The 72,089-nt window shown below is 45.5% G+C and overlaps 1 long non-coding RNA gene and 2 pseudogenes across 1 annotated transcript; all 3 read right to left on the bottom strand.

The window, feature by feature from the left end:
• Positions 1-41,081: 41,081 nt before the first annotated feature.
• Positions 41,082-42,010, bottom strand: LOC134935094 (uncharacterized). Its single transcript, XR_010179897.1, has 2 exons — positions 41,886-42,010; positions 41,082-41,567 (listed from the first exon to the last, which is right to left on the bottom strand). It is a non-coding gene; the product is annotated as an uncharacterized LOC134935094 (long non-coding RNA).
• An 8,094-nt stretch (positions 42,011-50,104) lies between these two features.
• LOC134939100 (5S ribosomal RNA) lies at positions 50,105-50,224 on the bottom strand (annotated as a pseudogene).
• Positions 50,225-50,452: 228 nt separating this feature from the next.
• LOC134937592 (5S ribosomal RNA) lies at positions 50,453-50,572 on the bottom strand (annotated as a pseudogene).
• Positions 50,573-72,089: the final 21,517 nt, after the last annotated feature.

Here is a 72,089-nt window from a genome sequence, read left to right as displayed (position 1 = left end):
CGCATTGCTGGTGCCTTGCATGCGTATTTCTTACCCATTCGCACCGCAGCGACGAAACACTGCATGTGAACGGGTCGGAATGACCCCCTATGTTACTATGCATTCACTGCTGCTTTGCTAGGCAGAGCAGTGACTGACAAGAGCCTCCAAACTGCCCCCCATCCCCCCACACTGCAGGACAATTTGGCTTGCAGGTGGGACAGCAGGACAGTCCCAAATAAATGGGACTATCCCGTGAAAATCGAGGCAGTTGGGAGGTATGGTATAAGGTAATATGCATAATGTATATTTCAAATGCACAGTCTGGAACCTGATTCCTAGGGGAGGAGGTAGGGGCCAAGGCAGTCGGGCACACTGGGGGTTTCCCCTGTACCCCTATGGGCCAGTCCAACCCTGTAAAGAGGCCTTATTTAGAGCTAGGAGCAATGAAAAAAGGGGAAACATTTGCTTCTGGACATACCATGTTGCAATGCAGGGGGCGCAAATATATTTATTTTTTTAGTTTTTTGCATACTGTCTGCATTAGCATGTAGCACACAAGCACCAACCACTTTATTTTTATTAGACACCCCCCCCCTTCCAACCGTAAATCTTTTTGTATAATTCATACCTGTACTATACTTGTACAATAACAATCTTATATACATTACTTGTGACAACACACCTGTTTGTTTGTTCGTTTTTTATCAAAAGTGGATATGTTTACATCCAGTTGTGTAACAAGAATAAAATAAAATATAGGAAACAAATGTAATCAAGAAAGACCAAAGGACAAAAAGTGAAGATTTCTGTACTATTATGGCTGTAAATCTGCACTTAAAAGAATAATTATTAGGAATTATAACATGGAGATGCATTACACAGTACTTTCAGATCAGCTCCAAAGCCCAGAAGATTCTGTATCAATTTTGTTACATCTTAAAAAAATAATGAATGAGTTCAAACATCTCAAGGCAAAATCACAGGCAGTTAATATTTACTAAGACATATATCTAAGCTTGGTGATCAGGAAATATTCACAAACACCCCCACATCGTCACGGTTCCATATGAAAAGAGGCAGTAGTTACAGGCAGGACCACAATTTCATATTTACCCCTGAAATGACTTGCTACAACAAAACTTCCCTATATCTTCACCTTCACCTGTTGCAGTTAACGCACAAAGTTACATTTGGGAAAAAATTGTAAAAACTAAGGGGTGAATTTATTAGATTCTGTTTGCAGGATCCCAGTATACTATAGCTAAGCATCTCCAGGGTGTAACATGGAGGGATCACAGCCGATATCTCCAATATCTGTTGCGGCAGTTCCATTTCCGACTGCAAAATCAGCCTCCAAAGAAACTATTATGGGGGACATGTACTAAGCAGTGATCAAAGTGGAGAAGTGAGCCAGTGGAGAAGTTGCCCTTGGCAACCAATCAGCTGCACTGTATTCTTTTATAGTATGCAAATTATAAATGTTACGTCAATGCTGATTGGTTACCATGGGCAACTTCTCCACTGGCTCACTTCTCCACTTTTATCACTGCTTAGTAGATATCCCCCTATGGGTGTTGGTAAACTATCAGGTTTTCCAGTACACACACTGAGTTAGAACCCAGAAGAACAGTGATAGCGCTGAAGTGGTTTCTTCTAGCCATTCGCCAGTACAGGGCTTTTTCAGGAGCTCTGTAGCGGGGGCCTTACTTTAATAAATGCATTCAGTCATTTTTATGACCGCGTTGTGATTTGGAGTGAAACTCTCATACCACAACTGCATTTTATATGTGGTTAGTGCCCATAAAAGTGCAGTTTTTATATATGGAACACACTTTGAACGTTAAGTTTCAGGCAGTATTTCTGTTAGAAGATACATACCAATGTTTGCTAAGTACATTAAATCACACTTTTTATTTTTATTGTGAAATAGAGTAAAACTAATTTGTATCCACTAAGCCTCTAACTCCATGAAACATAGATTTCATGGTAGAAAAGAATCCCCATTGCGGTCATTGCAAGCCCAGAACATATAAGAACTCTAGTAATACAGCACTTTAGGAAAGCTGTGTCGTTTGTACCTGTGCAGAAGATTCTATTGAGATAAGTCTCATAAATTCTCATCCTTATGCTCTTTCACATACACTAAATCTAAAGTCGTTCACCTGAATTATATTCTTCTGTGGGGACTGGACTGGAACAATATCAGCAAAATAGTGAAATATAATGGCCCTGGGCAATGCCAGGGGACGAAGAATTACTGCTGCTGGCAACTGGCTCAGGATATTTAAGACTGACAATTCTGCCTCTAGATGAAGAAACATGGATCTTTCGGGAGAGACAGAAGAGACTTTCTCTACCAGCTAGTATAGACACCTGCAGTATATTCCCTCCCTGACGCAAATAAGTAATGGGCTTAGAGGACTTTCACTGTATAGCAGACATTTCTACAAGTAATTGTAATACTGAAAGAAATATTTTACAGGAAATCAAAGAACAAACACAATGGGCAGGATGTACTAAAGTGAAACTACTGTAAAACCCCTCTTTTCGGGGGTTTTACAGCATTTTCAGATGTACTACTGCCTGGCCGCCGGGTTTTCAGTGCGGAGGGTAATGCAAGCTTTGGGCTTCTTTCCACAGCCATCCTGAGGGATCCAATTGGATCCCCCCACTCAGCTCCCTGTATACCTCTGGGCGCCAGGCAGAGGAAGCCTCTGTCCGTAGCTCCATTCAGCCCCCAGCTCCGGGTACCGCCCCAGCCGCCCTCCTTTTCCGGCCCCGCTTGGCAGCCAATCTTCAAGCCGTACAGGCACCTCCTTTCCCGGGCCCAGGTTGCACTGATTGGTGCAGCCTGTGGTGACAGCGGTGGGGGGAGGAGTTGGCGTCTCTCTGTCCCTCCTTCCCCCAGAGTCACAGTGCGGGTAAGCACCCGCCTCTTTTCCTCCAGCAGCAGCAGCCGGCATCGCAAAGGACAGCTCTTATCTGTGAGAGCTGTCCTTTGCTATACTATTCTCATATGTTAGTACATATGCAATTAGTATGCAGGTGAATTGTGGCGGATCATAATACATCCCGCCAATTAAGTTATAATCAGTAAACAAATAAATATTATATTTAATATTTGTTGTGCTGATTTTACTTTAACAGACTTACTGTATATACTATATTGAATACTATAGCTCCTACTTATGTTTAATAGGAGGGCTGTCGGAGAGATGAGAAAAGACAGCCAGCCACAAGCCCCGGGTCCCGGCACGTGCATAATGGATCCAGCAGGTGCCGGGACCAGTGCATGGACACCGCAAACGAAGCAGGATTGGATTGGGCAGCCCCAAAGTAAGGCAGTGTCTTTCTACAGCAGGGGTGGGGAACCTCCGGCCCGCGAAGCCGTTTGCTCCGGCCCACCCGCTTCTCTCAGTGAGACACGCCGCCGCTCAGTCCGGCGGCAGCGTGTCTCAGCTGTTAGAAGAGGGAGGAGAGTGCGGCTATGTCCGGTGGGAGCGGCGGCGTGTAGGACTTGAAACCAGCCGCCGGTTCGTGAGCCAATCAGAGCTCGCGGACCGACAGCCAATCAGGAGCCGCGGCTGCCGGTCCGCGAGCTCTGATTGGCTCTCGAACCGGTGGCTGGTTTCAAGTCCTACACGCCGCCGCCCAACATAGCCGCGCTCTCCTCCGTGTCACGCCGAAAGGAGCAGTAAGCAGCACGGGGGGGGGGGGGGCATTTGTATACCTGGCACTGTGGGGGGCATCTGTATACCTGGCACTGTGGGGACATAGGTATACCTGGCACTGTGGGGACATCTGTATACCTGGCACTGTGAGGGGCATCTGTATACCTGGCACTGTGGGGGCATCTGTATACCTGGCACTGTGGGGGCATCTGTATACCTGGCACTGTGGGGGCATCTGTATGCCTGGCACTGTGGGGACATCTGTATACCTGGCACTGTGAGGGGCATTTGTATACCTGGCACTGTGGGGGCATCTGTATACCTGGCACTGTGGGGACATCTGTATACCTGGCACTGTGAGGGGCATCTGCATACCTGGCACTGTGAGGGGCATTTGTATACCTGGCACTGTGGGGGCATCTGTATACCTGGCACTGTGGGGACATCTGTATACCTGGCACTGTGAGGGGCATTTGTATACCTGGCACTGTGGGGGCATCTGTTTACCTGGCACTGTAAGGGGCATTTGTATACCTGGCACTGTGGGGGCATCTGTATACCTGGCACTGTGGGGACATCTGTATACCTGGCACTGTGAGGGGCATTTGTATACCTGGCACTGTGGGGGCATCTGTATACCTGGCACTGTGGGGGCATTTGTATACCTGGCACTGTGGGGGCAATTGTGGATCTGGCACTGCACTATTAGGGGCATATGTGTATCACGTTCCATTTTAACTGGCCACACACATTTTTTTGGTGCGCGCTTCCGGCGCGCACACACAGTACCTCTAAGGGGCAGACCTACTGAGAATTTTTGTATGGACCCCGAAGGATTTTATAAATATCCAAATGGCCCTCGGTGGAAAAAAGGTTCCCCACCCCTGTTCTACAGGAAGCCAGCTCTCTGCTTATCACAGCATGGTCTGGCAATCTCAGAGGGAGGAAACTCCTCTCAATGGGACTGTCTTGGGTGCTTGTGACTGAAAGGTAGGACTTCCAAATGGAAATCATTGCCAGTCACAGTGAAGCCAGTGGAGTTATGTACTGCATCTGGCTCACTGACACTGAGCTGGGTAGTGGACTTTACCTGGGGGTGCTGCAGTCCTGCAGCCCATAAGTAAAATCTACCACTGGAAAAATCCAAATAATGAAAAGAAAAAATTACTGAACTATCCAAACAGCTAATGAACTGCACAAATCTAATTGCTACATGGACCTGAAAGGGTAAAAACAGGCAGGAATAGAGACATGTTAGCATCCAGTTTCCTTCAATCACTAAAAACAATATTTGAAATGTTGTTTAGATTAAATGAACATTAATAATGTTATTTATTATGTATGAATTTATCTTAGCTTGACTGATATATATGCACTAAATACTGCTCCAAAATACATTTCCCAGATTAGATATACATTAATCTGGGGTACACAACTGAGCAATGTAACTGCGACTAACCTGGTGATTTTCCTAACAATTGAGAACACACAATATTGTATATACACACTAGACAATCATTCCTATAAGTGGCGATCCGACAATAGTGGAGGAGGAGGGCTGCTGCAGGCGATGCTGCCGAGTCTCCGCCACCTTGTCCCTGCCTCCTGGGTCCCGGCTCCTGTAATATGTACAGTTCACAGATGCCAGGACCAGCATATGCACAGCAGCGGTGACAGGAAGCCAGCTCACTGCCTATTGCAGCCCGGTCTGGCAGTCCCGGAGGGAGGAAACACCTCCCAATGGGGCTGCCTGTAGTGTCTGTGACTGGTAGGTAGGACTTCCAATAAAAAGTCACTCCCAGTCACATTGAAGCCAGAGCAGTCTCAGGGACTGCATCTGGCTTCACTAAAACTGAGCTGAGGTGGCGGATGCTGGGATGCCCCTGGGGACTCTACCTGCACTGCTGAGCCGGGCGCTGTATGGCAATGTTACAGTGCTGCACCAGGTTTCCTATCACTGAGGAGAAGGCAGCATTTTCGTGTCACCCCAAGAAAGGGCGACACCATGTTGCTGTCCGAACCCCCTTAGTGATGCTAGTGAGTAGCAAGCATGAAGGATGACCTGGGTGTACACACTAAAAGATGATCCAAGTGACATGTCATTGATCGGCTCTACACATAATATATATGTAGTGTGTACCCAGCGTTATCACTAATCACTGCTGGTTGCATGCTTTCAAGCTTTTTCTTGTGTAAATTAATCAAATTCAAAGATTTTGAGTGTTTTATGCATTTAAGTTTGAGATAAGTATTTAATTCCACACATAGATGCTGGTGCATGAAATGAACTAAAAACACCTAAACAATATACTCAGATTCATGGAATGGGAAATTCCCAAGATGTTACACTGATTGAATACCCCAAAGATTAAAGAATACCAAGATGTTTAAGATAAACGTGTAGTCTGGTACAATGCCGTAAGTGTTATATAAGTACCAGCAGTTTTCATTTTAACACAATAGGGACCTCATCTAACACCATACTATCTGTGTTTTTGTTTTTTAAATTAGTGCCTCCACCCAAGCCTCTGGCATTCTATAAATCCTTGAAACAAACATGTCAATGTCTCCAAGGTAAGTCATTTATACATTTATTATTTGTTAAATAGCTATCACCTTGTGCAACATTTACTTTCCAGCTTAGATAACAAGCATTGATGTTCCATGGTCTTCACCATCAATGGCACAGAGTCCCACAATACTTTATTTTTCCTTCTGGTGCTGGGATACAGAGCCTAGCTCCACGCCATCTCCCCCTCCACCCCACCCCAGAGGCACTGAGGGGGGTGGATGTGGGTACTTTTTACCCAGGCCTGTTAAAGGGTCCTGGGCCCCGCCGCCCCCGCCCCCTTCCCTGTTGCAGAGAGCCATCCAGGGAGAGAGAGAACTGACTACTGCTGCAGCAGCCTCTCTCCCCACACCAGCACATGCTGCTCAGTGCTGTGTGTTGAACTGGGGAGAGAGGGAGCTGCAATGACAGTCAATCCTCTTTCTCCCTGCATGGGGGGAGTGAGCTATCGCTCCCATACCCCACTGTCAGCCGCCCACCGGATTGAGCACCAATGCCCCCCCGTGCAGGGTGTATTTCACGGCCACACGGACAGCATAACTTTTTATTTTTTGCAAAGGAGGAGGTCTGGCCACACCTCCCCCTTTGGCCATGCCCCCCTCCTTGTACCAGGGCCTGGCATACCTGTTGACACCCCCCCTGGACATGGCCACCGAAGCTCTGGCCCCAACTCTGATTGTAATAATAAATGATGCAAGGGAGCGCTTGAATAATGTGTATTCTGATATGTGAATTCTTTATATATAGAAAGGTTAGCGGTAAAAAGATGAATTAATTAAATAGGTAAAGAAACAAAATATAAATGATGTAAGTGTGATGTAAATATAGGATTAAAATTTATTGCAATACCTGTAAAAAGAAAATTTGTTAGAAAATGTTTAAGCTCCTTTGGGTATTTTTGTGGTGTAGAAGTTCCTATAACACAGCGGCGGACATAGCCCGAAACGCGGCAGCGCTGTTCTTTGAAGTCACTTCCCTCCGTCTCCACTGTATACACGGCTTTGCTAGGCGGCCAACGCGTTTCGGGCTATGTCCAGCCCTTTGTCTAGTGACTTCAAAGAACAGCGCCGCCGCCGCAGCTCCCACGAGCGTGCGGTGAAGCACTACTCTGTCGGAGACATCAAGGGAACCAGCCGGCCGGAGTGATCAAGAACATCTTACAAAGGTTAGTTAGCCAGGGACAGTTAGGGAGCTCTGCACCCAGCAACTACCTTTGCAGCTCCAGCTGCTGGCAATTACTGGGACCCGCCGCTGTGTTATACGAACTACTACACCACAAAAATACCCAAAGGAGCTTAAACATTTTCTAACAAATTTTCTTTTTACAGGTATTGCAAGAATTCACATATCAGAATACACATTATTCAAGCGCTCCCTTGCATCATTTATTATTACTATCCAATTATAGGAGCTGCTGAAACATAACAATAGTGCAGTAATAATCAGCATTTTCTGTATCCCAACTCTGATTGGCCCACTGCCTGGTGAATAATAGAGCAGGGATGACCATCAGCGGGCAAAACCATTGATAGTTCCCCATCAATGGTTTGGTTACATCTAGGTTAGCCACGATTGGTACCATCGATGGTGACCATCCCTACTTGTATTGTAAAAAAAAATACAGGAAGCATTATTTATCTTCTTCGGTTCTGTTAGAAAGAAATTGCAACACGTAACAATTGTCAGATTCCATTAGCAACAAAATTACTTTCTTTCTATGAACATTTCCTGAGCAACCCTTTAGGATTACATTTGTAACAATGTCTTGTATGCAGTTTCTCATCATAATAGAAGCTCTTTCCTCATACAGAGTAGAATAGTAGTTTAAATTAGTATGAAATCTAAAAAGTTTGTGATGAAAACTATTCTACTATTTATGGTTCACATGAGAACTTTTTAATATCTGATATATTGTTTCCGTAACCCTGAACTGTAATACACTTTAGGTATACAAGCACTAAAAATGCTTACATGATTGTAATACCCTGCACCACACACACTCGCTTAAACTCCATTCTAATTAAACTATTTACCTTACTACCAATTCTTAGCTGATAAAGAATCTACAAGGTAGACTACCCACTACTGATGGCCATTCTGTTGGTGGTACACATTTATTTTGCAGAACAGGGTTCAAAGTTGTGGTGCTGACTAATTGTGGTGCTGAGTCCCTGTGAGATTTTATATATATATATATATATATATAATGAAATGTATATATGTAATTCCAGCAGGACTTGACTAGAACCCCAACCAGGTACTGTTATTCAATGGAGCTTGGACCACCGAATACTGTACTCAGCCAAGTATTGACCTGGAAGATACCCACTAACGAGAAGAAACTCAAAACACGGCACCAAAGGCTTTTAATTAATAGAATATCTGGAATTTATTCATGACATTCAACATAAAATGTAGGAATTTGAGCTTACATAATAAAAACGGTGTTTCCATAGAACCAACGCTACACGGTAAAAGATGTAATAGGTTACCACCAACCACCCTAGGGTGTGAGCTCAGTGGTGGAGTTTCCAGTGCAGACAAGATGGGTCCGATTACCTACTACCCTAATGGACACCCAAGCTGATCACCGTTTAAAAAAACAAACAAAAACATACTTACCAGTTCAGGGAACCATTGATTGGTGCTCCAGTGCAAGTTGCTGGTCATCGGGGCCTCCAGTGCGCTGCTGTGACCCCAGTGCAGTAAAGTGATGCTGCAAAATGGCAGATAACTTTACAGCATGAGGGGTCACAGCAGCGCACAGGATCCGATGCCCAGCAGCCCTGCGGGAACACCGGTCACTGGCCCCCTGGACTGGTAAGCATATTTACCAGAGGTGGGGGGGGCTGGCGCAGGGGGTAGTCAAGATGAGAGGGTCGACCCAGCAGGCAATATCGGCACATTCGTAGCAGGACATTGGGGTATTTTTTATGAAAAATACCCTGAAAATGCAGCAGAAGGCATTTGCAGGGACAGGGCTTGCTCTCAATGTCTGTCCCTGCATGAAATGATTGATACATCCGTGCAATATAGTCAATTATTGTAGCGCGGATTGGGTCCATTTTATCACATCCGCATCTGAGGATGTGGATGGTAATAAATACACCCCTTAATCTCTCCCCCACATCCTACCTTGCACCAGCAGTAGAGTCTAGACAGCATTTTGATCATACATCTGTGAATCTGAACTGCAGCCTCACTAGCCAGGAGCAGGGAAGAATTATTATTATTATATTCTAAAAGTCCTGTATGAGCAGCTGAATGGTAGATTTTGGGGGGAGCAGGAGTGGTAAGTGAAAATTTTGCTTAGGGCACAGAGAAACCTAGCACTGGCCCCGCTGGTGTCTAATATCCTGTCAGTGCTCCTGTAAATTTTCTCAGTGATAAATAGCTTTTCTTTAACAGTATTTTGGATTGAAATCAATTATTTTTGTCACTGTAGTTTTGAGGCTGTACTGTATGATGTTACCTATTTCCTTTAGATATGTGCAAATGCTCTTCTCCTCTGATTGTGCAATGCTGTACTGGGTCCTTGTTTGTACAGTGTGTCCAGAGAACCATGCCTACTAGTTGAATATATATGTGTGTGTGTGTGTGTGTGTGTGTGTGTGTGTGTGTGTGTGTGTGTGTGTGTGTGTGTGTGTGTGTGTGTGCGTGTGTATATATATATATATATATATATATATATATATATTTATATATATTTATAGAATGCAAAGTTGGGCGGCACTCACGGCGCAGAAAAAAACAGACAAGCAAGTCTGAAAGTTGCGGTCAACGTTTCAATGTGTTTTATAACATTTTCGTCAGGATAAAAATGCAATGTTTTACTCACCCTTTTAACTCCGTCTGACGGTCCATGGCGCCTCCTGCAAGCCGCATCCCGTTCCGTCTAACTGATGACGTCATCACGAGGCGCCAGCCGCGGCGTCATGGAGAGTCCGGACCGGAGCACACAAAATCACCTGTGACAGACATAATTACAAAATTATAAACAAAAGTTACATGCAAAGCACACAATTAGACTCAAAGAAACAGTAGCAGTCACAGGAAAACAGTGATACTAAGAATAAACTATGTATCAACTTGAAGTAAAACAGAATACATCATAGTATATAACAATGGAAATGTTTGACCCATACTGTTTAAATGGGAGAGCTACACAAGACGCATGAATTGACACCCATCGAATAACAATAGTGACAGAATGAAACATGTAATGGAGGAATAGATACATAAATAAAAATAAAAATAAAAATTGAACTATAACAACAGCAACACAATACCAGGCTAATATTAATCAAAAAAGATAATAGTAACTATGACAACAGTGGGCTGTCAATCATAGATGTATTACAGAAAAGCTGATAATCCAGCTTGTTCATTTAACCCTTTAGGGGATAGGGTATCCAGTATAAAGATCCACCTAGCCTCAGCTCTGAGTAGAATTTGAGCCCTATCTCCTCCTCGTTTTAATGGGGGGATATGATCAATAATTCAATGTCGCAAAACAGCGACAGAATGTTTGGCCTGCAAGAAATGTCTTGCGACAGGTTGGTCACTTCGACCAGAAGAAATAGCAGCCCTGATGGAGGCACGGTGTCCGGCCATCCGTTCTTTGAACATACACTCCGTTTTCCCCACATAGTGGAGACCACACGGGCAGCTCAGTATATATACTACAAATTTAGTAGTGCAAGTGACACGATGTTTGATTTTAAATTTCTTCCCCGTGAAGGGATGATAAAAGGAATCGCCTGTCAGCATGTGGCTGCATGTAGTGCAGCCCAAGCATTTGAAACAACCTGGACAGGAGGACTTGAGAAAAGTGGTTGTAGGAGTTTTTTTGGGTATACTTACTACATTGGTTTTAACAATGAAGTCACGAATATTTTTGCCTCTGCGGTAAGCTGGCATGATCCGTGTATTAGGCTGAAGGCCAATTTTCTTATCAGTTTGTATGATAGGCCAAAATGTTTTAGTGATTTTACTGATTTCGGGGCTCAGAGTGTTAAACTGATTAACCCAGATTAATCGATTGGTGTGATCAGTTTGTTTAACAGGATTTAGCGTAGCCTTTCTCGGTATTTTGAGTACTTTTTCTTTGATCGCTAATAAATCAAGTCGGTTATAGCCTCTCTGCACAAATTTAGTGATCATCTTATCACATTCCACAACTAGTTGGAATTCATCACTAATGATGCGTTTAAGGCGCAGCATCTGGGAATAAGGTAGTCCCTTACGTAATGAGATAGGGTGATGGCTAGATGACAATAACAGATTATTCCTATCAGTACTTTTGGTGAATAAAGTAGTACTAATTTGGCCATCTCGTATTGAAATTTGTACATCCAAAAAGTTGATACTTTCATCATGTATGGTGTACGTGAATTTAACCGGGGAGTCAGACATATTATGGGAGTCAAGTAGTGATTCGAGTACATTACGAGGTCCAGTCCACAGCAAAAGCAGGTCATCAATGTAACGCAGATATAACAGAACAAAAGGTTTAGTTGTAACATTGGATAGGAACAACTCGTCCTCAACCAGCAACATGTAGCTGTTGGCGAATGAGGGCGAGACGTTGCTCCCCATGGAACAACCGGACAGCTGTAAATAAAAATTATTGTTAAATAAAAAGTAATTACGTTGTAAGGTTAACTGTAATAAATTCATAAACAACTCAATGTTAGGTCCTGAAAAAAAAGGATTATTACGGATTAGGATTTCAACAGCTTTGAGTCCTTCCATGTGAGGGATGCATGTATAAAGATTTTTAACATCGATGGTAACCAACATGCAACAGTTTGGAACTGACTGGATAGTTGCAAGTTTGTTGAGAAGTGTTGTGGTGTCCTTAAGACAGTGATCAATTGATTGGATGCAGGGTTGCAGATAGTGATCAAGAAAGATGGATATTTTCTGGAACAGCGACCCTCTTGCCGAAATTATCGGGCGTCCTGGAGGAGTTTTGCTGTCTTTGTGTACTTTGGGTATTGAGTACAGTATTGGTACCACTGGAAATCTTGTAGTTAAAAGCTTCAGACTGTGCTGGTGTTATGAAGCCGTCGCTAACTGCCTGGGACAAAACACTGTCAAGTTCATTTTTAAAAGATGTAGTGGGATCAGAGGGTAACTTCCGATAGGTGGTATGATCTGCTAGTTGACGATCCAGCTCAGCTATGTAATCGTGAGTGTTTTGTATCACAAGGGCTCCCCCCTTGTCTGCCGGACGTATAACTATGTCATTATATTTGCTCAGATCATTGAGAGCTTGCCATTCACTCTTAGATAGATTAGAGTGAATGTGCTTAGCATGTTTGAACGTGCTTTGAACTTGGTGGTCCACTGTTCTGGAAAATACTTTGATCGATTTGTTCTGAGACACAGGATCGAATCTGGATTTAACCCGAAGAGCGGGGGGCAACGTCGTATGCATAGGAGGAGTTGGATGCTGTAAGAAATATTCTTTAAGGCGAAGTTGTCGCTCTAGTTTGAATTGTTCAATTTTCAAATTGAAGGGATCTGGTTTGGTGGTAGGGACAAAGTTCAGGCCTTTAGATAATACTTGTAATTCCATTGGAGAAAATTGTCGGTCAGATAAATTGAATATCATCTCCGTTTTGAGTAGGTTGTTTTTCTTTGTCGCCGACCTTTTGCACTGACCACCTCGCCGCGTGTATCTATTCCTCCATTACATGTTTCATTCTGTCACTATTGTTATTCGATGGGTGTCAATTCATGCGTCTTGTGTAGCTCTCCCATTTAAACAGTATGGGTCAAACATTTCCATTGTTATATACTATGATGTATTCTGTTTTACTTCAAGTTGATACATAGTTTATTCTTAGTATCACTGTTTTCCTGTGACTGCTACTGTTTCTTTGAGTCTAATTGTGTGCTTTGCATGTAACTTTTGTTTATAATTTTGTAATTATGTCTGTCACAGGTGATTTTGTGTGCTCCGGTCCGGACTCTCCATGACGCCGCGGCTGGCGCCTCGTGATGACGTCATCAGTTAGACGGAACGGGATGCGGCTTGCAGGAGGCGCCATGGACCGTCAGACGGAGTTAAAAGGGTGAGTAAAACATTGCATTTTTCTCCTGACGAAAATGTTATAAAACACATTGAAACGTTGACCGCAACTTTCAGACTTGCTTGTCTGTTTTTTTCTGCGCCGTGAGTGCCGCCCAACTTTGCATTCTACATTTGGACACAGCGTTTGCTGTAACCAGGGAGGGCACCGGCCATTCATTGTGGAATCTACAAGCCTTTGGGAATTAGGAGTGCCGTGAACTGGGCTATCATATTTGGACCACTATAACCGTGCAGGTTTATGGTCATACACAGGCACCCAATCCCTATTTATTACTACGTCTGGACTTTTGGGTGTGGAGCACAGTATCACGTGTCATTTGGACACATCACTATTTTTCTGCACCATTTTTTCTCACGGTGAGTCCTGCACAGACTCATGATGTCGGCACCCACCGACACAGAATTGGATGAATTGTTTTCAGCCATCGATCTGACACCAGGTGAAACCTTCAGTTACTCCGACATTGATGCTACCAGATTGCGTTTTAAGGAAGACCTTGCGGCCACGGGTGCCATTCCTGACAACATCCAGCTTTTCCGTGAATTGTTTAAACTCAAACGCAGAGAAAAAGATTTTTATTACCATGGGGTAACCTTATCAGACTATCATCGCCAAGGAAAAATACCAAGGGGCTTTCGAATCAAGAACATCCCCACTATTGGGAGATTCAACGCAGCTTTCTGCAAAAAATGGGTCTCTATTTTGAACAAGTGTTCGTATGACCTAATCCTCCTGGTTATCGAGGAGGTTACTCGTGAGCTTGCATCTATTCGGGCCCAAATTGACATCTTTGAGACTGCACATAAACCTACTCTTGTGAGTGATACCTCCACAAACTGGTATGACAAACTCACTACACAAATGGAGAAGTATCAGAAAGACCTGATTTCATACAAACGGAATAAACTGGACATTGTCAATAACGATTATGCCAAGAGACAGGTTTATCCGTGGATCTCTGGCACCCAGATTGCCAAACCACCAGCAAGGCGACGTCCCTTTAATCGCTTTAATGCACACCACCTGGATACTGATTCCTCTACGGAGGGTACTGCAACAGCTAGCGAAGCTGATATTCCTTGCCCCAGCCAGGGTTTACCCCCTTTAGGGGTCCGTACACCAGCAGCACCTACAAACCCAGGCGCCAATTCACGCGGCGAGGTGGTCAGTGCAAAAGGTCGGCGACAAAGAAAAACAACCTACTCAAAACGGAGATGATATTCAATTTATCTGACCGACAATTTTCTCCAATGGAATTACAAGTATTATCTAAAGGCCTGAACTTTGTCCCTACCACCAAACCAGATCCCTTCAATTTGAAAATTGAACAATTCAAACTAGAGCGACAACTTCGCCTTAAAGAATATTTCTTACAGCATCCAACTCCTCCTATGCATACGACGTTGCCCCCCGCTCTTCGGGTTAAATCCAGATTCGATCCTGTGTCTCAGAACAAATCGATCAAAGTATTTTCCAGAACAGTGGACCACCAAGTTCAAAGCACGTTCAAACATGCTAAGCACATTCACTCTAATCTATCTAAGAGTGAATGGCAAGCTCTCAATGATCTGAGCAAATATAATGACATAGTTATACGTCCGGCAGACAAGGGGGGAGCCCTTGTGATACAAAACACTCACGATTACATAGCTGAGCTGGATCGTCAACTAGCAGATCATACCACCTATCGGAAGTTACCCTCTGATCCCACTACATCTTTTAAAAATGAACTTGACAGTGTTTTGTCCCAGGCAGTTAGCGACGGCTTCATAACACCAGCACAGTCTGAAGCTTTAACTACAAGATTTCCAGTGGTACCAATACTGTACTCAATACCCAAAGTACACAAAGACAGCAAAACTCCTCCAGGACGCCCGATAATTTCGGCAAGAGGGTCGCTGTTCCAGAAAATATCCATCTTTCTTGATCACTATCTGCAACCCTGCATCCAATCAATTGATCACTGTCTTAAGGACACCACAACACTTCTCAACAAACTTGCAACTATCCAGTCAGTTCCAAACTGTTGCATGTTGGTTACCATCGATGTTAAAAATCTTTATACATGCATCCCTCACATGGAAGGACTCAAAGCTGTTGAAATCCTAATCCGTAATAATCCTTTTTTTTCAGGACCTAACATTGAGTTGTTTATGAATTTATTACAGTTAACCTTACAACGTAATTACTTTTTATTTAACAATAATTTTTATTTACAGCTGTCCGGTTGTTCCATGGGGAGCAACGTCTCGCCCTCATTCGCCAACAGCTACATGTTGCTGGTTGAGGACGAGTTGTTCCTATCCAATGTTACAACTAAACCTTTTGTTCTGTTATATCTGCGTTACATTGATGACCTGCTTTTGCTGTGGACTGGACCTCGTAATGTACTCGAATCACTACTTGACTCCCATAATATGTCTGACTCCCCGGTTAAATTCACGTACACCATACATGATGAAAGTATCAACTTTTTGGATGTACAAATTTCAATACGAGATGGCCAAATTAGTACTACTTTATTCACCAAAAGTACTGATAGGAATAATCTGTTATTGTCATCTAGCCATCACCCTATCTCATTACGTAAGGGACTACCTTATTCCCAGATGCTGCGCCTTAAACGCATCATTAGTGATGAATTCCAACTAGTTGTGGAATGTGATAAGATGATCACTAAATTTGTGCAGAGAGGCTATAACCGACTTGATTTATTAGCGATCAAAGAAAAAGTACTCAAAATACAGAGAAAGGCTACACTAAATCCTGTTAAACAAACTGATCACACCAATCGATTAATCTGGGTTAATCAGTTTAACACTCTGAGCCCCGAAATCAGTAAAATCACTAAAACATTTTGGCCTATCATACAAACTGATAAGAAAATTGGCCTTCAGCCTAATACACGGATCATGCCAGCTTACCGCAGAGGCAAAAATATTCGTGACTTCATTGTTAAAACCAATGTAGTAAGTATACCCAAAAAAACTCCTACAACCACTTTTCTCAAGTCCTCCTGTCCAGGTTGTTTCAAATGCTTGGGCTGCACTACATGCAGCCACATGCTGACAGGCGATTCCTTTTATCATCCCTTCACGGGGAAGAAATTTAAAATCAAACATCGTGTCACTTGCACTACTAAATTTGTAGTATATATACTGAGCTGCCCGTGTGGTCTCCACTATGTGGGGAAAACGGAGTGTATGTTCAAAGAACGGATGGCCGGACACCGTGCCTCCATCAGGGCTGCTATTTCTTCTGGTCGAAGTGACCAACCTGTCGCAAGACATTTCTTGCAGGCCAAACATTCTGTCGCTGTTTTGCGACATCGAATTATTGATCATATCCCCCCATTAAAACGAGGAGGAGATAGGGCTCAAATTCTACTCAGAGCTGATGCTAGGTGGATCTTTATACTGGATACCCTATCCCCTAAAGGGTTAAATGAACAAGCTGGATTATCAGCTTTTCTGTAATACATCTATGATTGACAGCCCACTGTTGTCATAGTTACTATTATCTTTTTTGATTAATATTAGCCTGGTATTGTGTTGCTGTTGTTATAGTTCAATTTTTATTTTTATTTTTATTTTTATTTATGTATCTATTCCTCCATTACATGTTTCATTCTGTCACTATTGTTATTCGATGGGTGTCAATTCATGCGTCTTGTGTAGCTCTCCCATTTAAACAGTATGGGTCAAACATTTCCATTGTTATATACTATGATGTATTCTGTTTTACTTCAAGTTGATACATAGTTTATTCTTAGTATCACTGTTTTCCTGTGACTGCTACTGTTTCTTTGAGTCTAATTGTGTGCTTTGCATGTAACTTTTGTTTATAATTTTGTAATTATGTCTGTCACAGGTGATTTTGTGTGCTCCGGTCCGGACTCTCCATGACGCCGCGGCTGGCGCCTCGTGATGACGTCATCAGTTAGACGGAACGGGATGCGGCTTGCAGGAGGCGCCATGGACCGTCAGACGGAGTTAAAAGGGTGAGTAAAACATTGCATTTTTATCCTGACGAAAATGTTATAAAACACATTGAAACGTTGACCGCAACTTTCAGACTTGCTTGTCTGTTTTTTTCTGCGCCGTGAGTGCCGCCCAACTTTGCATTCTACATTTGGACACAGCGTTTGCTGTAACCAGGGAGGGCACCGGCCATTCATTGTGGAATCTACAAGCCTTTGGGAATTAGGAGTGCCGTGAACTGGGCTATTATATATATTTATAGATATAACAGGATCACGTCCGGCACTCCCAAAATGAAGCTACCTGTGTAGATGCTCCGGTGCCCTCCTCGCGGACCCTGCGGTCCGTGCACGCACAAGGAAGAAAGAACGGCGGCACTCGGAAGGCAATAATGTGGTGAAGTAAAGCGGTGCTTTATCAACGTTTCGGGGTTCGTAGCCCCGTCATCAGGACACACCTGATGACGGGGCTACGAACCCCGAAATGTTGATAAAGCACCGCTTTACTTCACCACATTATCGCCTCCTGAGTGACGCCATTTTTTCTTCCTTGTATATATATATATATATATATATATATACACTGCTCAAAAAAATAAAGGGAACACTAAAATAACACATCCTAGATCTGAATGAATTAAATATTCTTATTAAATACTTTGTTCTTTACATAGTTGAATGTGCTGACAACAAAATCACACAAAAATTATCAATGGAAATCAAATTTATTAACCCATGGAGGTCTGGATTTGGAGTCACCCTCAAACTTAAAGTGGAAAAACACACTACAGGCTGATCCAACTTTGATGTAATGTCCTTAAAACAAGTCAAAATGAGGCTCAGTAGTGTCTGTGGCCTCTCATCGTGCCTGTATGACCTCCCTACAATGCCTGGGCATGCTCCTGATGAGGTGGCGGACGGTCTCCTGAGGGATCTCCTCCCAGACCTGGACTAAAGCATCCGCCAACTCCTGGACAGTCTGTGGTGCAACTGCATTAGTGGATGGAGCGAGACATGATGTCCCAGATTTGCTCAATTCGATTCAGGTCTGGGGAACGGACGGGCCAGTCCATAGCATCAATGCCTTCGTCTTGCAGGAACTGCTGACACACTCCAGCCACATGAGGTCTAGCATTGTCTTGCATTAGGAGGAACCCAGGTGCAACCACACCAGCATATGGTCTCACAAGGGGTCTGAGGATCTCATCTCGGTACCTAATGGCAGTCAGGCTACCTCTGACGAGCACATGGAGGGCTGTGCGGCCCCCCAAAGAAATGCCACCCCACACCATTACTGACCCACTGCCAAACCGGTCATGCTAGAGGATGTTGCAGGCAGCAGAACATTCTCCTTGGCATCTCCAGACTCTGTCACATCTGTCACATGTGCTCAGTGAGAACCTGCTTTCATCTGTGAAGAGCACAGGGTGCCAGTGGCGAATTTGCCAATCTTGGTGTTCTCTGGCAAATGCCAAACGTCCTGCACGGTGTTGGGCTAAAAGCACAACCCCCACCTGTGGGCGTCGGGCCCTCATACCACCCTCATGGAGTCTGTTTCTGATCGTTTGAGTAGACACATGCACATTTGTGGCTTGCTGGAGGTCATTTTGCAGGGCTCTGGCAGTGCTCCTCCTGTTCCTCCTTGCACAAAGGCGGAGGTAGCGGTCCTGCTGCTGGGTTGTTGCCCTCCTACGGCCTCCTCCATGTCTCCTAATGTACTGGCCTGTCTCCTGGTAGCGCCTCCATGCTCTGGACACTACGCTGACAGACACAACAAACCTTCTTGCCACAGCTCGCATTGATGTGCCATCCTGGATGAGCTGCACTACCTGAGCCACTTGTGTGGGTTGTAGGGAGGTCATATAGGCACGTGGAGGCCACACACACACTACAGAGCCTCATTTTGACTTGTTTTAAGGACATTACATCAAAGTTGGATCAGCCTGTAATGTGTTTTTCCACTTTAATTTTGAGGGTGACTCCAAATCCAGACCTCTATGGGTTAATAGATTTGATTTCCACTGATAATTTTTGTGTGATTATGTTGTCAGCACATTCAACTATGTAAAGAACAAAGTATTTAATAAGAATATTTAATTCATTCAGATCTAGGATGTGTTATTTTAGTGTTCCCTTTATTTTTTTGAGCAGTGTATATACTGGCTTGTTGCAAGTTATTATTAGCCTCATCTGGGATCGTGGCACCAGGCACTGGTGCCAAGGATCTCTTTGAACCACTCCCGAATTAATCTGTGGCCAATTTGAAATGCAAAGTTAAGTATGTTACTTGTTTTGCCCAATAAACTGCAGTTTTGTTGGAATAATTGTGGAGATGTCACATCATTGTGAGTGCTATTAAAGTACCATGAAAAAAAAAGTAACTGGTTCCATCTGTAACATTCAGTGGCATTGTTGGCAGGATTCAAGGGGTTAATAAAACACACAATTGTGTTCAGTTACAAAAAGGCAGGTCCATTTATCATTGAGTGGTAAAACTCATATTGCTGCCCAGATTTATCAAACCTTGGAGAGTGATAAATAGCACGGTGATAAAGTACCAGCCAACCAGCTCCTAACTGTCATTTTTCAAACACAGCCTGTAACATGGAAGTTAGGAGTTGATTGGCTGGTACTTTATCACCGTGCTATTTATCACTCTCCAAGGCTTTGTAAATGGGGGTCTTATAGAATGGAGAATTCACCCATCAAATTATAAAACTCATTGCATATGATAAATGGCTCCCAACTGTCATTTTTAAACACATGATAGTTAGGAGCTGAACACGTGATAGTTAGGAGCTGAACGCATGAAAGTTAGGAGCTGATTGTCTAGAGCACCATTTATCATATGCAATTTATCATTCACAATGCGTTTTATCACTCATTGATAAATGAGCCCCATAGTTAGCAAAACATGAAAGAGTTGGGCCACCATCATGGTGTAGTAGATTCATACACTAGTTACCATGTATAAGGAAAGCATGTAAACATATTACCCCTGTGCAAGTTAATGACCTCAGACAGTCTGCTGTAAATCTTAATTTCTCTGTTTACAGTAGAGAGTCTTGTGCTCCTGCAGCCGTGCTTAGTGTGAAAACACAAGCATTGATGCAGCAGAATGAGAAACTGGAATATGTACAGGATGAAAATGAGTAGAAAGAGCAGCTGGCTGTTCTTTGCGCTTACATTCATGTGCAAAAGCAGCAGTTGTTGTACAGCAAAAATTTGAGACGTAATTTGAGAATACTATAAATAAGAAAAAGCATTGGAAAGGGCACAACCCCTTATTGGGTATCACCCATATCCATATGCTGATACTATTTGTAAACTGGGAGGTTGCCATGGGATTTTATGTTAATTCCACAGATGAGGAGGTAGAATATACAGAAGGAGTTGTTAGTTATAGTCGCAGAGTACAGGTAAAAGAATGTGACAGAACACATGGCTGCTGTGCTGATGGTACCGTGATTAGGACAATGGAAGATGGAATCATGGTCATACACAGTGTCTGAATTCAGTGAGTTGGGTACCAAATACTGTCAGAGCCAGGGAAAGTCACTGTTATACCCCTTTTCTCCTTCATCCACTAGGGGCCACTGGAGCGTAGTTACAATGGGGAATAGTAGGCAGTAATTGGGAGCTGGCACTTTAAAAAATTCTAACCCTGTGGCTAGCTCCTCCCCTACTATCTCCCCTCCAAGCCAGTCTTAGTTTAGTGCCCAAGGGAGCTGGTTCACTTGGGTTTAGCTGAAGAAATTTTTATTTTTTCTTTATTATTTTATTTTTTCTAACTTACACTCACAGACTGGCAGCTCTGCCACTGCCAGTCTGCACCGTGGGAGCTGCCGGCGGGGTCCCATCGCAGCTGCATGCGGCTCGGGATGGGCCCCGGCTGAGGGAGACACTGAGCTCTCCTGAGTTGGCGGACACCGCTGCGTGCGGCGCGTGTCGCGGCCACTCCATCCAGCAGAAGATTCCGGCAGCACGGCAGCGGTGAGTATCTGACGGCCGGACACCGCTGCGTGCGGCGTGTGTCGGGGCCACCCTCCACCACTGAAAGGTGTGTATATCCCCCCCACCCAGACTGTTGGGATGAAGGGGTGACAGGGGGGTTCTGAAGACTTGATTTTATCATTGGTGACACAGTGACTGAGCACCCTTACACCCTAACCCCCCCCCCCCTTCCCCCCACCTCGGATTATTATTATTATTCATTTTTTATTTATTTAAAAAAAAAAAAAAAAAAGTAACAGCGCTGTGCCGCGCTCCCGCTCGCCCGCCCGCCAGCCGCCCGCTCTCCTCACTGCTCGGATACCCGCCAGCGCGGCTCACATAGCCGCTACAGGGATCCGACATACGCATTGCAGTTTTAAATTTGGCGCGTCAAGGAGGGGGCGGGGCTTAATCCCGCTCTGCGCGCCCGGAAGTACAGCGCGCCGGGGACCCGTTGTTTTCCTATCAGCAGCGCGGGACGGAGGCCACGCGACACAGCAAAAGTAGTTACAGTGGGGAAGGGGGGCACTCGGGGGCACTACAGGTACGAGATTTGTTTATTGCAGCCTGTCACTGCACACAGTATCGTGCAGGACAGATCGGCTGCTGTGGCTACATTCTTTTCCCTGCTTCCCTCCCCTCCCTCTCATTCTGCCTATAGCTGTTTCCTGTGGGGGAAGGTTATCAAGTTAGGTGCTGCCATGGCCACTAAAGGCTCCAAGGCAGCTCAAAAGCAGGGTCAGGTTTTAGGTGAGTAGTCACAGCAATCAGCCCAGCCCTCCTCAGAACCCCAGAGCGCCCCGACATGGACGACACAACTCACAGAGGTGATGTCCCTGCTGACTGGGGAACTTAAAGCCTCTCGGAAAGATAGAGAGGCGGCCCAGTTCCGACAGCTTGTCCCGATACCGGCGCCAGAACCTGCATGGGCAGTCTCATTGGCAAAGTCAGTGGAAGGGCTTTCCAGGGCTGTAATACCTTCCCAAGCCCCGTCCTTTAGTCCCCCCCAACAGGCTGCAAAAAAGAGATTGCTAGCCTCGGTGTTACAGGACTTTGACGATGATATGCCTCAATTAGATGAGGTGGGGGTAGATGTACAGGATATACACGATGTGGATATCCAGGATACTGACGATCAGGTATATGGGGACTCTGAACCAGTAGCTCAGGGTATAGAGGCTCTTATTACTGCTATTCGCTCAGTCTTACAGGTGGAGGAGACGGAAGACATCTTACGCCCTTCAAGGTTTGGCACCGACCAATACCTGCCGGTGACTTTTCCAGTTTCGGAGGAGCTGGATGCGCTTATAACAGCAGCCTGGAAGCATCCAGACACGAAATTTCAGGTATCAAGGAAAATGTTGTCTTCCTATCCTTTTCCCGCAGGTAGCAGAACGCGCTATGAGAACTCTCCGATCGTGGATCCTTCGGTGTCTCATCTGTCCAAAAAGACGGTCCTGCCTGTTCCGGGGGCAACTTCTCTTAAGGAGGCGTCAGATAGGAAGTTGGAGTCTACCTTAAAGAATATTTACTCTGCGGCAGGGGTTTTGCAGCGCCCGGCCCAGGTAGGTTGTTGGGTCAACAAGGCAATCGAAGCGTGGGTGGAACAATTGTCCTCTGGAATTCGTGACGAATTACCGGCGGATCAATTGATAGACTTGGCAGAACACATCCGTGAATCAGCCCTTTATCTTTGCGAAGCGTCCAAGGACATAGGTGTTCTTGGAGCTAGAATTTCCGCTTTAACAATCGCGGCCCGCAGAGCACTATGGCTCCGGCATTGGCATGCGGATACGGAATCCAAAAGGGCGGCAGAGGCGTTACCCTTTACGGGTGAGGTTCTGTTTGGTAAGGATCTGGATGCCTGGATCTCTACGGCCACGGGGGGTAGGTCGTCTTATCTTCCTTCTGCTGCTCCAGCCGCTCGCAGACCATATAGGGGTCCCTCTTTTCGATCCTTTCGTGCCCCTTCCAGGTTTCGAGGACAGGCCAGGGGTGGAGCTTCTACCTTCCGTGGCCATAGAGGTAGAGGCGGCGGCAGGGGTAGAGGTTCCGCAGCCTCAGCCCAGTCAGACGTTAAGTCTTCTGGCACTGCCACCGCATGACGGGCCTTCCTCCCACCTGGGAGATCACAGGGTGGGAGCTCGTTTGTGGGATTTCAAGGAGGTCTGGATACAGTCCTGCCCAGATGCCTGGGTCCGGGATCTCATCACTTGCGGTTACAAGCTCGTATTTCAGGAACCACCACCCCAGCGGTTCTTTACCACGGGTTTGCCAGTTTCCGACAACCGGGGAGTTGCCTTACAAACCGCGGTCCAGAAGCTTCTGTCTGCAAGGGTTGTGATCCCTGTTCCCTCGCATCATCGAAAACAGGGCTTTTACTCAAGCCTGTTTCTAGTACCGAAGCCGGACGGCTCAGTCAGACCAATCCTGAACTTGAAAGATCTCAATCCGTATTTGAAGGTGTTCAGGTTCAAGATGGAGTCCCTCCAGTCTGTCATTGCGGGGTTGGAAAAAGATGAGTTTCTGGCATCCTTAGACATCAAGGACGCATACTTACACGTTCCCATTTGGCCTCCTCACCAGGCTTTTCTCCGGTTCGCAATACAGTACGCTCATTTACAGTTCCAGGCCCTTCCTTTCGGTCTCTCTTCTGCCCCCAGGGTGTTCACAAAGATCATGGCGGTCATGATGGCCCTGCTTCGGAAGCAGGGTGTGACAAATGTGCCCTATCTGGACGATCTGCTAATAAAAGCAAGCTCAGCAGAACGGTTACTTCAGAATATCCGGATGACACAGGACCTTCTGATCCGACACGGGTGGGTCCTGAATTTCCCGAAGTCTCACTTATGTCCCGCACAACGGCTGTTGTTTCTGGGAATGATTCTCGACACAGTCCATCAGAGGGTTTTCCTTCCGCGGGACAAGATACTTTCTCTGCAGACACTGGTAAGACTGGTCCTTCAACACCGTCGGGTGTCAGTATATCTGTGCATTCGCCTGCTAGGAAAGATGGTAGCAGCGTTCGAGGCTCTTCCGTACGGTCGCTTCCACTCTCGACCGTTTCAGCTATGTCTTCTAAATCAATGGTCAGGATCTCATCTGTTCCTTCATCAGCGGGTGACGCTATCTCCAAAGGCACGGTCATCACTGCTCTGGTGGCTCCAATCGACCCATCTGTTGGAAGGAAGACGGTTCGGCATATGGGATTGGACTCTCCTCACCACGGACGCCAGTCTGCGAGGCTGGGGAGCAGTGACCCTGGGACATCAGTTTCAGGGGCGCTGGTCAATCCACGAATCCGCTCTCCACATAAACATCCTCGAACTTAGGGCGGTGTAAAACGCCCTGCTGCAGGCACATCACCTCCTGCGAGGTCGAGCGGTCAGAGTTCAGTCCGACAACGCCACGACGGTAGCATACATCAACCGTCAGGGCGGCACTCGCAGCCGCGCAGCGATGAGGGAAGTCACCAACATCCTTCTCTGGGCGGAGAAGTATGCCCTGTCCTTCTCGGCAATATTCATTCCGGGAGTGGACAATTGGGAAGCCGACTATCTAAGCCGGCAGGACATGCACCCGGGAGAATGGTCACTACATCCCCAGGTGTTTTGGCAACTGGTCCGCCGGTGGGGAAAACCGCAGATCGATCTCATGGCGTCCCGCCTAAACCATCAGTTGCCTCTTTACTACTCTCGGACGAGGGACCCGGCGGCGGCGGGCGTGGATGCTCTCACGGCTCCTTGGAATTTCCAGTTTGTTTACCTCTTTCCTCCGTTCCCGCTGTTGCCGAAGGTTCTGCAACGCATCAAGAGAGAAGACGCTCTGGTTCTCCTAGTGGCTCCAGATTGGCCACGCAGGGTTTGGTACTCCGCTCTACATCTGTTGTCGGTGGCCGAGCCTTGGCCCCTACCACTACGAGACGACCTTCTACAACAGGGTCCTTTTTGTTATCCAGACTTACGCAGGCTACGTTTGACGGTGTGGCTGTTGAGAAAGCCATCTTGACCAGGAAGGGGATTCCTCGTACAGTTATACCTACTATGCTTCGGGCTAGGAAGTCGGTTACATCTTCTCACTACTACCGCATTTGGAAGGCTTATGTAGCATGGTGTGAACGTCGAGAATATTCCCCTTCCGTGTATAGCTTAGCCCGTCTTCTCCGTTTTTTGCAGGCGGGTTTTTCAGCAGGCCTAAGACTGGGCTCACTAAAAGTGCAGGTCTCTGCTCTTTCGGTTTACTTCCAGAAACGGTTAGCCTTGCTGCCTGAGGTTCAGACCTTCTTTCAGGGGGTTCTTCGAATACAGCCTCCCTTCCGTCCTCCGACAGCGCCATGGGACCTCAGTCTGGTCCTGTCCTTTCTGCAGTCTTCATTGTTTGAGCCCCTGGAATCAGTAGAGATAAAATATCTCACCTGGAAGGTGGTTCTACTCCTGGCGCTGGCTTCAGCTAGACGAGTGTCAGAACTAGGGGCTCTCTCTTGCAGGTCTCCTTACCTGGTGTTTCATGCGGATAGGGCCGAGCTTCGTACTCGTATGTCCTTTCTACCAAAAGTGGTGTCTGATTTTCACATCAATCAGCCGCTTGTAGTACCGGCCCTCTCAGGGGACTCTCCGGATGTGAGATCATTGGACGTTGTAAGAGCGCTCAAGATCTATGTGGATAGGACTTCGGCTATTCGGAAGTCTGATTCCTTATTTGTGCTGTACGACGCTGCCCGCCGGGGTTGGCCGGCCTCTAAGCAGACCTTGTCTCGATGGATTCGACTGACCATCAGACAAGCTTATTTGGCGGCTTCTCGGGAACCTCCATCTTCCATTTCAGCACACTCCACACGCTCTGTGGGACCTTCTTGGGCGGCTGCCCGGGGGGTCTCTATGACTACTTTATGTCGGGCGGCAACTTGGTCCGGCCGTCATACGTTTGTCAAATTCTACAAGTTTGACACTTTTGCGGCCTCTGCATCCCACTTTGGCCGAGCGGTTTTACAGGACTCTCAGCGCTCTCCCACCCGTTCTGGGAGCTCTGGGACGTCCCCATTGTAACTACGCTCCAGTGGCCCCTAGTGGATGAAGGAGAAATCAGGATTTTGGTACTTACCGATAAATCCCTTTCTCCGATTCCACAGGGGCCACTGGACGCCCGCCCAGCGCTGTTCCTCCTTGTTGTTTGTTGCTTAAGGTTTGCGGTTCAGTTAATGACCGCTTGTTGAGTTCAGGTTATCCTGTTTATTATTAGGTTCAATTCCAGGGTTAGTTTGGGTTATCCTGGTTGAGTAGACGTCAATAACCTCCTCTACTTTATGATTTTCTCTATTACAGCTCTCCTTGGGCACAGTGTTATGTAGACTGGCTTGGAGGGGAGATAGTAGGGGAGGAGCTAGCCACAGGGTTAGAATTTTTTAAAGTGCCAGCTCCCAATTACTGCCTACTATTCCCCATTGTAACTACGCTCCAGTGGCCCCTGTGGAATCGGAGAAAGGGATTTATCGGTAAGTACCAAAATCCTGATTTAGACATAAGCCTAAAATCTGAGTTTTTGCACATAAAAGAGCATTGACCCAGGTCCAGCGTATGTCTGAAAGGTCTGACAAAGTTGATAGTATTGGTTCTGCGACCCTAGTCGCTGTCAGGATTTTTCCCAGGTCTTGCAACCTGGGATGACAACCTGGCTTAGCCTGAAAGTTGAGAACCGGGTCTTAAAGATCCAGGTCATGCCTAAAAGAAATTCATTGGCTGGGGACAGGACACTGGCGATTGGAGATTACATCATCTCCAAGCACCAATTGAAAGCCAGAAGACCCAAGTCACTCACTGGAAGGACTAGATCTGGTGTGAAGAGGTGATGACCTTGAAATAACTCAGGTCATCACTTATGTGTGAAAGGGGTAACCCTGGCTTCAACCCTTGCTCTGTGTTCCAGGTCCAATCCAGGTTGTAGCTGGGGTTTTATGTCTGTAAGGGATTTTAGAGTGAGTCCTGTACCCAAGGATGCATAGGATAAATGTGATTAAACTGTCAAAAATGAGAGTATGGGCTCGGGATCCTTCAGTGTGGACCCAAGTGTCCGATTATTTATACAAAGGGCTTGAAACACATCACCAAGTTTTTCACTGTTACACTTGGTAGAGGTTTCATTGTACAAGTTCTGTATATGATTACCCCAGTGATCTGTCACCCACAGCCAAGTGGAGGGATACAGAACTTATGAGAGTTGGCATTTATGAATGGGCTAGTGTGGTTTAAGGTATCAGCTGATATGGGCCTGTACAACTGAACGGTCCTGTTATGTCAGGATCACTCCACACAATTTGCAAGCCACTTTGCTTACCAGGCTGGCCATGCAATCCTCTGACAAGATGGTATTTGTGTAAGTACTACTAAGGGTGAGCTATACTAAGCAGTGAAAACAGTGGATAAGTCAGCCAGTGGAGAAGTTGCCCATGGCAACCAATCAGCATTGATGTAACATTAATAATGTGCATACTATAAAAGTATACAGAGCAGCTGATTGGTTGCCATGGGTAACATCTCCACTGCTCACTTCCCCTCTTTTATCACTGCTTAGTACAACTCCCCCTAGTCAGATGTCTGCATTGGAAGGGGTCAGTAGTAAGTGCCAATACCTTATACATGCTTCAGGGAGGGCGGACGCATATAGCTTCATGGGGAAGGGCCACTGACAAATCCTGTTATAAAGTGTTGCATAAACAAATGTACTTTCAATTGAGTGCCGGTATGCCAGAAGAGCAGAGAGATGGGATTTCCACCGCTGGCCTGTTTAAAAATGGAAGGCGATGAAAGAAAAGCAGTCCATTGGCAAGCCTTAACACATGGCCAAAAGTGATGTAAATGGGGACATAGAATCTTCTGCTTCAACAGTACCCATCCCTTATGCAGAAGTACCAAAAATGCTGTGGGATAGGAGGGAGGGGGCAGGTTTGGGCAAACAGACCACTCCTTGGAGGGTGTTACAACCCCTCCCATAACAACCCCCCCCTCCCCCTGCCCCCCAATAAAGTGGTTTGCAATAACATTTGTCTAATTAAACCATGAGATTGATAACTTTGTTGTAAAATACAAGTCTGTGGATGACATTGACATCACAAAATGTATTACACTATTGGATACTGGCACTGATGTATCCCTGTTCCATAAACCACACATACTGTCTACATTCACATAATCTGTATTGGTGAAAGGTTTAGCAAATAAACAGATGTGGGTGACATGGGTTCACTGCCAGTTACACATCAACAAGGGCCTCCCCTTCAATGCTGACGTATTGGTTTCTGAGCTCCTTGACAACTTAATCAGAATGGACATCCTGAGGGGACAGTCCATAGACACCCCAACAGGAAAATATGTGTTTGAGCGCTCAGTAAGGGCCTTCACATAGCCGCAGTGAAACCAATAGTCAGAGGGAATGCCAAATGGACACCATTGTACATTCCCCCACATGTACAACCAGTTAACCTGAAGAAATATTGGAGGCTTGAAGGAGATTGGAGAGACAGTGCATTCACTGCTAGAATCTGGAGCTTTCCATGAGGCAAGCAGCCCCTACAATGCCACATCTATCTTGTGAAGAAACCAGATGGATCATACTTACTGATGATTAACTATCAAAGTGGAAACAAAGTACCCCCACCGTTAGCAGCCATTATGCCAGACATTCCACAATGGTAGAAACATCCAGTGAGTAGCATCATGCAATCATTGCTTTTGTTAATGCTTTCTTCTCTATCCCCATTGCTGCTGAATCACACCAGTTTGTATTTACCTGGGATGGACATCTTACCATTCTTGCCCAGGGCTACAAGCACAGAGACAGGACTTGGTGTCCAGAGACGTCTTGGACCAGGTAGGAGGAAAAGTGAACAGCCAGCTGTACCATTAAAACAATGATATCATGCTGTTAGAGAAAACTGTGACTAAGGGCCTAATTCAACATGGATCGTCATTCTGAGAAATTGCATTTGTCTGCGAGTAGAAAGGCACCAACCTGACAGGAAGAAATGACACCCGCTGCAAATTTGCGAGTGCATCGCATATCACTATCCACTCGCAGATGCATATGGAATTTCCGGAACATTGCAGAGTCTGCAACTTAGATGGGCTGGAAGTGGTCTGCACTGATGTCAGAGACCCTCCCCAAAAACACCTGGGGATGCCTGTGTTTTTTCTGACACACCCAGAAAACCTAAGGTTTCCACCCAGAAACGCCGTCTTCCTGGCTGTCAAACAGCAGTTGCATTGCGTTTACAATCTATAAGCATTTTCTGTCACTATTTACCAGGGACGTGCAGTCAGGGGAGGCAGGGGAGGCAGTGCCTCCCCTGTCACTAATGATTAAAATAATACAAAGAAGATACATAAGACACATATCCTGTGTCAGATGTACCCTCTTTGTATTATTATAATCATTGTAGTCCGCATGTACTACATTTGGGAGGCACTGACAGCTAGTGCCTCCCGTAACCAGTGGGAACGGGACAAAGCGGGGGGCGGGGCCATGCGCTGGGCTGTAAAAGCCCATTACAAAAAGAGTGGAAAGCGGCACTTATACAAGTGCCTCGCTAGCAGGGAAAGCACGCCCCTGCTAGCGAGGCACCTGTGATTGGACAGCGGATCCAGTGCTGGATCCGCTGGTCCAATCACATAGATGCGGCGGGGAGAAGTGGCGGCGGGACACGTCAGGCACTGCTCCAGCTGCAGCGCGCCGGGATGCCGAGGAGACAGAGTGCATGCGGCGCTGACTATGAGCGGCTCCCCCCTCCCTGCCTCCTTACTCACAGCACTGTTCTTGCAGCGGTACACGGAGAAGGGGGGAGAGCAGAAGACAGCACCGCGAGAGCCAGGTGCAGAGAGCTGGGAGTGCTTTATGCAGCGGGCGGCGCTAACTCCATTCCTCCACTGCTCTCTCCCAGGGAGCAGCACTGACACCTCTGCGGAAGGCACATATGCCCAGGCCAGGACCCAGGTGAGGGGGGGTGAGTGAATGAAAGTAACGTGGGAAGGGGGGCAGCTCACACCCACAGATCACCAGAGACCCCCCCCCCTCCCCCCGTGACAGGGCTGCAGGAAGTAGTAGTGGAAGGGGGGGGGGGGGGGGACTATACACCAGCTAGTGTCGGGCTGGCTTTGGAGCCTGCTGCTTGATGGTGAGGGGTTATTTTTATAAAAAGGGGCGTGGTCACATATCCGTGATTAAGCCACGCCCCGACTGTGCCAAGTCTCCTGCGATCTGACTGCTACTTTGCTGACACTGGCACCTGCAGTGTGAGCTGGCACCTCCAGCCTGGAGGTACCTACTGTGGTAATGTGTGTGTGCCTCGGTATGTGTGTGCCTCAGTGTGTCTGTGTGTCTCAGTAAAAGTGCGAGTGCCTCAGTGTAAGTGTCAATGTAAGTGTCTCAGTATGAGTGTGTGTCTCAGTATGAGTGTGTGCGCCTTAGTGTGAGTGTCAGTGTGCGTGTCTCAGTATGAGTGTGTGTGCCTCAGTATGAGTGTCAGTGTGCGTGTCTCAGTATGAGTGTGTGTGCCTCAGTGTGAGTGTCAGTGTGCGTGTCTCAGTATGAGTGTGTGTGCCTCAGTGTGAGTGTCAGTGTGCGTGTCTCAGTATGAGTGTGTGCGCCTCAGTGTGTCAGTGTGCGTGTCTCAGTATGAGTGTGTGCGCCTCAGTGAGAGTGTCAGTGTGTGCCTCAGTGTGAGTGACAGTGTGCATGTCTCAGTATGAGTGTGTGTGCCTCAGTGTGAGTGACAGTGTGCATGTCTCAGTATGAGTGTGTGCGCCTCAGTGTGAGTGTCAGTGTGCGTGTCTCAGTATGAGTGTCAGTGTGCGTGTCTCAGTATGAGTGTGTGCGCCTCAGTGTGAGTGTCAGTGTGCGTGTCTCAGTATGAGTGTCAGTGTGCGTGTCTCAGTATGAGTGTGTGCGCCTCAGTGTCAGTGTGCGTGTCTCAGTATGAGTGTGTGTCTCAGTATGAGTGTCTGTGCCTCAGTGTGAGTGTCAGTGTGCGCGTCTCAGTATGAGTGTGTGCGCCTCAGTGTTAGTGTCAGTGTGCGTGTCTCAGTATGAGTGTGTGTCTCAGTATGAGTGTGTGTGCCTCAGTGTGAGTGACAGTGTGCGTGTCTCAGTATGAGTGTGTGTGCCTCAGTGTGAGTGACAGTGTGTGTGTCTCAGTATGAGTGTCAGTGTGCATGTCTCAGTATGAGTGTGTGTCTCAGTATGAGAGTCTGTGCCTCAGTGTGAGTGACAGTGTGCATGTCTCAGTATGAGTGTGTGTGCCTCAGTGTGAGTGTGTGTGCCTCAGTACAGTGTGAGGGCTTGTCAGTGTGACATTGTGGACAGAAAAGCATAAATTGAATGTCTGCAACAGGATCCCCACCCTGAGCCTCTGAAAATATCTCAAACAGATGCAAATGGATGGTTATATCATGAAGTACTGATATAAAGCCAACTACCTAATTTATAAGCCCAACAGAGCAGATGTATAATACGGGTTGGTGCTCCCCAGAGCCAAATAAACAGAGAAAATACACTTAGAAGAAAGAATGCTCTTTTTTGGGGGGCACGCTTGAAAATGTCCGCAGGGTTGTAAATGCACACTTAGAAAAAATTAAAACATAACTTTTATTATTCCATCTTAAAAAAAGTACAGTTCCCCAAAATACTTAGACATACCAAACATTGAATTAAATCAAACGTAAAAGTGACCTTTAATGTATACACAATTTGTTGATCACATAATCCGATAATCACTACTCTAGTCAGGGCCGGTGCTAGGGTGTTCGGCGCCCTCCTGCAAAAAATGAATTTGCGCCCTTCCTCACACACGTAAAAGGGACAGATGCGCGCCTAAGGCACGCACCAAAAATTTAGGGGCGTGGCTTAATGGGGAAGGGGCGTGACCACAGAATAGTACCAATTCACATTACAACGCACAATATAGTGTCCATCAGTCACATTACACAGTGTTACTTATACAATAAAATTAATTGCTGAGTTAATAAAAGTCATTTACGACCAAACTGAGCACTAGTATTTGCACAAATGCTCTGATCCCTTGAGGTGGCAGAGGCCCTATCACCATACTAGTAACTGGATGTATACTGCACTTTCCAATTGCACTTGATAAGCAGATTTCTGCGCACACCTGCACCAATGCAAACACATCATGATGTACCCAACTCTCAATATCGAGTTCAACCGAATGTTAACAGCTAAAGAAGAGGTCCCAAAGTGAGAATAAAGCAGATTTGTTTTTCATTCTTTCCACCATTTTCAGGTGGACCCACAAATCACACAGGTGCGTCCAGGGGCAATGCCTGGATGCAACTTTGTGCGACAGCACCTTTTTACACATTAGGGCAGACAGCGTCCCCCTTTTTACACAGTACGGCAGACAGCATCCCCTTTTTACACATTACGGCAGACAGAATAGATAGATACACAGGGATAGATAGAGAGAGAGGCAGACAGAATAGATGATACTTACCATCTCTCCGCGCTGGCTCAGGCAGTCAGGTTCCTCGTGCTGGCAGATCCCGGGTATGGGAGAAGGAGGAGGAGGAAGGGGGACTGGAGCCACAGCAGCGCTATGTAATTGGTAGTGGCGCCGCTGCAGCAGTCCCCTCTCCTTCCGCATTGGCTGGCTGCCGCCGCTGTGAATGCTGGGATGAGGGAAGCGCATCCTAGCATTCACAGCAGCACCAGCCAGCCAATGCGGAAGGAGAGGGACTGCTGCAGCGGCACCGCTACCAATTACATAGCGCTGCTGTGGCTCCAGTCCCCCTCCCTCCTTCTCCTCCGGGACCTCCCCTGACGCTGCTCCTTTTCTCCTCCGGTGGCGCACACAGCACAGGCGGCTTGTAATGAGTTACTTTGACTCATTACAAGACGCTGACATAGTTGCTGGCCGTTATCCAGCACGGCGCTTACCTGCATTGCAGACCTTGGTGAGCGGGTAGCGCCGGCCCTGGTACTATCCCTGCCCCCCTTCCACGCATACTACACTGCAGCTGCTACCCTGAACCACACTCCCCACATACTACATCGCCGCTACCCTGCATCCGCCTCCCCGCACACATTAATATGAACCCTCACCCCAAGCACACATTCATAGGACACACCCCCTCCACAAGTAGATTAATGACCCCCCTCGCCAAGCATACATTAATTGGACGCCCCCAGCACACAGTAATAGGACCCCCCCAGCACACAATAGGACTTCCTCACCCTCCACAGCACACAGTAACAGGATTCCCCCCCCCCTCCCCAGCACACAGTAATAGGGCTCCCCCCCCCCCTCCCAGCACAGTAATAGGACCTCCTTACCCTCCACAGCACACAGTAATAGGACCCCCCTCCCAGCACACAGTAATAGGACCTCCTCACCCTCCCAGCACACAGTAATAGGACCCCCCTCCCCAGCACACAGTAATAGGACCCCCCTCCCCAGCACACAGTAATAGGACCCCCCTCCACAGCACACAGTAATAGGACCCCCCTCCCAGCACACAGTAATAGGACCCCCCTCCCCAGCACACAGTAATAGGACCTCCTCACCCTCCCAGCACACAGTAATAGGACCCCCCTCCCCAGCACACAGTAATAGGACCCCCCTCCCCAGCACACAGTAATAGGACCCCCCTCCCCAGCACACAGTAATAGGACCTCCTCACCCTCCCAGCACACAGTAATAGGACCCCCCCCCCTCCCAACACACAGTAATAGGACCCCCCTCCCCCTCCCAGCACACAGTAATAGGAGCCCCCTCCCCCTCCCAGCACACAGTAATAGGACTCCCCCTCCCCAGCACACAGTAATAGGACCCCCCTCCCCCTCCCAGCACACAGTAATAGGACCCCCCCTCCCCAGCACACAGTAAAAGGACCCCCCTCCCCCTCCCAGCACACAGTAAAAGGACCCCCCCTCCCCCTCCCAGCACACAGTAAAAGGACCCCCTCCCAGCACACAGTAAAAGGACCCCCCTCCCCCTCCCAGCACACAGTAAAAGGACCCCCCTCCCTCTCCCAGCACACAGTAAAAGGACCCCCCCCCTCCCCCTCCCAGCACACAGTAAAAGGACCCCCCCTCCCCCTCCCAGCACACAGTAAAAGGACCCCCCCTCCCAGCACACAGTAAAAGGACAGTCTCCCCCTCCCAGCACACAGTAAAAGGACAGTCTCCCCCTTTGTTTATCTGCAGCAGCTGCACTAACCTGAGCCACTGCTCCTCGTGTGGCTGGCTCTTAGTGCTGCTCCTCTCCTCACGCTGCTTCCTCCTCCACTACACACAGGTCAGTGTGTATCACGTGATGGAGAGGGAGGGGAGGGAGCGGGCGTGCTGGAGATTGCTGTGCTGTGTCTTCAGGAGAGTGAGCAGGAAGGGGGGAGGGCCCTATAACTATTGCAGGAGGAGATCCGTGATGAAGTTCCTCTGTACGGCCGGCGGCGCAGCAGCATGTTACACTACAGTGAGGCAGGCGCTGCTCGTCAGTATGGTTGCGGAGCAGGGAGAGCGCCTCTCTAGCCCAGCGCCTCCCTGCTTTGCAGACCTTGCTGAGCAGGTAGCGCCGGGCCTGACTCTAGTCATAAATGACAATACCAATTAATGTTTTACACCAAAAAGATCTGAAATGTTTACAAATGACTGAAACTGCACATGTAATATAGGAGCAATTCCAACTGGGACCTCATTCATTATCCGCATAACACTCGGTCAAAAGCATAAATACAAAAAACAAGTTAATTGGCATTAATGATCCTTAATCATATTGCTCCCTAACCGCCAATTATTGTGATATTTGAAAAAGATCACATAAATATAAAATAATGTAAAGTTAGAGTAACCCAATATGGAAAAGACACAATTGTCACCTCAATTAGTAAAGTATCGAGGTCCTTTAGAATAACAGTATAGGCTTGTATTAGAGAGAACAGTATTCACCTCAATTGATCAAGCATGAGCGTCCCAGGAGCAACAATGGTGGTCATTCCGAGTTGTTCGCTCGTTGCCGATTTTCGCTATATTGCGATTTTCCGCTTACTGCGCATGCGCAATGTCCGCAGTGCGACTGCGCCAAGTAAATTTGCTATGCAGTTAGGTATTTTACTCACGGCATTACGAGGTCTTTTCTTTGTTCTGGTGATCGTAATGTGATTGACAGGAAGTGGGTGTTTCTGGGCGGAAACTGGCCGTTTTAAGGGTGTGTGTGAAAAAACGCTGCCGTTTCTGGGAAAAACGCGGGAGTGGCTGGAGAAACGGGGGAGTGTCTGGGCGAACACTGGGTGTGTTTGTGACGTCAAACCAGGAACGAAACTGACTGAACTGATCGCAGTGGCAGAGTAAGTCTGGAGCTACTCAGAAACTGCTAAGAAATTTCTACTCGCAATTTTGCGAATCTTTCGTTCGCAATTTTGCTATACTAAGATACACTCCCAGAGGGCGGCAGCTTAGCGTGTGCAATGCTGCTAAAAGCAGCTAGCGAGCGAACAACTCGGAATGAGGGCCAATATACTGTAAGCTTGTGATAAAGATAACAGAAACGCTGATGTGTTCTAATTGCTAAAACGTTTGTTGCTTATGTAAGTGGTAGCAACACTGTTATTTTATGATTGCCACATTGTTAGAATTTTTTGTTGAAGAAAGCGATTGATACAATTTGATTCAGCAGATTGTGCAGTAACATAGTTATTTGCATAGGTATTTCCAGTTAAAACAGGAATACATAATTGTGTACCTGCACTGTATAATGTACTGTAAATAAAAAAAATAAGACAGACAGAACACTTCTGCTGTTGGTGTTAGATGCTGATCGTAACCCTGATGCCAAAGGACAGTGCAGGGAGACTACAACAAATTCGCCAATGAGAGAGTGCTGAAAAATAGGAAAAAATATTGAGCTAATATGTGAGGTAAATCACCGAGAGTGTAGTACAGTATATAGTGATAGAGGGTCCCTTCTGCTGTCTGCGTTAGGGGGAACGGGTCACCCTGATACTAAAATGCTTTTCCGTGTGCCCTTCACGATCGCTGATAAGAGCAGGACCAGAAAAAAATGTGTGCATTTACATCCCTGTGGACATTTTCAAGCGTGCCCCCCAAAAAGTGTATTTTCAGTGTGACATTGTGTGAGCTCACCCGTGCTGTTCCACGGACCCCGGGATGTACTGTTTATGTTGTATTTTATATTGTGCTATACCTAGTGTCACCCTCTCCGTGTAACCCACTGCTGTCATCCTCTCCACAGCATCACCCTCTCTCTGGCACCCACTACTGTCACCCTCTCCCTGGTGTCACCCTCTCCCTGTCTCCCAATGCTGTCAGTGTCACCTTCTCTCTGGCACCCACTTCTGTCACCCTCTCCCTGGTGTCACCCTCTCCCTGTCTCCCAATGCTGTCAGTGTCACCTTCTCTCTGGCACCCACTTCTGTCACCCTCTCCCTGGTGTCACCCTCTCCCTGTCTCCCAATGCTGTCAGTGTCACCTTCTCTCTGGCACCCACTTCTGTCACCCTCTCCCTGTCTCCCAATGCTGTCAGTGTCACCTTCTCTCTGGCACTCACTTCTGTCACCCTCTCCCTGGTGTCACCCACTCTGTCACCCAATGCTGTCAGCATCACCTTTTCTCTGTCACCCAATGCTGTCATCCTTTCCCTGGTGTCACCCTCTCTGTCTCCCAATGCTGTCAGTGTCACCTTCTCTCTGTCACCCACTGCTGTCACCCTCTCCCTGGCATCACCCTCTCCCTGTCTCCCAATGCTGTCAGCGTCACCCTCTCCCTGGCATCACCCTCCCCCCTTAATATTTTTTTTTTATATTACAAAATTTACAATATATTAGCCGCCTGCTCATCACAAGTTTGGCAGTGGCTGCATCGCACTGAGATGCAAATTAGCGGCAGGGGGGCCAGGACGGTTGATGGCGGCAATTTTGTAGTAGATTGGCATAGGCAGCAGCCATTAGCAGCAGCAGCAGTGGGTATTGGCTTGTGGGGTAGTAGCAGATATCAGCTCAGCGGTGGTAGGGGTCATCGATGGGCCTCAGCGTACATTATGGCTGCAGTGCCTCACCAGCCACTGACCTCACCGCACGCCACTGCTATTTACCCATGTGTGTGCACAAAGCAAATACTACGCATGCATACGCGCACGCAGGGGTGGTTCCAAGTACCTGGAACCCCCCTCCCCCCCCCCCGCCAGCTGATCAATTGGCACAGCTGACTGATAATTTATTTAGACAGCGAATCTCAGGCAGGCTGTGCTTCTAATGCATCAGCCTCAGAATAAATGGGTTAGAGGCGGCACTCAGCAGTACAAATGCAAGTGTGCTCCTCTCCAAGCTAATGGGTATGACCCTTGGCAGGGAGGATTAGCACAGAAAATAACTCATAGTGCAGTATTTTGTATAAAATCAAAAGGGTTTTAATACAAATCGCACTTACAACAAATAGGAATAAAAATCACATGTAAAAACTCCTTTTCTGGCAGCAGCACTTGAACATTGTAAACATATCACCACAACTCCTGTTGGTGTTCTCAGGATGGGGTTCGGCAACCACAGCTCCGGAATCTGTGGGAGCCTCTCCAAGGTGACAGTGCAAAATCGGTGAGTGTCCAAGCAGGCAGGAGTTACAGGAACCACACTTAACGCGTTTCGGACCTCGCTGGGTCCTTCATCAGAAGTCTTCTAACTCTTTCTGCACATGTTATATCTGCCTCCCCTGCACTGCACATGGTTTTGCCCAATTGCTATCAAAAATCCTGCTGCGATCAACTTGGAATTACCCCCTAGGTGTGAATGAGCCACATGGATGTGTTTGTGCCACTACGTCCAAAGTTCTGTGTTGAGATGTGTATGATGCACAGTTGGGTCCTATTGAGATATATCCACTTTCCTTAATAACACATCCAGTGACCATTGAGATGCATCTGTTTCTGGGATAGACATAAGGATATCCTTACAAAGAAACAAGGATCAAATAAGGTTTGAGGTAAAAATATGGTTAAAAAAAAGGGGGGGGGGGGCAGACTAGATGGGCCAAGTGGTTTTTATCTGCCATCACATTCTATGTTTCTTAAAGGTGTCACTTATTCTGTGACAGCAGTAGGCTCTCTGTTGTCCCTGCACTGAATACATACTGACTACACCTTGACTTCAATGCTGGTTATATTGCCTGCTGTCCATAGGATACCTACTCTGCATTTTGCTACTCTGTTTCCTGTTATTGACCCAGATTGTTCTGGCTGCATTTGAGTATCTTGTAATGCCATTTAAGCAAACTAATGCTCTTGCAGTCTTCCAAGATTTTCTAAATGATATCCTGAAGGAATTTCACGGATTGTTTGTGGTTATACCTGGATGACATACTCATTATTCCACCTCTCTTAAGCAACAATGTCAACAGGTCTGGAATGTATTACAAAAACTACAAGTGCATCAGTTCTTTTCCAATTCAAAAATAGGAGTTTGAGGTTTTTAAGGTGTCATTCCTTGTATACAATATTTCATGTAGAGGTCTTACCATGGATACAGTAATACAGCAAAACAGCATTGGGTTCCCCCATGAATCTGAAGGCCCTTCAGATATTCTTATTGTTTGACAACTATTTCAGATGCTTATTTAGTCATTCTATTCCATCGCTGCTCCACTTACAGTGTTAACTAGGACAGGAGCCGACCTACACGATGGTCCAAGGAAGCTTATCAGTCATTTAAAGTTCTTAAAAAGGATTTTCAGTCTTCCCCCATTCTCCATCACCCAAATCTGAAAATAACTTTCATTGTAAAAGTTGAAGTCTGTGATGTTGGAGAAGGTACTATCTTGTCTGAAGTGAGTCCAGCCCATAATAAACTACTGCCACGTGCATTCCTTTTTAAGGACATCCTTAGCGGAGGCCAATTATGATTTGGGGAATTGAGAGTTTCTAATCTTTAAGTGGGCAATCGAGGAGTGGGTAGACTGGCTCGAGGAAGTCAAACATATGCTCACAGTCTTCACTGATCATATATTGAATCAGAGAAGAGGTTAAGCTGCAGACAGGCTAGATGGGCCCTGTTTTTCCTGATTGAATTACACAATCACCTTTATACATGTTTTACAAATGTGAAAAATCATGCATTTTGAAGGTGTTTCCTCCAATAATATGCACATCCTTCTCCTCCCATCATTTAAGATGAAAAGATTATGGGGCAGATGTATTAACCTGGAGAAGGCATAAGGAAGTGATAAACCAGTGATATGTGCAAGGTGATAAAGGCACCAGCCAATCCGCTCTAATATGTAAATTAACAGTTAGGATCTGATTGACTGGTGCCTTTATCACCTTGCACATATCACTGGTTTATCACTTCCTTATGTCTTCTCCAGGTTAATACATCTGCCCCAATGTTTGGTCTTTGTCAGTTAGAGTCAAACCAAAGTTAAGCTCCGCTCGATTAATCCGGGAAAAATTGAAGCAATGAGTTCTAGGAGAAACTCATATTTGTAAAGCAGAGGGGAATCTAGGGTATTTTGTACCTTGAAAATATATTATCCTCTTTTATTTGGTGATCAACAGTTTGGGATAAGACCAGGAGTTGTGTGTTGTCCTTTCCAACCTGTGCTAGAAAAGGTGTACCAGAGACCCAGCATTTGGGCAGCTCATACCACTACCAATTGTCAGTTGACCATAGTCCCATATATTGTGGGACTTTATTGTAGACTTGTAGTCTGCACAAAGTATGTAACATCATCTGGGGAGATTTAACAAGATGGACTAATGTGGACTAATCCGACCTAATGTCGACCTACCATCCGGATACCGGCTATACATGATGTACATAAAATATTAAAAGCAAAATAAGGGTGCTTCTTATGAGACAAAGGGTAAGTGTATATGATCGTCATACAGCATGAGGGAATACAGTAATCACACCAATCTGTGGCTTGTACACAAAAGATGCTCTGACCCACGTCGCATACAGGTGAAGGGTATAGAGGAGCACTTTTATTTTCCTTATCTGAACATAAATCGATAAGAAGGAGGTATTAGTCCCTTCCTATGCTGCGCTTTAGGAGCAATGTATAATTACACGCATAAGGTATACAGTACAATAAAATGGGCTACCATAAATATATGACAGCAATTGAAATTTTTTTAACTAGATTGCTGGGTTTATTAGTAAATAGCAGTAACAGGATATACAGGATCACAATGGTAATGCAGGGGTTAAAAGCAGTAACCAGAAGTATGACGGTAGTGGTATCAAACAGTGGTACATGCAGGTATTAGTTGACTCACCCGAGGAGCTACATACTGTGCTTCTACACAGCACTGATTCACACTATACAAGTGATTCTCAAAATTTTTTGAATCACGGGGCACTAGAGTATTGTTTTCATGGCACCCCTAGGATACAAGTTTCCTGCTGACAATATATATAATTAAATTAGGTAAATTGTGCTTATTAGTCAGTAGGTGCAGTTCTGTAGTGAGGGACTTGATTCACTTCTGCTTGTTCACATATTTTATGACTGGAAGCCACGAACATTGGTTTTGCTTATTACATTGTCCAGAATTAACTTGAATTGGTCCTGGACCACCAACCCAGGGCACCCTTGCAAGTCCTCTTAGGTTCCCAGATTGGGAACCACTGCTCTTACAGTAAAAAAGGAAGCGAATCCAGACGCGCTGTCACAGCTGCCAGCAAGGGATTGTCAGTCCCAAGAGAATTTTAAATAAAAAGAATAAAGCTGGCGCTAAATGTTTCTCCAATAATAAATAACTGTGGATAAGTCAATAAAATCACATATGGTTTATTATCTAAACATCATGTACTAAAAACAAGGAATAATAATCCAAATATACACACATGAAGCTTGGGGCATAAAATGAGCTGAGAATAAAATAGTAATGGCTGCTGATAAGTGTCCACAGAGGATCCCGGACTGAAAATGTGCAAAGTTCCCTGGGGAGGAGGAAAGAAGTACAGCTGGTGTTACCCGTGATGACGGAGACTTCCAGAGGCTTGAAGATTGACAGCAAGCAAGCTGTGCCGTTTGTGTAGAAACTGGGTCTCTCCAATCGGTGCTGTAAAGTTGAAAATCCCACAGAGAAAGTTCCAAGGCAGGTTTTAAAAGTCCATATCTGGATCCTTTAGAAGGTAGAACACTTGTAGTGGTAGCAGCTTTTACACTTAACGCGTTTCCCTAGGCTCGGTCACCTAGCTTCATCAGAAGTAAAGCTCAGTCTGAGTTTGGGATCTATTTAAACCCCATTTAATAACCTGATGCCCGTCAAGTGTAAAAAGAATACCAATTAATCATCCACAGTATTAATAAAAACAAAGCTTCTCTATTAACAATAGACTTAAATTATATATAGAGGTCGATAGGAGGCAAACCCACAAAAGAAAAAGACCAATAATATATATGAAGGAGAAAAATAGAACATAAAACTGAGCTAGAGGGGGTTAGAGGTCAGTGCAGTCACATGACTCGCCTCTAAGTCTCATATACATCATTCATAGTAGGATTGATTTTTCCCTTTAGATTCCCCCCCCCATTTTCGGGAGCCTGATATCCCCCCTAATCACAGTACTTACAGAAAAATCCCCGATCTCGTGTGGGGAGAAGGGGCTAAACCGCAGGGCTCCGTCAGGCAGTACACGTACTTCCCGGTCACGTGAACGGCAAAGGCCAGTGAGGTAACCCGGCGGAGGTGTCCTGGTTGCTGAGCAACCCGAGTGTGCACCAACGTGGTGCGCAATGATGTCACTCCCGCGTCACTTGACTCGGGAGTCGGAGCGCCACGGTTAGCTTAAAGAATGTGAATATAATCCCACTAATGGGCAAATTAAAACATATTAGAGCGGATTGTATACTTAAGTAGAATTAAACCTATAGACAGATAACTATTACCAACAAATAAAAAACTAAATTTAATGATGGATACATGTTATTGGCAACTATAGAGACCTGAACTAATCTTAGTGCAAGAACTTACTGAAATCACAGAATAAATCATATCTCCTAGACTCCTACGAGAAACATTTAGAGATATATATATATATATATATATATATATATATATATATATATATATAGTGAATAGTCCAGATCCCTAAGCAATTATTTATATCTGAATAGTAAACCTGGTGGGGAATGTGATAACATTCATCATAATCACATGAATAATCTATTAAATCGATAGATGTTTAATGATAATCAATACATAGATAAACCGACAAGGAAATCACCCAGGAGAGAAAAATATAAGGATCTAGACTGGGGGAATAAATATTGAACCAATCAATCAATCAATCAATCAGAACTCATATAGACATGTCAACCCCGCTACCATTGGGTGGCTGCCCGGCCATGGAGGGACTCCTGCTGGCAGGAGTAACCAATGCACTCGGATAACTCTGAATGACCGCTCATCCTAGACGTGCTGACAGGGGAGAACCCACTGTCCCATCCCGGGTGTGCGTGGAAGCCTCCAGGGCCGTGCAGACCACACACAGGTGACACAGAGTTGTCACCTGTACCAACTGGATGCGGCGGTGATCAGCATAAAGAAATAGAGTTATAACAGAACAAATAGATGTCTATATATCACTTCTCAAGGGTTTTAAACCACTACGTTCAGTTCCATTGTCTCATTTAAACCAGTCGGATATACGGAGTTAAACTGGAGCATCCAATATATTTCTCTCTTGCATAACAGTGAGAATCAGTCGTCCCCCCCCCTCACAGTAGGGGATACATGCTCTAGTGCTAGGATGGATAGACATCCAGGATCTTTCTGGTGTGTAGAGAAAAAATGACGGGACACACTATGTTTGAGGAAACCTTTAGTGATGTTTCTTTTATGTTCCATAAACCTAGTACGTAATTTTCTAGTGGTGCGGCCCACATAGTATAAGTGACAGCTGCACCAAAGGAGATAAATGACATATGAAGATTCACAATTCATAAATGATTTAATTAAATGGATATCTGTTTTATTTGGTAGTTCAATAGACGCTGTTTCCTAGGTGTATGAAGGCAGACTTGGCATTTATTCTTGCCACAGTGAAAAAAAAACCCAGTGGTTTTTTTGTCAACCATTCGGAACCCAATTCTTGTTTTCTACTGATATCTACGGATCTGACCTGCACAACTATTAAATTTACATATAAATGCGGAACTCATGTCCTTTTTATCAACACGCTCATCTTTCTTAGAATGACATTGTAGGAGGCTATTTCTATCTAGATCAGAAACCTCCATAAGAGCCTTTTGTAGGATATTTTCAGGATATCCACACTCCCTGAGGGATGTGAGTAGGGTATCTGCCTGTTCAGTAAAGGTAGCAAAACTGGAACAATTTCTCCTAAGGCGAACAAGTTGTCCCTTGGGGATATTTTGCTTCCAGGGTTTAAAATGTGAGCTAGTGAAGTGTAAGTAAGAATTGGTGTTAGTCTTTTTACTAAATGTAGATGTGACTATTTTGTTGTTAATAATCTCTAAATTCACATCTAAAAAGTTAATTTTAGTGGTGTGAAAAGTAGAAGTAAAGGTGAGATTATACTTATTACAAGATAGTGACTGAATAAATTGTGTAGCAGAATTAAAGTCCCCATCCCAAATAATAAAAAGATCATTAATGTAGCGTCAATAGAGGACCAGGTTCGTCGCCCAGCCACTGTCCCACATGTGGGTTTGTTCAAACTCCCCCATGTAGAGGTTGGCATAGCTGGGCGCGAACCCGGTCCCCATGGTGGTGCCCATTACCTGTAAATAAAAAACACTGAGAAACAGAAAATAATTATGTGATAAAATGAAAAAAATAGGAATTTACTCACCGGTAATTCTATTTCTCGTAGTCCGTAGTGGATGCTGGGAACTCCGTAAGGACCATGGGGAATAGACGGGCTCCGCAGGAGACTGGGCACTCTAAAAGAAAGATTAGGTACTATCTGGTGTGCACTGGCTCCTCCCTCTATGCCCCTCCTCCAGACCTCAGTTAGGGAAACTGTGCCCGGAAGAGCTGACACAACAAGGAAAGGATTTGGAATCCAGGGTAAGACTCATACCAGCCACACCAATCACACTGTACAACTTGTGATAACCATACCCAGTTAACAGTATGAACAACAACTGAGCCTCCTTGTACAGATGGCTCATAACAATAACCCTTTAGTGAAGCAATAACTATATACATGTATTGCAGAGAGTCCGCACTTGGGACGGGCGCCCAGCATCCACTACGGACTACGAGAAATAGAATTACCGGTGAGTAAATTCTTATTTTCTCTGACGTCCTAGTGGATACTGGGAACTCCGTAAGGACCATGGGGATTATACCAAAGCTCCCAAACGGGCGGGAGAGTGCGGATGACTCTGCAGCACCGAATGAGCAAACTCAAGGTCCTCCTCAGCCAGGGTATCAAACTTGTAGAATTTAGCAAATGTGTTTGAACCCAACCAAGTAGCAGCTCGGCAATGCTGTAAAGCCGAGACCCCTCGGGCAGCCGCCCAAGAAGAGCCCACCTTCCTTGTGGAATGGGCTTTTACTGATTTAGGATGCGGCAGTCCAGCCGCAGAATGTGCCAGCTGAATCGTGCAACAGATCCAGCGAGCAATAGTTTGCTTTGAAGCAGGAGCACCCAGCTTGTTGGGTGCATGCAGGATAAATAGCGAGTCAGTTTTCCTGACTCCAGCCGTCCTGGAAACATAAATTGTCAAAGCCCGGACTACGTCCAGCAACTTGGAATCCTCCAAGTCCCGAGTAGCCGCAGGCACCACAATAGGTTGGTTCAAATGAACGCTGATACCACCTTTGGGAGAAATTGGGGACGCGTCCTCAATTCTGCCCTGTCCATATGGAAGATCAGATACGGGCTTTTACATGACAAAGCCGCCAATTCTGACACACGCCTAGCCGAAGCTAAGGCCAACAGCATGACCACCTTCCACGTGAGATACTTTAGCTCCACGGTCTTAAGTGGCTCAAACCAGTGTGATTTCAGGAAATCCAACACAACGTTAAGATCCCAAGGTGCCACTGGAGGCACAAAAGGGGGCTGAATATGCAGCACTCCCTTAACAAACGTCTGAACTTCAGGCAGTCACATCCTTCCTAGCTTTTATCAGCGTAGGAATCACTTCATCTGGAATGCCCTTTTCCGTTAGGATCCGGCGTTCAACCGCCATGCCGTCAAACGCAGCCGCGGTAAGTCTTGGAACAGACAGGGCCCCTGCTGTAACAGGTCCTGTCTGAGAGGCAGAGGCCATGGGTCCTCTGAGATCATTTCTTGTAGTTCTGGGTACCATGTTCTTCTTGGCCAATCCGAAACGATGAGTATAGATTTTACTCCTCTCTTTCTTACTATCCTCAGTACCTTGGGTATGAGAGGAAGAGGAGGGAATACATAAACCGACTGGTACACCCACGGTGTCACTAGTGCGTCCACAGCTATCGCCTGAGGGTCCCTTGACCTGGCGCAATATTTTTTTAGCTTTTTGTTGAGGCGGGACGCCATCATGTCCACCTGTGGCAGATCCCAGTGATTTACAATCTGTGTGAAGACTTCTTGATGAAGTCCCCACTCTCCCGGGTGGAGGTCGTGCCTGCTGAGGAAGTCTGCTTCCCAGTTGTCCACTCCCGGAATGAACACTGCTAGCACGTGATCTTCCGCCCATCGAAGAATCTTTGTGGCTTCTGCCATTGCCATCCTGCTTCTTGCTGCGCCCTGGCGGTTTACATGGGCCACCGCCGTGATGTTGTCTGACTGAATCAGTACTGGGTGGTTTTGAAGCAGGGGCTCTGCTTGACTCAGGGCGTTGTAAATGGCCCTTAGTTACAGTATATTTATGTGTAGTGAAGTCTCCAGACTTGACCACTGTCCTTGGAAGTTTCTTCCCTGAGTGACTGCCCCCCATCCTCGGAGGCTTGCATCCGTGGTCACCAGGACCCAGTCCTGTATGCCGAACCTGTGGCCCTCGAGAAGATGAGCACTGTGCAGCCACCACAGCAGACACACCCTGGCCCTTGGGGACAGGGTGATCAACCGATGCATCTGAAGATGCGATCCGGACCATTTGTCCAACAGATCCCACTTGCATGGAACTTGCCGAAGGGAATTGCTTCGTAAGAAGCCACCATCTTTCCCAGGACTCGCGTGCAGTGATGCACCGACACCTGTTTTGGTTTCAGGAGGTCCCTGACCAGAGATGACAATTCCTGGGCCTTCTCCACCGGGAGAAACACCTTCTTCTGTTCTGTGTCCAGAATCATGCCCAGGAAAAGCAGACGCGTCGCAGGAGTCAGCTGCGACTTTGGGATATTCAGAATCCAGCCGTGCTGTTGCAACACTTCCTGAGAGAGTGCTACGCTGACCAACAACTGCTCTCTGGACCTCGCCTTTATGAGGAGATCGTCCAAGTACGGGATAATTATAACTCCCTTCTTCCGAAGGAGTATCATCATTTCGGCCATTACCTTGGTAAATATTCTCGGTGCCGTGGAGAGACCAAACGGTAACGTCTGGAATTGGTAATGACAGTTCTGTACCACAAACCTGAGGTATTCCTGGTGAGGTGGGTAAATGGGGACATGCAAGTAAGCATCCTTGATGTCCAGCGACACCATAAAATCCCCCTCTTCCAGGCTTGCAATAACCGCCCTGAGCGATTCCATTTTGAACTTGAACTTCTTTATATAAGTGTTCAAGGATTTTAAATTCAGAATGGGTCTCACCGAACCGTCCGGTTTCGGTACCACAAACATTGTGGAATAGTAACCCCTTCCCTGTTGAAGGAGGGGGACCTTGATTATCACCTGCTGTAGGTACAGCTTGTGAATTGCCGCCAGTACTACCTCCCTTTCCCTGGGAGCAGCTGGCAAGGCTGATTTGAGGTAACGGCGAGGGGGAGTCGCCTCGAACTCCAGCTTGTATCCCTGAGATACAATTTGTACAGCCCAGAGATCTACTTGTGAGCGAACCCACTTGTTGCTGAAGTTTCGGAGACACGCCCCCACCGCACCTGGCTCCGCCTGTGGAGCCCCAACGTCATGCGTCGGACTTAGTGGAAGCAGGGGAGGATTTTTGTTCCTGGGAACTGGCTGCCTGGTGCAGCTTATTTCCTCTACCCTTGCCTCTGGCCAGAAAGGATGCTCCTCTGACCCGCTTGCCTTTCTGAGGCCGAAAGGACTGCACTTGATAATACGGTGCTTTCTTAGGCTGTGAGGGAACCTGAGGTAAAAAAGTCGACTTCCCAGCTGTTGCTGTGGATACGAGGTCCGAGAGACCGTCCCCAAACAATTCCTCACCCTTATAAGGCAAAACCTCCATGTGTTTTTTAGAATCAGCATCACCTGTCCACTGCCGAGTCCATAATACTCTCTGGCAGAAATGGACATTGCATTAATTCTAGATGCCAGCAGGCAAATGTCCCTCTGGGCATCCCGCATATATAAGACAACGTCTTTTATATGTTCGAGGGTTAGCAAAACAGTATCCCTGTCGAGGGAATCAATGTTGTCTGACAGGGTATCAGACCATGCTGCTGCAGCACTACACATCCAGGCTGAAGCAATAGCAGGTCTCAGTAGAGTACCAGAGTGTGTATACACAGACTTCAGGATAGCTTCCTGCTTTCTATCCGCAGGCTCCTTTAGGGCGGCCGTATCCTGAGACGGCAGTGCCACCCTTTTAGATAAGCGTGTTAGCGCCTTGTCCACCCTAGGGGATGTTTCCCAACGTAACCTATCCGTTGGCGGGAAAGGGTACGCCATCAGTAACCTCTTAGAAATCACTAGTTTCTTATCAGGGGAACTCCACGCTTCTTCACACAATTCATTTAATTCATCAGATGGGGGAAAAGTCACTGGCTGCTTTTTCTCCCAAAACATAATACCCCTCTTGGTGGTAACCGGGTTAATGTCAGAAATGTGCAATACATCTTTCATTGCAGTAATCATGCATCGGATGGCCTTTGTAGACTGTACATTTGTCTCATCCTCATCTACACTGGAGTCAGACTCCGTGTCGACATCTGTGTCTACCATCAGAGCTAGCGGGCGTTTATGAGCCCCTGCCGGCTTCTGAGTTGCCTGGGCAGGCGCGGGCTGAGACCCCGGCTGTCCCAAGGCTGCTGCGTCATCGAACCTTTTATGTAAGGAGTTGACACTGTCGGTTAAGACCTTCCACATATCCATCCAATCAGGTGTCGGCCCCGTCGGGGGCGACACCACACTTATCTGCCCCTGCTCCGCCTCCACGTAACCCTCCTCATCAAACATGTCGACACAGCCGTACCGACACACCGCACACACACAGGGAATGCTCAGACTAAGGACAGGACCCCACAAAGTCCTTTGGGGAGACAGAGAGAGAGTATGCCAGCACACACCACAACGCTATATAACACAGGGATTTACACTATAAAAAGTGATTTACCCAATAGCTGCTTAAATATCTTATTTGCGCCTAAATTTATGTGCCCCCCTCTCTCTTTTTACCCTTCTTGTATCAGGATACTGCAGGGGAGAGCCTGTGGAGCTGCTTCCAGCGGAGCTGTGAAGGGAAAATGGCGCTGGTGTGCTGAGGCAGAAGGCCCCGCCCCCTCAGTGGCGGGCTTCTGTCCCGCGTTTTATGTGACTTAATGGCTGGGTTTTTTACACATATACAGTTTCCAGACTGTATTATGTGTATTTTAAGTGCCAAAAGGTATTATAATTGCTGCCCAGGGCGCCCCCCCCCCCCCCCCTGCACCCTACAGTGACCGGAGTGTGTGGTGTGCTGTGGGAGCAATGGCGCACAGCTGCGGTGCTGTGCACTACCTTAATGAAGACAGGAGTCTTCTGCCGCCGATTTCATCGCTTCTCTTCTGGCTCTGCAAGGGGGACGGCGGCGCGGCTCCGGGAACGGACGATCGAGGTCAGGCCCTGTGTTCGAACCCTCTGGAGCTAATGGTGTCCAGTAGCCTAAGAAGCACAAGCTAGCTGCAAGCAGGTAGGTTTGCTTCTCTCCCCTCAGTCCCACGTAGCAGTGTTGCCAGCAGATCTCACAGAAAATAAAAAACCTAACAAATACTTTCTTTTCTAGCAAGCTCAGGAGAGCCCACTAGGAGCACCCAGCTCTGGCCGGGCACAGATTCTGAGGTCTGGAGGAGAGGCATAGAGGGAGGAGCCAGTGCACACCAGATAGTACCTAATCTTTCTTTTAGAGTGCCCAGTCTCCTGCGGAGCCCGTCTATTCCCCATGGTCCTTACAGAGTTCCCAGCATCCACTAGGACGTCAGAGAAAAATTGAAGCGATGAGAAAAGATTTTTGTTCCTCACTGAGGTCGTTATCAGTATCCAATCTCCTTTTAATCACTTCACAACCCAACAGATGTGGGATGTTTGTATATAGTCGAGGAAAAACCAAAACAAAGAAGTGTTGGAAAGTAGACTCTTTTTTGGGAGCACTCTAATTCAGAGGGTGGCAATGTAATTTATTAATACTGATAAAAACCATTTTTATTAGGTAATACTTAGAATAAAATTTAAGGAGTATCTGCGTGAAAAATTAGAAGCTTTGCGAAAATATAGAACAGATTATAAATAATACGTGATATCCGTATCACAATATACCAGTTGCCGGAAATTAATGGCTGTGGTAACAGAATTCATTAATCATTGCACATTCAGACTCATGTAATGTATGACCATCATTTGTTCAGCAGGTATCCATTGTGGATTACAGTAAATGCAGAGAGTTAAATCATAGGTCATATGAGAGTCGGGTACCTAGTAGTATATATGTAGGTGACACTGTATAGGGGAGTTAATTTCTTGCAGTACCAGGGTGTTCAGAGGTGGTCTCCCATCCTAGTACTAACCCGGCCTTTCACTGCTTAGCTTCCAAGGTCAGAAGAGATTGGGCATCTCCAGTGATGTATGACCGCAAATATTGTACTCACCCTCTTGGGTCACCTAAGTGTATGCAGCCACCTGGCTTAGTCACCATGTGACATAGCAGCCACAAATAAGATATAAGCATGGGTGACGGCCTGTTTTGTGGAAAAAAGGTTACACAACATCCACAAATAGGGCTTGCCTTTCACCGATGCAAACCAATTTTTTGGAGATCCAAATACCCAATATTTTGGGTGCGGATGACACTATAGGGGAATCAATTTGTTGCAGTACCTGGGTGTTCAAAGGTGGTCACCCATCCTCTTACTGGCCCGGCCTTTCACTGTTTAGCTTCCAAGGTCAAAAGAGATTGGGCATTTCCAGTGAGGTATGACCGCAAGTATTATACTCACCCTCCTGAGTCATCCAAGTTTATAAATTATGATTGGCAGAAATTGAGATTTATATATACATATGGTACAATGGTCAAAAAAAATTAAATGAGATAATGTGCAGCCACCTGGCTTAGTCACCCTGTGACATATCAACCACAGATAACAGTATACATATGAGTGAAGGCCTATTATGTGGGTAAGATTCCTGAACACCACACAATGTCCACAATTAGGATTTGCCTTTCACTCCTAGAAACGCCCAAAGGGCACCAGAACGGCCGTGCCAAATTCAGTCAATATATAAGTGCAGGATATAATTATGCTGCACAGCATGAATATGGCAATAAGTTTTCAAAGTAATCAATTATAATGCACCCTTATGCACTAAACCAGACAATAGCTGTGAAATGCCTGATACCTAGAACCTCTAATGAGTACCTGCGTGATTATAGGAAAGCAGGCTAGAACTAGGTGCTTGTAGATAATTTGCACAATTTTTGATTTGCTTGAGCCTAATGAGCTCTAAGTTCAGAGCGTTTGCTGAAATTTGCCTTTGTTGAATATATAAATTTCAAAGGAGAAACACAGTCAATGATACCTGTAAAATTAATATTAGCTTGCTATTGATGTTTATAGCAAGTATAGATAATCCCAGCTATATATACCTTAATGCTAAAGGTATACAGTCCTTGTGGTATTGCTGGTTGGAACAGGACATCCAGTATTGCTCTTTAACATAGTATAGGCGTGACAATGTGGCTGGAGAATATAGTATCACTTCTAATGGCTGCTAATTGCTCAAGGAATAAAGAAAAAAGAAAAAGAGAAGAAAAAATTGTGCTGACAAGCTGATAAGTTTATGTGCAGATCGCAAAAAGCGGAGTGCGGGGTATACGATACCAGCTCCGATCTTGATGCTGTTGCTGTAGGACCCGCCTGTTGCCGTGCCCGTGCTCCAGGGGCTCCAGGGGCTGCAGCGGCGTGTGGTCGTGGTATCCCCATTCAGAAGACGGAGCTATGCGGCCGTTGCCTGGTGACCGTCCTCGGGATTCCGGCTAGTGCGGTCACGTGTGCGCACCACGTGATCGCAGTACTTCCTCCTGACGTACGTTTCGCATTGTATGCTTGATCACAGGACGTGATGTGTTAGCTGGGAGTTGCAGTTTTTAAACAGGAGTACTAATGGTTAATTGGACCTAATAATTGTTAAACACTGGGTCAACCCATATTGGGTCGTTCAATTGCATGGTAGAGGATCCTGGATATTTCCTATAGTTTGTTGTGGGACGGGAATTAAAGATATATATATATATATAATATCTAATGTATATGATTTACAGAGTGTGGTTTGCAGGAGGTGGATTAATAAAGGCTGTATCCTGAGATCATGGTTAAATATATGTTTCTTATGTGTGTGCCTGTTGAATTAATTAAAAGGCTAATGTGAAGTATCGTTAGGTGTAATGAATTAATAACTTACCGTGCAGTATATAATTAAATATATAAATTATTATAATAAATTAGTAAAAAATAATAAAAAGCTTTATCTAGACCAATGTGTGTGTATAATTTATTAAACAGTAGGCAGCTTTTAAATAGCACTGGATGTAAGAGGATTATAAAAGTGATAAAATTGTATTTATAAAATAATGTGATATATGTTTAGAAATTTGTATATATAATTTAAGAAGAAGAAAAATTGATAAATATGGGATGGAGTGTATTAGAATAAGGTATAATAAATTATAATAAAAATTATGAAGTACAATAATTATTATGAAATTGATATAAATTAAAATAAATAAAATAAAATATAAATAAAATAATTGAAATATGGGAGTGTGAAGATAAATGTGTAAATAAGGAAAAATTGATAAGAGATAGAGTGTCTAGCAATAGGAGTGGTAAGAAAAAAGGGATTGTCTTTAATGCATAGGTGCACATGGAACGGTGAGATATTTATGGCTATAGTGTAGTGAGAAATGTGAAATGAAAGTGTATATGTGTTTAAACAATATGAGGGCAGGATAAAAATATTTTGTGAAAACAATTGCACGAAGAGCCCATTGTAAAACTCATGTGATAAAAAGTGAGAATTGTGCATGTTGCGTGAACAGTGTGGTGCATATATTGATGTGGGCTGGAAATGCAATGGGGTGTGCAAATAATGTGTTTAAAAATAGTACGAAGGCAGTAAAATTATATATATGATGATGGTCCATGATCAATAAGGTACTAGTTGCCGTGGATGATAATGGGCATTAGTTCAGAAATACTCCATAATTTATATTTTCATTCATCCCTGCTGGATATATAGATCCGAGCTTGAAGATCCACTCACTCTCTTTTCTAAGCAGACTTTCGGTGAGGTTGCCCCCTCGAATCCCCAGTCTTATCCTTTCCAAGCCAAAGACTTTTAGTTCTTCCCACCTACTTTCATGATACTTATAGAAATGACGGGCGACAGATGTCAGTTGTTTCATCTTGGCTTTATCTGAAGCGGCATTGCGGATAGATCCTATGTGCTCTAGAATGCGCTGTTTAAAGGGACGCGTTGTCATGCCTATATACTTTTGATTGCAGCTGCATCTAAGGCAGTAGATGACCCCTTCAGTTAAACAGTTCATGTAATCCACAATCTGTATTGTTTCCCCATATTTATCCTCTATTTCCTTTGTAGGATCAATGTGTTTGCAAACTTTGCATCTTCCGCAGGGATATGTGCCAGTGACTACAGGTTGTTTAGTAGGAAATTTTTGAAAATGACTCCGTACGAATCTATCCCTCAGATTTTTTGATCTGCGCCAACTCATGGCGACTTTGGGGCCCAGATTTTTAGACAGGGTCGGGTCTGCGTGTAAAATATGCCAATGTTTTTGTATTGCCTCCTGGACCTTTCTCCATTCTTGACAGAAATTCCCAACAAAGCGAATAGTTTTATCGGTGCTCTTGTCTTTGGGATCTTTTTTGAAGATGATATCCTCTCTTTTTATGGATTTAACTGTTTTTATGGCTTTTTTGATTGAAGTTTTACTATATCCTCTCTCACACAGTCTCTTAGTCAAATCCATACTTTGCACTTTGAATTCTTTATCATCTGAGCAATTTCTGCGGAGACGGAGAAATTCACCTTTCGGTATATTCTCTATAGTAGGAGGGAAATGAAAACTAGTCTGGTGTAACAGTGTGTTTGTTGCTGTGCTCTTTCGGTATAGATTTGTTGCAATCATTCCTTCTGGGTTTTTATAGATCAATAGATCTAGAAAGGGTAGTTCTGACTGACTTATAGTATGCGTGAGATGGATATTGAAATTATTGTTATTGAGATGTTCAATAAATTGGTGCAGTAGCGGTAAATCGCCTTCCCAGATCATAAGGATATCGTCTATGTAACGATTCCACATGATATATATATATATATTGTATATAGAGCAGAAACATCTAAAGTGAGAAAAGCATACGTTTCTTTCCAAGTGATAGTATTAATTAAATTGAGAAGTGCGTGGTATCCTTGATATGGGACCTCAGTGAGGACACTCTAGATTGAAGAACAGAATCAACATAAAAAGAAAGATTAGAAGTCAAAGAATCAATACCTGAAATAATAGGTCTCCCGGGAGGTGCAGTGATGGATTTGTGAATTTTAGGAAGATAGTAAAAAACCGGAATGTGCGGATGTGTGGGGTAAAGAAAATTGTGTATATCTCTAGAGATAATTCCTGAATCCAAGGCTCCTTCAAGTAGAGCCTTAAATTCTGACTGAAATTTCAATGTCGGATCACCCTCAAGTGTGCAGTAATGTTCCTGATTGTTTAGTTGTTTCAAAGATTCCGCAATGTAGTCAGAACGATTAAGAATTACTAACCCCCCCCCCCCCCCCTTATCTGCTTCTTTTATTACATAGTTGGGACGTCTGGCAATGATTTTAGGGCTTCTTTTTCTTTCCTATTTAGGTTAGATGGTTGTTTCTTGTCATAATATTTTTGACACATGTCCTTGAAGTCATCCAAGGTGATACGATAGAAAATTTCGATGGAACTACTTTTGGCACTTATGGGAAAGAACTCCGATTTTTTCTTAAATCTATCTGTATTTTTGATGTCATAAATTTTAATTACCGTATTAGTGGAATCCTGTGGTTCTACATTACCTTCCTGCCATAAACTTTCCAGAGTATTTAGAGAAATAGTATCTGTACTGTCCAGTATGATGGGAATAGATGTATCTTGCATTTCCTTCAGTCGTTTATTTGCAAAATAGCGTTTGCGACAGAGTGTTCGAACAAATTTGTTCAAATCAACATATAAATCAAACAGATTAGGCCCGCTTGTAGGGGCAAATTTAAGCTCTTACAGTAAAGATGGCTGCAGCCAGTGCATGTGCAGTAGCACATCATGTTGGAGGTTGCACCTCGCGTCAGACTCTGGGTCCTAGTGCCTGCAATCTATGCAGCATAGGACACATAGCAGATTGCTGCTCTCTCAACAATTGAAAGTGTAACATGGCATTGCTGCATTTTTTGCACTGGAGCAAAATAAAATACTACATATATCTGTGTGACTGTAGTTAATATAATGTAACAGGTTTGCTTACCACCACAATTATTAATTCTGTTGAAGCAACCTATGACTAAACTTCATGCATTGATACTAAATTGTTCTTTATATATATCGCTAACAGTATCTGGATGATAGATAGACAGTGTCAAGTTATTATTATTATCCTTTATTTAAATGGTGCCACAAGGGTTCCGCAGCGTCCAATTACAGAGTACATAAACAAATAATCAAAACAGGAGAACAGCAACTTACAGTTGAAGACAATATAGGACAAGTACAGGGTAAATAAACATATTTACATCAGCAGATGACACTGGAATAAGTATCAGGTGGCAGAGGACTGCTGGAGTTGATGCAGTTGAAGATTATTAACGTAAGAGAAAGGATAAGCACATGAGGGAAGAGGGCCTTACTCGTGAGAGCTTACATTCCAAAGGTGAGGGGTAGACAGACAGGGGTGACACAGATGGGGTACATAGAGAGCGTGAAACAGAGGGTTAGGATGAGATTTGGCTGGGTTTGGTGAAGAAGTGGGTCTTTAAAGCCCATTTGAAGTATTGTAGAGAGGTGGAGAGTCTGAGGGGGAGAGGTAGGGAATTCCAGAGAATTGGAGCAGCACGTGAAAAGTCTTGGAGGTAGGAGTGGGAGGAAGTAATCAGTAGGCAGGGGAGTCGGCGTGCATTAGCAGAGCGAAGAGGACGGGTGGGAGTGTAAAGGGAGATAAGGTCAGAGATGTAAATGAGAGAGGAGTGGGTGAGGGCTTTGTAAGTGAGTGTGAGAAGCTTGAAATGGATTCTGAAAGGGAAGGCAAGCCAGTGAAGGTCTTGTAGGAGAGGAAAGGTGGACGTAGTGCGTTTGGTGAGGAAAATGAGCCAGGCAGCAGCATTGAGTATAGATTGGAGTGGAGAGAGGTATTTGTCAGGAATGCCAGTCAGGAGGAGATTACAGTAGTCCAGTAGCATCCTGGGTCAGAAAGGGTCTGATCCTGGAATTATTTTTTAGATGAAAACGGCAGATTTGTGAGAGGAGCTGAATGTGTGGTTTGAAGGAGGGGGAGGAGTCAAGGATTACTCCAAGACAGCGCACTTGGGGGCTAGAGGAGATAGTGTTGCCATCAATAGATAATGAGATTGTGAGAGGTAAGGTTATGCAGGAGGGAGGGAAGATGATCAGCTCAGTCTTAGTTAAGTTTTAGAAAGCGCTGGGACATCCAAACAGAGATAGCAGAGAGACAGTTGGAGATACAAGTGTGGAGAGCAGGGGAGAGGTCTGGAGAGGAAAGATAGATTTGAGTTAGACAGTCAATAGAAAGACACCATATGTTAGACAGGCATTAGGTTGACAGGGTCAAAAGGTTGACAGTACAAAAGGTTGACATGAAAATGGATGACATAAAAAAGGTAGACAGTTTTAAAAAAAGATTTATCATGTTTTTGGACTATTTCATACCTTCTCTATCCATGTCTGCATAGAGTTGATTATAAACCTTGTGGCAAGCGGATGCCTTTCTACAATCCACACAAACCACAAAAATGCAAAAAAAATGGTGTCTACCTTTTTTATGTCGACCATTTTCATGTTGACCTCTTGACCCTGTCGACCTTCTGACCCGGTCGACCTAATGTCTATCTAACATGTAGTGTCTATCTATTGACTGTGTAACTAGACACTGTCTATCATCCCACACCCATCACTAACAGCAACATAAGATGTATTAATACAGCTAGCTAGGGTTGTAAATAGATTATAAAAAACACAAAAGCAAACAAGTTGTTCATGTTTAATGTTTATCCGATTTGGCAGCACTGACCAGCGGGGCTGTTAACTGTTCGGAATCCTGGCGTTGGTATAGAGACTGGCGGTCACATAAATGCATCCTGCATTGACCTTGTCTGAAATTTAAAGGACTCCATTAAATGAGAAACGTTCTGGGGGTATTTTTGTGTGTGAATATCTATGATATCAGTACTCAAATATAAGTTGGAGCAACAAGAACCTAGCATCATGCCCGGTAGTTATACCTGTGCTTCTCCATGGTATAAGGAAGGAATATCAAACTGAAGGCTCTTCCTTAATTCTGTGTAGTCTTTGGCTATTTGTAAGAATTTTAATTAGATGTAACACACAATCCTTTTTAAACTATTTTATATCATACTAAACTTACATTGAGATGAAAATGTTGTTTAATATAGCAGATAACAAGGATTTCTGATACTCATACAAAACTGAAGATTAAATTAATGAACAAGCAATAACCATGCAAATTCAATTGTCAAAAATGTAAATCAATTATACCAAATATGTTAACCCCTTAAAGAACAATTGCATTTCTGGGGCTCTCAGAACTGATGCGAGTCTCACTGACTTTTAACCACGACATGACCTCATGTCCTGTTCAGCTTGACATGTCCGTCTGACTAAAAGGATTCAGTACTCTAACTTCCTAATATTATCTGTCTACACTTTGTGTTGTTCCCCTAACAACGCTATGACATAGATTTATTTTTTTTAGAACTATCGCAAAAATATATAAAATTTAATAAAACAGAAAGTTATTTTCACAGCGATAACTCAGGTTTCAGGAAAAAGTTAAGAGATTAGAAGGACAACTGAGAGTCAGACTGGAACATAAGTCAGAGGGAACCAAGGGGTTTATTTACTAAAGTCCCGATTTTTTCCGAATTTGTTTTTTTTTCTAAGTGTCAACACGGGAATTTACTAAGTTCAAATCTCGTCAGTGTTTGGGCTATTCGTAATGGTTTTCATGGCAGAGATCAGAAATACGAATGAATAGACCATTGGTGAAACGTGGCTGTTTGTTTATACAACATGGTAATTTACTATTCATTCGTATTTGGATGTTTGTCCGTGAATGCTCAATTGCGGTCGTATTTTTTTGCGAATCGTAAAAAAAAGCAGCAAAAAAATAGACCTGCTTTTTCCTGGCGTGTTTACATGTGTGGCAACTTCCACATCAATCACACCTGAAAAAGGATGCCTATAAAATGACCCTAGGCCCATTTCAATCAACCCACACTCAGAAATGGCTGCTAGACTATGGTGCAGTGATGTTTTGTGTGCTGTGGGATTCCTGAGACTCAGACATCAGCCTGGAAGAAACCAGTGCCAGGAAACTGGACATGGCCAGCAGGTTCTATAGGTTCCACGGAGGCTGCGCAGGCCTCGTTTTTTTAGGGGGCGTTTAAACTTAAACGCATTGGCCAATGACAAGGTTATACAGATGTTCCGTCTAAATTGTTCAAACATTTTCCGTCTGTTTGACCTTGTCAAACCGGACCTAGACCCTGAGACAGCACGCTCTCCCCCTGTCTCAGGCCCGCACAAACTCCTGGCGGTGTTGCACTTTATGGCTACTGGTAGCTTTCAGGCTGTGTCTGGTGATGTCATTGGGATCTCACAGCCCTCCTTTTCCGGAATCCTAACACAGGTGACATATACCTAACATCCTCATCTGTTAATTTGTTGGTTTTAGTAATGTCAGTGCACAGTGATGATGTTATGTAATGTAATCTCAGTACCCTTTTTTTCACAAATATACACACAGGTGTTGGATGTTTTGCAGCCCCACATCGATGCCTCAGTCTGCTTCCCTACCCAGGAGTCTCAGTGGCATCCGTCAGGGTAGCTTTCTATGGCCTTGCTGGCATGCCCAATGTGCTGGGAGCCATAGACTGCACACACGTTCAGCTGAGACCACCTAGGGGCAGGCAGCATATATATACCAATAGACATCTTGACCAATCTACAAATGTCCAGGTGGTTTGTGATGCAAAACTCAAAATCATGAGTGTTGTTGCTGGTTACCCTGGTGGCTGCTATGACTCCTTCATCCTCAGTCAGTCATCCCTCTTTGATAAATTTGAGGACGGACAAATGCCAGATGGATGGCTGCTGGGTATGTGATTTGATATGTGTAGGACTTTGTATACTACGCCCAAATCCACTGTGTTAGTTATGTTTTGCTGTATATGTACTTTATACACGTTACTATATATGCCTTTCAGGTGATGGGGGATATGGCTGTTTCTCTTGGCTTCTGACTCCATTGTCCTGCCCTGATTCCCCTGCTGAACACAGTTACAATAATGCACATAAGTCCACGCGGAATGTGATAGAAAGATGTTTTGGTGTGCTGAAATCTAGGTTTCGGTGTCTGGATAAGTCTGGTGGGCTTTTGCTGTATAGTCCCTTAAAGGTGACCAGAATTGTGTTCTGCTGCTGTTTTCTTCATAACATGTGTTTGCAACAACATCTGCCACATGTTGAGGAGGATGATGAAGAAAGCAGTCAGCAAGCAGAGGAGTTAGATACATCTGGTGACACTTGGAGTACAGATGTAGGGAGACAGGTATGGCAAGATCTTATAAATCTACATTTTTAAGGTAAGTATATGTGTATCAGTATTGTTTGAATTTTTACTTTGTAACATAATTTTTTTTTTAAACCAACTCAACATGTTACTTCATCACAATGTGTATGATTCCAAAGACATACAAACATACACTGGCTTAGTGGCATACAAATGCAGCATGTGTATTGTGTGTTCCTGTTTTGAGTACACATCATATTATGATGCACATGTATTAAGGCTGGAGAAGTCATTAAGCAGGGATAACTGGAAGGTGATAAACCACTACGTAATCCTGATTGTTTTAGAAAATGCTAGTTACTATCTGAATGTCTATGTATTAACTTTACACTTCACCATGTTTTATATCTTCTCCATGCTAAATACATGTGGCCCTATGGGTGGTGTTCCATGGTATTTAAGGGACACAAACTTCGTATCATCCAAAATGTTTTATTTGTTTCAGATTGCTTGTTCAATTCTATAGACACAACACAAGAAACAATGGGGGTCATTCTGAGTTGTTCGCTAGCAGATTTCGGTCGCAGCACAGCGATCATGTAAAAAAAGGCACTTCTGCGCATGCGTATGCGCCGCAATGCGCACGCGCGTCGTACTATTATAATGAACGATGTAGTTTCACACAAAGTCTAGCAAAGCTTTTCAGTCATACTGCTGGACGCAGAGTGATTGACAGGAAGTGGGCGTTTCTGGGTGTTAACTAACCGTTTTCAGGGAGTGTGTGAAAAAATAGGATTTTGGTACTTACCAGGTAAATCCTTTTCTTTGAATCCATAGGGGGCACAAATCCATAGGGGGCACTGGAGTACTCTTGAGGTATGGACGGCTTCCATAGGAACAAGGCACTGAATAGTTACATTTAGAACTCTCCTCCCTTCCATATCCCAGAGTACCTCAGTGTTTTTTAACTAAGCCGAACAGGAGCTATAGAGAGGTTGACAATGGAGAATTACATATAACATAAAGGACAACATTAAAGTTGCCACATAACGTGACTGACAACTAAACAGTTGGCACTATAACCGCTAGAACTTGAAACTTTGAACCAGTCGGTGAGAATGTGTTACCATAAGATCCTCTGAACTTACCACAAACCAGGTAAAACTGCTCTGGGTGGGCGTCCAGTGCCCCCTATGGATTCAAAGAAAAGGATTTACCTGGTAAGTACCAAAATCCTATTTTCTTTTTCATCCACTAGGGGTCACTGGAGTACTCTTGGGACGTACCAAAGTTTCTCCCGTGGGCGGGAGAGCTGTTTGGCACCTGTAACACTAGGCGGCCAAAGCTAGATGCTGATGCCGCAAATGTGTCAATCTTATAAAAGCGCACAAACGTGTGCACTGATGACCATGTAGCCACACGGCAAAGCTGCGTCGTAGAAGCCCCACGACCAGCTGCCCACGAAGTACCCACAGAACGTGTGGAATGAGCTGTTACTGATGTAGGCGGCTGTAACCTAGCATGAAGGTAAGCCTGACGAATGGTCAGTTTAATCCATCTGGATAAAGTCTGCTTAGAAGCTGGCCAACCCATCTTGGCAGCATCATTGAGAACAAACAACGTATCCGTCTTCCGAACTGTAGACGTTCGGGATACATAAACGCGTAATGCGCGTACCACATCCAAGGTTCCAGAATTTCCTGTCAACACAGGAACTACTATTGGTTGATTGATGTGAAATGATGACACTACCTTTGGTAAGAAAGTGGAATTCGTCCGAAGTTCCGCTCTGTCATCATGAAACACCAAATACGGTGGCTTGCATGACAAGGCACCCAAATCTGAAACACGCCTTGCCGAAGCTAAGGCTAGTAGAAAAATTGTTTTCCAAGTGAGAAACTTTATATCCACTTGTTGTAAGGGTTCAAAATATGAAGACTGTAAGAAATCTAAAACTAGATTCAAGTCCCATGGCGCTGTAGGTGGAATGAATGGAGGCTTTACTCTGAGGACTCCTTGCAGAAAAGTGTGTACCGACGACAATAGAGCCAATCGTCTTTGAAAGTAAATTGACAACGCAGATATCTGCACCTTTAGTGTAGATAAACGCAGTCCTCCATCTAACCCAGTCTGTAGAAATAACAAAAGACGGGATAACTTGAAAGATGAAGTCGGAAACTTCCGATCTTCACACCAAGCTATATAGACATGCCAAATTCTGTAATAATGAGCTGCCGTAACCGGCTTCCTAGCTCGTAACATGGTTGGTATAACCGATTCTGGAATGCCCTCTCTTCTTAAGAGGGCAGTCTCAACAGCCACCCCGTCAAACGCAGCTGCGCTAAATCGGGGTAAAGGAATGGACCCTGTTGTAACAGGTCCGTACGTAGTGGGAGCGGCCAAGGATCGTCTGCGAGTAGTCCGCGGAGATCCGAGAACCAAGCTCTCCGAGGCCAATGAGGCGCCACTAGTATTACTGTGACGGACTCTCTTTTGATCCGTTTTAGCAACAGAGGGAGCAGCGGAAACGGTGGAAACAGATACACGAGGCTGTACGGCCACGCGATGGTGAGAGCATCCACCGCCACTGCCTTTGGATCTCGCGTTCTGGACACATACTGGGGCATTTGGTGATTGTGGTGAGATGCCAACAGGTCCACTGGAGGGTAACCCCACCTCTGGACCAACATGTGAAACACTTCTGGATTTAATGCCCATTCTCCTGGATGAAAATCCCGACGGCTGAGATAATCCGCCTCCCAGTTGTCCACTCCCGGAATGAACACTGCCGACAATATCACTTGATGATGCTCGGCCCAATTGAGGATTCAAGCTACTTCCCGCATTGCCATGCGGCTTCTCGTTCCTCCTTGTTTGTTGATGTATGCGACCGCCGTCGCATTGTCTGACTGCACCTGAACAGTCTGAGACCGAAGCATGTGCACTGCTTGTCGTAGCGCATTGTAAATTGCCCGGAGTTCCAGGACATTTATAGACAGCAATCTTTCGTGATCCGCCCAGAGACCCTGGAGCTGACAATTTTGAACTACAGCTCCCCAACCTCTGAGACTTGCGTCCATCGTTAGAATTATCCAATTCCAGGTGCCGAACCATTTCCCTGCGGTTAGATTGTGTACTTTGAGCCACCAGAGTAGAGACACTCTGGCCCGTGGCGACAACCTCACCCTTTGGTGAATCTGCAGATGCGAGCCCGACCACTGTGCGAGCACATCCAGTTGAAAAGGACGTGAGTGAAATCTCCCGAACTGAAGCGCTTCGAAAGCCGCCACCATTGTGCCTAAGAGGCGAATGCACAAATGTACCGAGACTGTGCGTGGCTTGAGCACTAAATGTACCAGATGACGAATGACCTGTACTTTCTGTTCTGGTAGGTAAATTCTTTGATTTACCGTATCAAGAATCATACCTAGGAATTGAAGTCGTTGAGACGGAATCAGATGCGATTTCTTGAAGTTGACAATCCAACCGTGCTGAACAAGTACATTGTACGTTAGCAACGCATGTTGGAGGAGCATCTGGTGAGACGGAGCCTTGATGAGCAAATCGTCCAAGTACGGAACTATTATCACTTCCAGGGATCTGAGATGAGCTATCATCACAGACATCACCTTGGTGAATACCCGAGGCGCTGACGAGAGGCCAAACGGTAGAGCCTGAAACTGATAATAGTTCTGCCGTATTGCAAACCGCAAGAACCTCTGATGAGGTGGCCAAATCGGAATGTGTAAGTACGCATCCTTGAGATCCAGTGCAATCATGAATTCCTGTGGCTCTAAACCTGCAATTACTGACTGCAGAGATTCCATCTTGAATCTGTAGTAAGTGACGTACTGATTGAGACCCTTTAAGTTCAATATTGGCCTGACCGAGCCATCCGGCATTGGTACCACAAACAGACTGGAATAATAACCCTGACCTTGTTGGTGTACAGGGACCGGAATCAAAACTGCTGCATCCAGCAGAGACTGAATGGCAATTTGCAGTACCGCCCTCTTGTCGTCCGACACAGGCAGTCCTGTCTTGAAAAACCGCAGTGGCGGGAGACATTCAAACTCTATTTTGTAACCTTTTAACACTAAATTGCGGATCCACCCATCTGTGGACGTCTGGAGCCACGCCAACTGGAACGTCTGAAGGCGTGCTCCCACAATTGGAGATCCGAGATGGGCTGGGAGCCCGTCATGCCACTGGCTTGTCAGTGACCTTAGCGTCCTGACGACTGGTGTTGGTTTGTTGGAAACCACGTCCTCGACCTCGTCTACCAGGCGTGGCTGTTCCTCTGCCACGCCCGCGAAAGGACTGAGGTCTAAAGGATTTGAACGCAGGTCCAGAGTATATCCGTCTAGGTACTGTTGGAGGCAATGGTAAGAAAACAGACTTTCCTCCCGTGGCCTCAGAAATCCATTTGTCCAATTCAGGACCAAACAACTTCTCGCCACCGTAAGGTAACGCCTCTATACCTTTTTTGACCTCCGCCCCCACTTGCCAAGACCGCAGCCAGAGTGCTCGTCGTGCTGTAACTAGCGAGGATAAAAGGCGAGAAGTGAGCTGACAGACGTCAGTAGAAGCTGTACATAGATAATCAGCAGCTTCCCAGATTTGATCAGCGAGAAGTATAAGGTGATCGTCACTTAAGGCAGACTTGAGTTCTGTTATCCATACCATTAACGCCTTAGTTACCCAAATGCCAACCAACCCAGGTCTAAGCAACACTCCTGCTGCTGTATACATGGACTTTAGCATAGCTTCTATTTTACTGTCCGAAGGGTCTTTAAGCGTAGTAGCAGTTGGTACTGGTATGGTTAATTTCTTTGTAAGTTTAGACACAGACGAATCCACCAATGGCGGATTCTCCCATGTAGCTGTCACAGACTCTGGAAACGGGTAACTAGACTTAAATCTGCGAGGTATAGAAAACCGTTTATCCGGATTCTTTCGTGTTTCTACTAACATCTTATTAAGAGATTCCGAAACAGGAAAACACATTGGAGTTCTCTGTCGTTTAGTAAAGACGACCTCATCATTTGTCAGAGGCTCCTCAGTTTCTGTAAACTTCAGAGACTGACGCACCGCTCTGATGAGATTATCAATGCCCGGGCTGTGAAAATCGTCACTATCTGACTGCTGGTCTACTTCGCCCTCCTCACCGTCATCTTGCGCAAAGAGGTCTGGCATAGAATCGTCAGAATGCCACATAGCAGAAACTGGTAAATCGTAAGACAAATGAAATTTCTCCCTTTTAACCAAAGTGGACTTGGACTTTTGGCAAGGCTGAGACCCCTCCGGTAGTTCTAGCGGTCTCACCCTAGACTCAGATCTTGCCGCTTCCTGCTCTTGTCAAGCGGCGGCCAATTCTGATTGCAATCCAGCCATAACCTGTGTTAGCATAGCCCATGGAGGGTCCGGGGATGAAACCGGCTTTGTAACCGGAGTCAAACTTGTATTCGTAGCTGAATCCACAAAACATACTGTACATGTGGTAGATCCATCCGGTAACCCATTCTTACAGACATGGCAGTGAAACTGCTTTTTTGTTTTTGCTGGTCCCTTACTCATTATGCAGACAGACAACACAACATACAAAGACAGACAACTTGCACGACTCAGTAAAATTGTACTAAGGTGTCTCTATATATATATATCTGGCCAAGTGCAGTGCACGCCAGTCTATATGAAATCTGATCCCAAATTCCCACTAACACCCCTGCGCCTTCTGTGGAGTAGAGATGTAGTACAGGAACGTCTGGAATCACAACAGGAAGAAACAGGAAGCATGGTTAAAATGGCCCCCCCATACTTACAGTATAAAACAAAGTGCAGATTATAACTTCCCAAACAGATATAATCAGTGAATATCCAGTTAAAAAAGGCTTAATAGCCTCTCTATCTAATAACCCATGCAGCGTTCTGCTGCTGCTATGGGCACACTCTCCCCCCTTGTGTGTGTGCTTCCCCCACCCCCCGTACTCCATGTACTGCTATCTATTACACGGAGCCGGGGATTACCTGCGGGGAGCTGAGGTAGAGGGAGCCGGGGAGCGGTAGCAGGAGCCGGGGAGCGCACTGCATAGAGCCGTGGAGTGGCGGCTATGCATGGTGAATGCGGCCGGCGCGGTTCTGTGGGCGGCGGGAGGCAGCACAGCGGCAGTGACCAGGTAGCGGCGGCGGGCCATCACATAGCGGCGGTGTTCCTGGAAGCGGCGACGGGCGGCTACAAACAACAGTGTCCCCACACTGCGGGGCGGCAGCGTGAGCTGACCGCCCCATCCCCAACATACCTGGACGCCTTGTAGTGAGGGCTATGACGGGGCTTCTTCTGCAAGCTCCGTCCAGCTTCTCCTGCAGGTAGTCCTGCACGTGGCTGTGAGGGAGCTCTTTTTAGAGAGGCCCGACACGCCAGTAGCTGCTTGTAAGCAGCTTCCACTATCCCGGACCCACGCCTATTGGAAGGGGGGAAGGGATGTGGAAAATGTTGTAAAAAAATAAAAAATAAAAATAAAAATATTCAAAAAGTAGTGTGGATAACTCCACACAAGCCTTGCTGCTACTATGAGCACAGAAAAAACACTGAGGTACTCCGGGATATGGAGGGGAGGAGAGTTCTAAATTTAACTATTCAGTGCTTTGTTCCTATGGAAGCCGTCCATATCCCAAGAGTACTCCAGTGACCCCTAGTGGATGAAAAAGAAAATGCAGGCGTGCCAGATAAAATCGCAGGCGTGGTTGGGGAAACGCAGGCGTGGCTGGCCGACCACAGGGCGTGTTCATAATGTCAAAACAGGAACTGAATGGTCTGAAGTGATCGCTAGCGCTGAGTAGGTCTGGAGGTACTCTGACACTGCACAAAATTATTTTGTAGCCGCTCTGCGATCCTTTCGTTCGCACTTCTGCTAAGCTAAAATACACTCCCAGAGGGCGGCGGCTTAGCGTTTGCATGACTGCTAAAAGCACCTAGTGAGCGAACAACTCGGAATGAGGGCCAATATGTATCCATTATTACACACATTACTTTTGCAGTTGCAAGGAAAAGTGTGATTTCTCTGAAGCTTCAAAACAAATGCTCCCATAACGCCTTTTTAGCACACACAAACATGGCAGGACATTAATGACAAACCACAAAAAAAAAAATACCATTATTGTTTGCACATATTCGGACACTTGCTTATTGAGCAATACTGTTATTGTCCTAATGGCGTAAACAGTAGCGGATCTTGCCACGGGCAAGCAGGACTTTTGCCCGGGGCGCCGCCTTCCGGAGGGCGCCGGCGCCATCCAGAGGGCGCCGCACCATGGCAAGATCCACTACTCTGTGCCCCCCACTGGCCGCTGTGTCCCCCGCTGGTCCCGCTGTCCCCCGCTGTGAAGGGAAACTAGATGCTACGCGTCTAGTTTCCCTTCGTGTAGAGGACTTTTGCTGTGCGGTGCGCGATGACATCATCGCGCACCGCACAGCATTGTGGGACTGACAGACGCTAGGGGTCATAATTGACCTCTAGTGTCTGTCATCCAAGGAAAGGAGCGGCGCCGGCGGAGATCTGCAGCGGTCGGGAGCGGAGATAGTAAGTATTTTTTTTTCTTTCAGCGGCGCTACTCCACTGTATGAAGCCACGTCCCCCATTTTCCGCCCGGGGCGCCAAAGGGTCTAGAACCGGCCCTGGGCGTAAAGTATTAAACAATTAACCACACAAAGACAAAAATTAGGTTGTATGGATCATGTGTTAATGTGCATGGCTGTGCAGTAGTCAGGCTGCTATATATGAGACCGATTAGAATCTGGTAATAATAATTAGATAATCAAAGACTGTTGGCTCTTTAATTCATGCAACTCACAATGTGTAGCACAGATAACATTTCCCTGCCAAAAAAATGGACAAAGACTGGTAAATAGCAGTGTGAATAAGAAATACACTTGTAAACTTAGTTTACGGATAATTAATGATGTTGTTTAAATTAGTAAGGTGCTTTAAATTAGTAAGGTGCTAACAGGACAATCTATAGTGTCAAATAGACACTTACTAACTCATTGTTTTTTTGTCTCCAAACAGAAACCACTACATTCAGCAGTTATTTTTTGTGGGCGGCTGCTTGGATGCTGCTTTGCCTTTACCCTGTCGTGTGGGCGTGTTCTGCTGGAGCGCCTTGGTGGTGAGGCCACAGGTGATACAAGTGGAGTTGTTGTACCAGAACTGGTGCTTTGTTGCTGTTGCTGCTGGGAACTGAGTGTTTCATTGAGGTTAGTGAGGGTGGCATTGAGTTCACGTGTTGCTGCAGTGTGATTTTCCATGATGCAGGATATAGATTCAGTAAGCATTTGATTTGTTTCTAAAATGTTTAGGTAGCTTTGCTGTTGTCTGTGATGTTCATCCATTAGGCATTGCAAATTTCCCATTACATGAGTCATGTCTGCCCGTATTATTTCCATGGTGTTTGCCATTCGCGTGGTTGGTTCATTTTGTCGGCTGATATTGCGGCATATTCTTTTGAGGTGATTAGGCAGGCTTGAGAAAATTTGTGTCTGTCTACGCAGGCAATCCTGATTAGTGGCCTGCTGTGTAGCCCAATTGTCCCAAAACACTTGATCAGGCCCTTGTGCTACTGGTGTTGTAGGGCTGTGTTGTGGTGGTGGTGGTGTGTTTAGCGGGGGTGGTGTACTCACAGGTGCTGGGGGTGTGTTTGCTTTAATTATTGGCTGAAGTTGTAAAATGATTATCTCATCCATGTCACTGTCTTGCTGGTGTGTCGGTGGGATGCTGGTAGCGTTAGTTGTTTCTGGAAGGACAAAGCATTTTTGGTTAGCTAGCCATATATGTTTGACAAATGTTTAACAAACAATGGCCACTCTACACATGTATGTGAACGCATATTGTACATATTCTGCATTGCAACAACATCACTACTGCCTTTAAAGGCTGCACATGCCTCTCTCATTGTTGCTTTGCTGTGTACATCAATGTAAAAGGAACCACATCATTTGTCTGGTATATCCTGCATACTCCACGAGAAATGTGGGAGTTGTTTACAAAAGTGTTTCCTTTTACTGTGAGCACAAACAACATCTGTATGTTTTAGCATGTTGAAGCCAATGTATGCAAAAGAATAAACACACAACAGTGTTTACAGCCTTACTCTTTGTCAGGCTTATACATCTGTTTCTTTTGCAGCATCTTCCAGACTATCTGCTACTGTATGGCTGAAGTGGACATACATATCTTTAATGGAGGCGGAAATCTACATTCCACTTTGTGGCCATTTTGTGGTTGCTGTTCTTCTGTAAGTATTGTTGGTTGTGCTGTGTGTCCAGTTTATGAATGTAAATAAATGGATAATTTATAGATGACTAATCTTTTTAAAAAAAAAAATATTTTCCTACTCACCATCCAGATGAGGGGAGTGTGGTTGGCGTCTTGGTGGAGTGACCAAAATTTGGCATGGTGGTACGGAAGAAACTACTAACATTCTTTGTGGCGGTGTAGACTGCGGTGGTTTGGACAGGACATCTGACCTTGGTTTTTTCTGTGCCACATCTGTCCGCTTTTTGAGGGGTTCAGGAGGCCGTCTTCGGCTGGTCAAGCCTTGTATTGAGGGACCCAGTATTAAAGTGAGAAATATTGTATGTCCATTCCTTTACAAACATAACATATACTACAATGGACACTTTACCTGCTGCCGCAGCGTCCTCATCATCAGATGTCATGGGACTGACTGTAGGGCGACCAGTTGTAGTTTTTTTCAACACTGTACAACCGGGGGCGGGGGGGGGAATAAACCAAATGATGAAATTGTATAATGCATTTGTTGAACATTTTAAGCATTATGATTATAAAGATAATACCAACTTCTTATTTTGTGTGCTCTGAATTTTCTAATCATTGGAACATATAAAAAACATTTGATGTCAACCCACACACACAGCCATTAGCACAACAATATTGGCCAATAGGCATGTGCACTCAGAAAAGTTTCTACGCATGAGATTATGGGGAGGCCACAAACATGGCCCTACATTCCAAATACATAAAAAAAAACCACTACAAAGCACACACATTGATTCTAAAATCAAATATCAATAATAAGAAATTACATTTTGGTCAACCTGTGTGATGCGCCACAACAAACACACACTAGCACAACATCACAACAAAACTAAGGAAAACGTTAAACAGATTTATTAACCATCCAAAGACATAAGCCACTGATAAAGCAGTGTTGGCGAAGGTGACAAATACAGGCGGCAAGTGAGTAAAAATATGGTGGCTTATTTTTAAACCAGATTAAATGGTGCTTCAATTAGCTGGCACATATCACTGGTTTAAAATTTACTTAGGCCTACTCCAGTTTATAACATCTGAACCACTGTTTGGGAAAGCTTGCACATGGCTAACTGCATAAAAATACAGAGTACAATGCATTTTGTGGCAAATGTGATGAAGGGCAAGCTTGGTGTTTGCAAATTAAATGCCAGACAAACAACTTCACAATAAAAAAACAATACATTTTAAGACACTTTTCACATACAGTACTGTTATGTGCTACATTGGTTTTTGGATTAGCCATTAACAATGCCAAGGGTTTTGCTGACGTGTAGTTGAAGATGCTAGTCACTAGGTCACATGATACACATTATCCAAAACCAATGTAAATACACAAAAATACAGAGTATGTTATTAAGAAAAAACATGCTCACCATCCTTCTTGGGCTGATCGGAATCATGGACATGGGTTGCTGACACAACTTCAGGAGGTATTAAGCTCTGCATGGGCTCCTCATAGTCCAGATATCTGGCAACGAAAAGCTGACCCCCACTGGTCTGGTGAGCCAACTTCGCCTCCTTGGCCATTTTGGACTTCACACAGCGCTTTATATCATAGAACCGTTTGCGGCACGTGTCCTCCGTCCGCTTGTCCACCCCCTCACTATTTACAGCAGCAACAACTTTAGCCCACAACATCGTCTTCTTCCGTGATGTCACCTTTGCGGCCTCCGGGCCAAATAGGTACCGCTGATTTCTCTGACGTCCTAGTGGATGCTGGGAACTCCGTAAGGACCATGGGGAATAGTGGGCTCCGAAGGAGGCTGGGCACTCTAGAAAGATTTATGACTACCTGGTGTGCACTGGCTCCTCCCACTATGTCCCTCCTCCAAGCCTCAGTTAGATTTTGTGCCCGGCCGAGGTTGGATGCACACTAGGGGCTCTCCTGAGCCCTTAGAAAGAAAGTATAGATTTAGGTTTTTTATTTTCAGTGAGACCTGCTGGCAACAGGCTCACTGCAGCGAGGGACTAAGGGGAGAAGAAGCGAACTCGCCTGCTTGCAGCCGGATTGGGCTTCTTAGGCTACTGGACACCATTAGCTCCAGAGGGATCGACCGCAGGCCCAGTCCTTGGTGTTCGGTCCCGGAGCCGCGCCGCCGTCCCCCTTACAGAGCCAGAAGCAAGAAGAGGTCCGAAAAAACGGCGGCAGAAGACATCAGTCTTCACCAAGGTAGCGCACAGCACTGCAGCTGTGCGCCATTGCTCCTCATACACACTTCATACTCCGGTCACTGAGGGTGCAGGGCGCTGGGGGGGGGCGCCCTGAGAAGCAATAATAACACCTTGGCTGGCAAAAATTCCACAATATATAGTCCCAGAGGCTATATATGTGGAAAATACCCCTGCCAGAATATGGAAAAAAGCGGGAGAATAGTCCGCGGAAAAGGGGCGGAGCTATCTCTCACAGCACACTGGCGCCATTTCTCCTTCACAGATCCGCTGGAAGGAAGCTCCCTGGCTCTCCCCTGCAGTCTACACTACAGAACAGGGTAAAAACAGAGAGGGGGGGCACTAAATTTAGGCGCAGTATATAATATATAGAAAAAGCAGCTATAGGGGACATAACTCAGTTAGTCCCTGCATTATATAGCGCTCTGGTGTGTGCTGGCATACTCTCACTCTGTCCCCCCAAAGGGCTTTTGTGGGTCCTGTCCTCATTCGGAGCATTCCTTGTGTGTGTGCGGTGTATCGGTACGGCTGTGTCGACATGTTTGATGAGGATAATGATGTGGAGGCGGAGCAGATGCCTTTAGAAGGGATGTCACCCCCTGCGGGGCAGACACCTGAGTGGATGAGCTTATGGAAAGTAATGAGTGCACGTATAGACTCCTTACATAAGAAATTTGACGACATGCCAAATGTGGGACAGCCGACTTCTCAGCTCGTGTCTGCCCAGGCGTCGCATGGGTCGTCAGGGGCTCTAAAACGCCCGCTACCGCAAGCAGACCCAGATGTCGACACTGATACTGACACCAGTGTCGACGACGATGAGTCTAACCTGATGCCCACTAAGGCCATTCACTGCATGATTGAGGCAATGAAAGAGGTGTTACACATTTCTGATATAACTACAGGTACCACTAAAAAGGGTATTATGTTTGGAGAGAAAAAACTACCCGTAGTTTTTCCCCCATCAGATGAATTAAATGAAGTGTGTGAAGAAGCGTGGGCTTTCCCGGATAAAAAATTGGTAATTCCTAAGAAGGTACTAATGGCGTTCCCTTTCCCGCCAGAGGATAGGTCACGTTGGGAAACACCCCCCAGGGTGGACAAAGCGCTCACACGTTTGTCTAAAAAGGTGGC

This window comes from Pseudophryne corroboree, chromosome 6, assembly GCF_028390025.1.
Source record: "Pseudophryne corroboree isolate aPseCor3 chromosome 6, aPseCor3.hap2, whole genome shotgun sequence".
NCBI lineage: Eukaryota > Metazoa > Chordata > Amphibia > Anura > Myobatrachidae > Pseudophryne > Pseudophryne corroboree.
The sequence above is the reverse complement of the archived record's forward strand: the minus strand, read 5'-3'. Positions and strand labels throughout refer to the sequence as shown.